This window comes from Dermacentor albipictus, chromosome 6 (genome assembly GCF_038994185.2).
Source record: "Dermacentor albipictus isolate Rhodes 1998 colony chromosome 6, USDA_Dalb.pri_finalv2, whole genome shotgun sequence".
NCBI lineage: Eukaryota > Metazoa > Arthropoda > Arachnida > Ixodida > Ixodidae > Dermacentor > Dermacentor albipictus.
The window spans coordinates 115,838,084-115,910,172 of NC_091826.1; the positions used below are offsets into that span (position 1 = coordinate 115,838,084).

The 72,089-nt window shown below is 44.0% G+C and overlaps 1 long non-coding RNA gene and 1 pseudogene across 1 annotated transcript; one reads left to right on the forward strand and one right to left on the reverse strand.

Annotated features, from left to right (window-relative positions):
- The first annotated feature begins 9,455 nt into the window (after window positions 1-9,455).
- Window positions 9,456-42,118, forward strand: LOC139047087 (uncharacterized; annotated as a pseudogene).
- Window positions 42,119-49,313: 7,195 nt separating this feature from the next.
- LOC135908298 (uncharacterized) lies at window positions 49,314-59,699 on the reverse strand. Its single transcript, XR_010566272.2, has 5 exons — window positions 59,290-59,699; window positions 58,479-58,569; window positions 55,504-55,689; window positions 53,526-53,687; window positions 49,314-49,719 (listed from the first exon to the last, which is right to left on the reverse strand). It is a non-coding gene; the product is annotated as an uncharacterized lncRNA (long non-coding RNA).
- Between the last annotated feature and the right edge of the window lie 12,390 nt (window positions 59,700-72,089).

The window sequence follows — 72,089 nt, forward strand, 5'->3', positions numbered from 1 at the left end:
TTAAACTTTGTAAGTTTTCTGAAATAGCTTTGTGTGTGACGTTGTCAAAACATTTCCTGAGATCCATTCCAGGGATAGTATTTGGTATCCGCTGTCTGAGATCCCACGTCTATTGTTTTGTTTTTGAGTTGGTGCACAATTTCTGTGGCCAGTTTCGGCCTGAACTGGATCAAAGTGTGCGTGAAAAAGCCGTTGTCGTTCGTGTAGTTATTTAGTTGTGTGAGGGCAACGTGCTCCAAAAGGTTGCCCTCACGCGGCGGTAATGAAGTGGGCCTGAGATTTTCTAGTTGCAGCTTTCCGCCTTGCTCAGGGATCATTACCACCTGCGAGGTTTCGCACTGACGTCGGATGGTGCCCCGCTGCCAGAATTCGTTCAAATACCTGGTGAGAGCTGTGATAGAATCATCAGCGAGATTTCACAGGATTTTGTTATTGATTCCGTCGGGGCACGGGGCTGCTTTCGTGTGACGCCTACTAAGCTCCGCTCGTGCCTCCGCCACAATTATGGTGCTGTCAAGGTTTCGGGTTTTCTTTGCCAGTACACGAGTGGTGTTGTTCCTTTGCTGTGCTATTTTTTACGTACGGCGTTTGTTTTGTCGTAACAGGTCTTTCTCTGTGTCTTGGTATTTCTGAACTATATTCTTCAGATTATGTCTCTGCGCGGTCCTGCTATTTTCCGGGTTTAAGACTTGGCGCCGGAGCTTTCACGTTCTAGCTAGCCCCATAGGTCCGTCGATGTTTTGATATGTAGGCTCTCTAAAATGCCGGGTTAGTGCACTCGCATGATCCTGCTTCTCTTTATTGAGCATGGCGAATTTTCTCCGGAGGTTTCCGTTTAGGCTTTTCTGTCACCAGCGCTTCTGCATATGTTTCGCTTCCCACATATGCCGGAATTTAGTGTCTTCCACATCTGGTCCTGCTGCCTGTGGAATAGTTTTGGCGGCTCTTTTTACGCTGTCGTCAAGATTTTGCGTCCAGGTCTCTACGTCATCTATGAGTTCGTCGGTCATATTTGTGTTTCGAAAACAAAGGAACTAAAGGTGAAATAAGCATTGCCGTCGCTCATAGGGCTACAACACCGGAGAGGACCGCGAATAACTGTAACGCCTGAAATTGCTATGTAATCTCTGTTTTATCATGGCTTACGATGGCGCCGTGCTTAAAGCGTACTTATTGCATGCCTGTTAGAAAAACCATGCAAATAATCCTAAACATCTGCCCATTCTAGCTAAAAACGTTATGCCGCCTATTTCTGCAATCCCTCTGAATGCTCAGACCATTCAAAAAGTACCTCTATAAGCGTATGTGTCGTTCAAATTAAATGCAACGCTTCGCATCATCCTACGAAATGATACTTTCGTCCCACATTACATTTAACACTTCCTCAATTCTCGCCGAATTGGAGCTCAGTGTCGTTTCCAGTTTTTTTAGGACTCCGCGAAATAATCCGGATAAGGGCAGTGCGGCACTTTGAAACGCTTGCATTAGACTGTTGTAAACCTGCGACGAATGACCATTTATTGCTCGAACCTGACAATATGCTTAGTAGTTAAGCGAAGTACGAAGATCGTGCCTCGCCCATTTAACTGACGGGACGATGAAGGGATTATCATCCTGACGTTTCATTATACAGCAAGCGCCTACAGTTCGACACTGCCTCTCCGCTTTACATATATATATGTATATATATATATATATATGTAAAGCGGAGAGGAAGTGTCGAACTGTATATATATATATATATATATATATATATATATATATATATATATATATATATGTCACACCGTAGCTGTCACAGAAATCTCGATTCACGCGAGAACATAAATTTGCTAACATTTCTGACTGCGAGCGCTTGTTTTAAGTGTTTTTGGATCCCAACTTGTGATAAAACTAATGAAGAGAAGTACTATTCGCTGCCTCTCTTTCGTTACTCAAATTTCCGTTTGGTATGCTCAATACGTCCTGTAGAGCTAAGCAGCATTGCCAGGTTTGCAGAAGGAAGCATTTAGTAATATTTAATAATAGATGCGTAACAGCAGCCCTTTTACGGTGCTCTGTGAGCTTGCCAAATTTACCACAAAGCTCGCGAGTACCCGCGCTTGTTTTCAATATGGCAACAAAACAACAACATTGAGAATCAAGAAGCAAAGCAGATCCAGAAGCCGTCTTTGTGAATAGCATGACGCGATTTACTTGAATTAGGGAGCAGCGCGCCAGCTGCGTACGTGATCACACTAGGAGAAAGTTCTCCCGCACAAAAAGCAAAAAAAAAAACAAGCACCGCTGCAGTAATTGGCAGAAGGCGTCGTAAGTGGTACCATGGAAAGTATGTGATATATATATATATATATATATATATATATATATATATATATATATATATATATATATATATATATATATATATATGTATATATATGGGTTTTCTTCAAAGTTCAGCACGCAGGACCCGACGCAACATACGCAGGAAAGAGACGACGAACTTTTTGGAAGTCTTCTTTTACTTAACGTTTTCGGCTGGTGGACCAGCCTTCGTCAGAGTACAGTCACGCATGTACAACACATACACAGCTTTAAAGGCACCGTATCACGAGCAGAGGGCGCGCTATCTACACTGACTAGACCATACACTGCGCATCATAAATCATTATCATTGCACATTATAAATGATTATCGATGACACGCATTTTGGAATATAAAAAAATGAAATGCAATACATACAAACATGGCTCTCAAATAAGTGCCAGCGGTTACAATGGTTATGTGTAGTGAAAACAAAATGACTTACACATGCAGATACAAAGGCGTGATGTTTAGCACATGGCATCTCTAAGTGCAACCTTGAATTATCTAAAAATTGATATGTTAACGTACAACTTCGAGCCACAGCGACATACGTAAAAAAGCCACATGTAAAATAGGAGACAGAAAAGAGCGCTGAAATCATGTGTGCACACTGTGTGGGAAGTGTATATTTGTGCTCAATCTAAAGTTAGACAGGTTAGTTTTCCTTTGTTTTCATTTATTCCAGACGAGACAGTGTTAAATTTGTGAATCAGGTAAGATTCGCGAAGCTCGCGGTCATGGTTGGTGCGGAATCCAGATTCGAGTATTGTTACTTTGAGATTATTAAATGAGTGGCCCGGCATGTTAACATGTTTCGAGAGTGGTAGATTTGGTTGGGATTTGGCATGTGACCTGTGGTTGTTAAAACGGATCCTGAAAGGTGTTTCAGTCTGGCCTATGTATTGCATGTGGCAAGTGCCGCACTCGAGCAAGTAAACTACGTTATATGAATCACAGTTGAAACTGCCTTTAATAGTGAACATGAATTGGCTGGCTGTACTGGTGGCAGTCAATGTAGGCGTTATATGAGCGCAGACTTTGCAACGTGGTTTATTGCAGCGGCTGCAAGCGGTCGGGTTAGAAGTGGCGATTTTTGAGGACGTTAGTATGTCACCGATGTTTTTTGAACGTCTATACACGACACGAGGTGGCTCAGGAAAAATGGCTTTTAACCTGTCGCTTTGGGTAAGAATGTTATAGTGTTTGCGGAGTATGCCTGAGACCTTAGGGTTAGATGCGGAATGTGTGAGTATCAAATTAGCCGACTGGGAGCCACTGGGCTTGTTTCTGCCTTTAAGAAAGTCCATCCGGTCATATCCTGCCGCTCGGTGTATCGCGTCATCGATCATCTTCTCTGGATATTTACGGTTGAGAAGTTTCTTTTTGAGTTCCTGGCAACAAGAATTAAAATCGCCTTCTTCGGAACATATGCGCTTAAAGCGTTGTGCCTGGCTATATGGAATCGCAGTCTTACAATGACGCACGTGGCTGCTTTCAAAATGAAGAAATTGATGATTATCAGTTGGCTTTTTGTAGAGTTTTGTGATTAGGCGTCCATCGGCAATGGTAATCGTGACGTCAAGGAAGTCTACAGATGACGGTGAGTAATGATGTGTGAATTTGATAGCGGGGTGTGCCTGGTTGAATGACGCAATGAAGTTTAGGAGATCCGTTTCGCTATGCGTCCAAATACAAAGTATATCGTCGATGTAGCGCTTAAAGTAGGTCGGTTTTAGTCGTACACTATTAAGGAACGCGTCTTCGAGCACCCCCATAAAAACGTTCGCATAGTTGGGGCCTATTTTAGTTCCCATCGATGTTCCACTAATTTGTACATAATGAGAATTATCAAATTCGAAGTTGTTAAACTCGAGAACCAACTTAAGCAGAACCTCGAGGGTTGAGCTATCAATCGGGCTATTACATTGGAGGTGTTCATATGATTTCAAGACAGCCTGAATGCCATCCCTATGGGGAATATTCGTGTAGAGGGAAGTGACATCCATCGTTACCAGAAGCGAGCCTTCGGGAACGGTTAGATCTATTATGTCATTAAGAAAAGCATTAGTATCCTTAATGAAAGAAGAAAATGTGGCTGGAATGAATTTGATTAGACTGTCGACGTAACGGGAGATGTATTCTGTGACTGTTCTGATGCCGGATACAATGGGACGGCCTGGATTAGCTGGTTTATGTATCTTGGGCAGCAGGTAAAAGCGCCCGGCTATTGGACTAAGTGGAATCAAGGAGCGTGCTGTTTTATCGTCGATCTTCTGCTTCTTCACCAATGCTTTTATGGTCTCCTTAATGATGGAAAGGAATTCGTCGGTAGGATCACAGGGAAGTTCTTTATAAAATGTGCCGTCAGATAACTGTCTTACGACTTCTTTTTTGTAATTTTCTTTTGTCATTATCACGACCGAGCCACCCTTGTCCGCCGGTTTAATGACAATATCGTCGCGTGTGCTTAGGCTTCTAAGAGCATCGGATTCGCTAGTGGAAAGATTTCTCTGGAATGGGGCGCGTGTCTTGTAGGTGTCGAGCACGTCGCGAGAAACAGCTTTGATGTATAGGTCTAGGCATTTGTCCCGTTGTGAGGCAGGCGTCCAGTGTGTCGCGGACGGTATAACTGGGTGGTCCTGTTTGCTGCTAGCGCGGCCATGAAAATATTCTTTGAGTCTTAAGTTTCGGGAGAAGTTTTCAATGTCTTTCATTAACTGGAATTCGTCGAAGCCCCCGGTGGCTGGACAGAAATTGAGGCCCTTTGAAAGAACCCTTTCTTCCGTAGGCAGAAGCGCAACATGGGAAAGGTTAACTATGGTAGTGCCCGGGTCGGTTGTCTCTGGCAATGCTTTAGCAACTGGGATTACAGAAGTTGCCGAACACGTTTGTTTGGTAAAATATGTTATCGCCGGGACATTGTCCCGTAACAGTTTCCGCCTTTTTATTTTGTTTACCGCGTTCACCTTTCTTTCTTCGTAATCGTTCAGCAAATGTACTTCATGCGGGGCAAGTTGGCCTACCAAGGTTTTTTCTGCATTTAAAAGTGAACTTGCCGATGATTCATAGTGATTTAAGATAATACGGACTAGCCGGAGTGAAGCATTAGTCAGTACATCTTGCCACTTATGCTTGTTTACGGTCGATAGTTCAGAGGTGGCTGGGTTTACACGAATTCGAAGGCCCCTAGGGATTATTGAAGTATTAACATACTCTCTAAGGGTGGACACATGAAGTTCCGCACGAATGCGTTTTTCAGTCACCTTCCGGCACTTCAGAAAAGATACGGAAACAGTACTTAAAGTTGAATTACCAAAGGAGTCTTGTAGTCACTGGTCACTCGGGGCTGGGTTATTTGGAGACTTGCAGCACGGAACGCGGGATGGCGCTCTGTCCCTTGACATCGGGGTTTGTGCAGGTGGCTGTGTAGACTCTTTTGACGCGTGGTCGCACCAGAACGACGAGGCACCCAGAAGACTCTTGGCGCAAAGATGACGGATGTGGCTTGCTATCAGGCTAACGCCCTCGAAGCTGGGATGTAGCCCATCGGCAGCAAGCACTCGGTGGGGGGATAACCATTGAAAACCGTGGTCGATGAAAAATACTGTTTTTGATCGATGACACAGGCCGCGAAGCATCCTGTTGAACCTGCACGCTTCCGCATTGCATCGTCGTACAAAGCCTAAATTTTTACCGCCGTATCGGCGATTTAGGCTTCTTGGCAAAATCAGGCTTACGTAGATTCGAGATACTTTCGGTAGTTCCGTCCGGATGTGGTCAATTAACGTGCGGTATTTCTGGAACACTGTTGCGGCACTCGAACAGGAAAGGTCGTTGGTACCGACATGCAGTACAAGAGTCCTTGCGGTGTCAGGTACGAAGTCTAGCAGGGAGCGCACGTCCTCGACACGCGCGCCAGATTGCGTTATGAACGCAGGCGTACCCATCTGATGTGGATTAAAGTACTGGTATACGTACTTTAGTTGTGAATCGCCGATGACCGCTGTTTCGGTGGCAGTCTTCGGATACTTCCATTTTCATTAAGGATACTAATGCTTTTCTTAATGACATAATAGATCTAACCGTTCCCGAAGGCTCGCTTCTGGTAACGATGGATGTCACTTCCCTCTACACGAATATTCCCCATAGGGATGGCATTCAGGCTGTCTTGAAATCCTATGAACACCTCCGATGTAATAGCCCGATTGATAGCTCAACCCTCGAGGTTCTGCTTAAGTTGGTTCTCGAGTTTAACAACTTCGAATTTGATAATTCTCATTATGTACAAATTAGTGGAACATCGATGGGAACTAAAATAGGCCCCAACTATGCGAACGTTTTTATGGGAGTGCTCGAAGACGCGTTCCTTAATAGTGTACGACTAAAACCGATCTACTTTAAGCGCTACATCGACGATATATTTTGTATTTGGACGCATAGCGAAACGGAACTCCTAAACTTCATTGCGTCATTCAACCAGGCACACCCCGCTATCAAATTCACACATCATTACTCACCGTCATCTGTAGACTTCCTTGACGTCACGATTACCATTGCCGATGGACGCCTAATCACAAAACTCTACAAAAAGCCAACTGATAATCATCAATTTCTTCATTTTGAAAGCAGCCACGTGCGTCATTGTAAGACTGCGATTCCATATAGCCAGGCACAGCGCTTTAAGCGAATATGTTCCGAAGAAGGCGATTTTAATTCTTGTTGCCAGGAACTCAAAAAGAAACTTCTCAACCGTAAATATCCAGAGAAGATGATCGATGACGCGATACACCGAGCGGCAGGATATGACCGGATGGACTTTCTTAAAGGCAGAAACAAGCCCAGTGGCTCCCAGTCGGCTAATTTGATACTCACACATTCCGCATCTAACCCTAAGGTCTCAGGCATACTCCGCAAACACTATAACATTCTTACCCAAAGCGACAGGTTAAAAGCCATTTTTCCTGAGCCACCTCGTGTCGTGTATAGACGTTCAAAAAACATAGGTGACATACTAACGTCCTCAAAAATCGCCACTTCTAACCCGACCGGTTGCAGCCGCTGCAATAAACCACGTTGCAAAGTCTGCGCTCATATAACGCCTACATTGACTGCCACCAGTACAGCCAGCCAATTCATGTTCACTATTAAAGGCAGTTTCAACTGTGATTCATATAACGTAGTTTACTTGCTCGAGTGCGGCACTTGCCACATGCAATACATAGGCCAGACTGAAACACCTTTCAGGATCCGTTTTAACAACCACAGGTCACATGCCAAATCCCAACCAAATCTACCACTCTCGAAACATGTTAACATGCCGGGCCACTCATTTAATAATCTCAAAGTAACAATACTCGAATCTGGATTCCGCACCAACCATGACCGCGAGCTTCGCGAATCTTACCTGATTCACAAATTTAACACTGTCTCGTCTGGAATAAATGAAAACAAAGGAAAAATAACCTGTCTAACTTTAGATTGAGCACAAATATACACTTCCCACACAGTGTGCACACATGATTTCAGCGCTCTTTTCTGTCTCCTATTTTACATGTGGCTTTTTTACGTATGTCGCTGTGGCTCGAAGTTGTACGTTAACATATCAATTTTTAGATAATTCAAGGTTGCACTTAGAGATGCCATGTGCTAAACATCACGCCTTTGTATCTGCATGTGTAAGTCATTTTGTTTTCACTACACATAACCATTGTAACCGCTGGCACTTATTTGAGAGCCATGTTTGTATGTATTGCACTTCATTTTTTTATATTCCAAAATGCGTGTCATCGATAATCATTTATAATGTGCAATGATAATGATTTATGATGCGCAGTGTATGGTCTAGTCAGTGTAGATAGCGCGCCCTCTGCTCGTGATACGGTGCCTTTAAAGCTGTGTATGTGTTGTACATGCGTTACTGTACTCTGACGCAGGCTGGTCCACCAGCCGAAAACGTTAAGTAAAAGAAGACTTCCAAAAATTCGTCGTCTCTTTGCTGCGTATATATATATATATATATATATATATATATATATACAGTAGAATCTCGATAAACGGAAATCGGTTAAACGGAATCAACGCTTAAACGGAACAAACGCCTCGCAGTTGGTTGGTTTTGTATTAAGGCAATGTAAAAAAAATCCCGTTAATCGGAACTCGAATTTTCAGACCACCGCATAAACGGAACCGAAAATAGACTCGAAACCACAACTTGACGTTCAGGCAGAGCCCCATCGTGGTACGCATCACTGTCTCCCCTTCTTTCTCGCACACTGTAACCGCATCGCTTGCTCTCTGTCACGGTGCGCTTGCTGTTGTTAGGCTTCAGCCTTACATCCTCTGTTTAGCGTCGTCTGCGACATTTCGTCGCCAAGTGTTGTAGCAGACATCAGCATTGTAGCTGATGTCTGTCCCCCCCGATGAAAGCGAAGACGACTATGAAGAAGTCGAACACGAGACTGCCGACTCTGATCCTGTGGTGACACCTGCGCAGGCGGAACCGGCAGTCCAAATGCTGAAGAGTTTCTTCCAACGAGAAGAAGGTTCTGAACTGTTTTTGAGCAGCCTGTCTAGTATGAGTGGTGCCATTCAAAGAAAACGGTTGCGAGAGCTCAAACAAGCAAACATAAAGTCCTTTTTAACAAGCCAATAAATCGCAGTTCCCACTGATCTCCGCGGAATAAGTGGACTACTGAGATTTTTTTTTTAAATTTTAGTAGTGCTCTGAAAAAAAGTTCATTGCTTACCGCTTTTGTGCAATAAAGTTTGTGCCCATAGCGTACCGTCCTCTTTAATACCTAGATTTTGCATCTGAGATCCGCTTCAGCGGAGACTGCCAATTGCGCGCACGCCTGCCTCGCCGGGACCAAGCAGTCCGGAACGGATTGCGAAATCTTGAACGGATTGCGAAATCTTGAACATTCTCTCTCTAAACGAAACTCCTGATAAACGGAACATGTTTTCCCGGTCCCTTGAGGTTCCGTTTAACGAGAGTCCACTGTATATATATATATATGAGTGAGTTCCGTGAGTGAGTGAGTTCCGTATATATATGACCGCATTCCGTGAGTGCCACCGTGCCCATTGGGCACGGTGGCACTCACGGAATGCGGTCAGCTAACAATCCGCTTATCTTCATCCTACAGCTTGTGCCCGGACTGCTGCTCTATGCTGGTCCGAGTTTCGAGCCACCAGGACAAGCCGGAACAACATGCGTCGGGAATGCCACCGCTATCAACCTACAACGAGATTCCGTGTCGCTCAAGTCATGGGACCCCGTGCTGCATCACTCATCCACCTGCGCGGACGCTGGGAGCATGGGCTGTGCGCATGACCTGTGCCCAGCGCCACCACTCAACCCAGCTATAAAAGACCACCTCAAGCAAGGCCGAGCCATTGGGCACGGTGGCACTCACGGAATGCGGTCAGCTAACAATCCGCTTATCTTCATCCTACAGGTGAGGAGGCGATATGGAAAGTGTATCCGCTCAAATGACCCCTTTTTGCTTGTGCTGCCGTGCCCACGGCTTTGTGCTGTTGTGATTGAGCATGCGATGCATGTACATGAACTCTTATTGCTTGGCGGAGACATTGAGACGAATCCAGGCCCTGATATCAGCCAACAATTAAAGGAAATAGCTGCGGATATAAAAGAGATTAAGGAAAGTCGCCTGGCTAAAATGGACAAGAAATTAGACCAACTAACAAAACTAGAAGAAAAGGTCGACTCTTGTCAAGAACAAATAGCAAACATGAATATTCTTATCAAAGACATGCAAGAAAAAATCGACGATCTAGAGAATCGTAGCAGGCGAAATAACCTGTTAATATATGGCTTACCGGAGGTAGAGGGAGAGACACCCTTGATACTTGAAAGTGCGGTGAACAAAAACATTATTGTAGATACTCTAGAATTAAAACAAGTAGCAATCGAACGTATACACCGAATTGGTAGAGGAGCGCCGAACAAGGTTAGGCCTGTAATTCTTAAGCTACTTGACTCGAGAGACAAATCTTCAATACTAAAACGGGGATACAAACTTAAAGGTACAGGCCTATCCATTGCAGAAGACTTTTCGAAACGCGTACGCGATACTCGTAGGAAACTTTGGAACAGTGCGAAAACAAACCGACAAAGAAATGAGAAAGTTTCCCTTGTCTTTGATAAGCTATATATAAATAATCGAGCATATGTTTGGAGCAATGAGAAAGAGGACAAGGTACCACTTAATGAAAAACGCGTAGAAGTAGCTACTGCAGGTACATCAAAGGCGGTGAGTGCGTCCAGCGACCAAGCAAAAAAGGGAGCTACTACTCGTCGCACTGCAAAATTAGCGAACTAACACTCCTCACGGTGAACGCAAGAAGCGTCATCAACAAGACGGAAGCACTTGAAAATCTGATAATTGATCATGAACCTGACCTAGCAGCCATAACTGAAACATGGCTCACACCTGATATTTTTGATCACGAGTTCGCACCGCCCAACTATTCTGTGATCCGGAAGGACCGCCCCACACGTGGTGGTGGAGTGGCGTTATTGATAAAAAAGGGCCTTTCCTTTATAGCCCTTCCAGAGGTACAAGGCGCTGAGGCCATTTTTTGTAAACTTCTTTGTGACGGCACAAACATATTCATAGGTTGTGTTTATCGGAGCCCAAACTCTGATGATGCTTCTATCAGTGTCATTCATGATTACATAGAACGCCACGTGTTTGGTTCCCGCGTTGTCCTCTTGGGCGACTTTAATCTGCCAGACATTAACTGGAATAGTATGTGCTACTCATCATCAGCTTCGGATGCATTGCTTGACCTCATGCTAACCTTCAATCTTCATCAGATCGTTTCATGCCCCACCCGCTCACAGGGAAATACTCGGAACATACTAGATCTAATCTTTTTCAGTAACCACTTCGACATAAATCGCATAAAAACTGATGTAGTTCATGGTATATCAGACCACGACGTACCAGTGTGCATCGTGCCTCTTGGTGGCAGCATAACCACTCATTCTTCTGTATCTATAGTAACAGACTTCGAAAACGCTGACGATAACAGCATACTAATGCACCTCGCTCATGAATTCCAGCATTTTTCAGAAATTGGCTCCGATGCTTCAGTAGATGTAAATTCCCTTTGGTTTCACTTCAAATCGGTTGTACTTTACTGCATCACTCACTACGTTCCTACAAAAACAAAGCGTCCTCCAAAAAATAATCCATGGATCACGCGAGAAGTTATTCAAGCAAAACGACGTTTGAAAAGGTTACGTAGGGCAATAAAAACAAAAGGTTGTGCAGAATACAGAATTCAGAAATTACCGGTTGCCATCGCTGAATTCAAGCTTAAAGCTAAACGTGCTAAACAACACTACTTTGATGTAACACTACCTAATTTTCTTGTTAATAACCCTCAGAGGTTCTGGAATTACTTTCGTACTAATAAAAATGCTACATCACATTCTCTTCCCGAAGAAAAAACTGCTAAGGCTAACGCATATAACGATTTTTTTCGGTCAGTGTTCACTACAGATGATAACATTATTCCCCCATTTGCAACGCAACATCACGCGAAAATCGATAAATTAGATATTACGGATGCCGGTATTTTCAATCTACTGCTTAAACTTGACCCCAAGAAAGGTAGTGGCCCCGACGACGTACCCAATACTTTCCTCAAAAGATATGCAGAGTGGTGCAGTAAATATCTTGGCCTAGTCTTCCGGAAATCACTTAAGACTTCGCAACTACCTCATGATTGGAAAATTGCAAAGGTAATCCCGATCCACAAGGGAGGTGACACAACATTACCTTCAAATTTCAGACCCATTTCACTAACGAGCACGTCATGTAAACTTCTAGAACACATAATCTTAAAGCACATGAACGTATTCCTAGAACGCATTAATTTTTTCTCACCCAACCAACACGGTTTTCGCAGTGGTCTATCGACAGTAACCCAACTAACGGAACTAGTCCACGATCTTGCTATTACAGTTAATAGCCGCGGTCAAACTGACTTGATACTACTCGATTTGTCCAAGGCTTTCGACTGTGTATGTCACAGCAAATTAATAGCTAAAGTTGAAAAGGTTTTTGGTATAGGAGAACTTTCTGCTTGGATAAAAGGTTTCTTAAGTAACCGCTCGCAATTTGTGGTTTACGAAAAAACTCTTTCTAACACAGTCGCAGTAACATCCGGAGTCCCCCAAGGGTCTGTGCTTGGACCATTGCTTTTCTTACTCTATATTAACGATATCACAGCTAACATCAATTGCAATATAAAGCTATTCGCAGACGACTGCGTCATATACAGAGAAATTAACAATTACAATGATCATATTAAATTAAATGATTCTCTAGCTGACATAGCTGATTGGTGCTCCAAATGGCAGATGCAAATAAACACACAAAAGTCCGCGATCATGTCTGTAACCAGGAAAACGGTGTCATCAATTTTTGTTTACACAATTAATGGCACTCCACTTAACAAAGTTGTAGAACACAAATATCTAGGCGTTACATTAACCTCGGAGCTCAAATGGGACAACCATATCAGTAATATAACCTCAAAGGCGCTGCGCAAACTATTCTTCTTAAAAAGAAGCCTGGCGCTCGCAACCAAGTCAACGAAGCTGCTAGCCTACACATCATTTGTAAGGCCTGTTCTCGAATACGCTAACACAGTCTGGTTTCCGCATACACAGACTAACATAAGTAAGCTAGAATCAATACAAAGGAAAGCTGTGAGGTTCATCCATAACAAATATAGACGTACAGACTCGCCAACACATCTTTTAACCCAGTCTGGTTTGCGAACGCTATCCACAAGAGCGAAACACGCTCGCTTAAAATTCTTGTTTCAACTACTAAAAAATAACTACAGAATAGATACCTCCCGATACATTTCATTCTCCGAAACTCGAGCTACACGTAACAAGCATGCGCACACATTGACAGAATACACATGCAAAAATGACACATTTAAGTATTCTTTTTTTCCGCTCGCGATAGCAGAATGGAACCAACTTCATCCTGCTATCACCAACATTGAATCATTTTCCGAATTTATCTCACAAATAGAAAAAACTGTGTGTGAATAACAGTACCTATTATGCATGCAGGGACACCGGCACAGATTGCTTTATTCGTTAGGAAATTTAATAAACACTCTAATTTTCGACAGCTTATTCGTTTGCCATAATGATTCCCTAACACTCGTAGTTTATTCTAGCTATTTCTGTTTTATTACTAGCCCTTAGTAATATCTGTGCTTTTGTTATAAAGCATTTTGCTCTTTTACATCTTTTTTATTATTTACTGTTACGTTTAATCTTATCATGGTTTACTTGTATAGTACTATGTATAACTTGCACTGCTTATGTCGTTTTCTTACTTTTTGTATAATCTATACTTTGATTTCGTTGCATTGTACAACTGAATTATTGTACTGCCCAACTGCCACGCTCTCGAAGGAGAGCAGCAGTATTGAAAATAAATAAATAAATATATATATATATATATATATATATATATATATATATATATATATATATATATGTATATATATTATAAAGTACGAGTTAAAATACACTCATTTATTTACAGGTGTCCATCTTGATCACTTCTTTCTCTTCCTCCATCTGTTCTTGTCTCTTCTGTCTTCTTCTTCTTCGCCGGAACATCACATCCTCCCGGACTTCGGTTTTCATCCCTCCTGGGATGATAGGGTATGACATTTCCCACAGTTGCTATTTCAGTTTTTCCTTCCGGTCCCAAATAGTGTAGCGATTTCAAGATTCCTTGTTGCTTGACGGTCTTTATCACTGTTTAGGGCCCAGAAAATTTGGACTTCGGTCCATCTAAACTCCTCCGGACTAAAACTGTATCTCCAGGCTCTATTACAGGCATCTTTGGGCTATGTCGCAGATCGAAGTGCCTCTTCATTGTTGATCTGTAGCGTGCGAGCTCCTCTTCCGTCTTGCGCCTTTCCTGCAGATCTACTTTCCCAACGATTCCAAGGTCGTAGTCGGCCGGTAGCCAAGTTGCTTCGCCTGATGCAGCAAAGTTAGGCGTGCATCCTAATCCCATGGTATGAGAATGATTGTGGTGCCTGACTGCTGCTTCCAAGGCACACTTCCATCCTCCATGGAAATCATGGTAAATTGCGATGAACGTTTTCAAATCCCGAATGAGCCTCTCAGCTAGGCCGTTTCCTTCTGGATGGTAGGGTGTGGCAAATCTCAGGGCAATTCCTCTATCACGGGCCCATTCTTGAAGCTTCTTACTGCGGAAAGCTGGCCCATTGTCAGAGACCACTACCTTGGTGTTCTTGAACATATTCCGCTCCAGTAACGTCAAAACAGAATTGGCGTCTTCTTTTCCTGGCTTTGCAGCTGCCATGCGTGTGCATTCATCTATTGCGACAAGGAATGCCTGAGTCTTACTGACTCCCTCTCCTCGCTTTTTTAGTTCGGCAAAATCTAGATGAATTACTTCAAATGGGACTTGGGAATGATTAGCGATGACCATTTGATTCCCTCTTGGACGATACTTTGCCTTGTTAATTTGGCACTGGTGACATGTTTGCACGTAGTTCTTGATATCTTCCTTCATATTTTTCCAGATGAATCGACTTTTTATCTTCCAATAAGTTTTCCAGAATCCATCATGCCCTCCTGACTCTGGGCTGTCATGGTACAGCTTCAAAACCTTTTTCACCAAAGTTCCTGGCACACAAAATTTGCCATTATTGCAAGTCAGGTCTTCGGTGCCTTCCCACAAGCTGCAAACATGTTCATGATCAGATGTTCTCACTTCTGTGATGTGAAGCCTGGAAAGAGCATCTGCGTCAGGAAGCTTATCCCCAGGTCGATGGCTTACATCGAAAGTGAACTGTTGTATTTCACTGATCCAACGTGCCACTCTGCCCTTGGGCTGGGTTAATCCCAAGAGGTAGGTTAACGCTCGGTTGTCAGTGAAAAGCCGGAAATGACGACCCTCTATGTAGCTTCTGAAGTACCGGAGTGCCATCACAACAGCCAGAGCCTCTTTTTCTGTGGTCGTATAATGTTCTTGAGCTTTTGAGAATGTAGAAGAATAATAGCCAATCACCTTGAGCTGGCGTCCTTGCTGTTCCTTTGTGTCTCGTTGATATAGAACGGCCCCTGTACCATATTGTGAAGCGTCCGTACACAGCTCGAAAGGCTTGTTGAAGTCAGGTAGCACAAGCACAGGATCCGACGATATAGCTTCAACAAGGTATTCGTACGCTTTCTCGCACTCTTCACTCCAGATAAATGGCACATCCTTTTGCGTCAGCTTGGTGAGGCATCTTGTCTTTGCAGCGTAATCCTTAATGAACGCACGAAAATGACCGGCGAGTCCGAGGAAAACACGGAATGAGTGTAGGTCATATGGCTTGACGAGCTTCTTCATCCTTTGTATAGACTCCTCTTTGGTTGTTTTAGTCTTGCCGTCAAAAACTCTTCCTAGAAAGACAACATTTGTCTGAAAAAATTCACTCTTGTTCTTGTTAATCTTTAACTTTGACTTGCTGAGGGCTTCTAACACGCACGAGAGGTGTTTTTCATGTTCTTCTCTTGTACGTGAGTATATGATGATGTCGTCAATGTATACGTTACAAAACTTTCCCAGGAACTCATCAAGAATGCCATTCATCATTTTCTGAAACCAAGCTCCAGAATTCTTCCAACCGAATGGTAAGCGGTTGTACTCGTACACATCGAAAGGTGTTACAAAAGCAGTGTACTGCTTGTAATCTTCTTGTAGTGGCACCTGCCAGTATCCTTTACAGAGGTCGATCCGAGAGAAAACATTTGATCCACCAGTTTCATTGATGATCTCGTCTATTCGGGGCATGGGAAAAGGAAACAAATCAGTCTGGCCGTTGATCTGCCGGTAATCTGTGCAAAGGCGAAATGAGCCATCGTCTTTCGGTACTATAGTGACTGGTGACGCGAAAGTGGATGTTGATGGCCTTATAATACCGGCATTTAGCATTTGCTGCAGTTCGGCCTTTAGCCAGGTCTTTTTCTCGAGGGAAAGACTGTACGGCTTTTTACGCACTACTGTGACGTCACGAAGCTTAAACGGTACCTCGAAGACATCTGCTGCTGGCGGGTACGTCTCAACACAAATAAGTTCGGGAAAATTTGTCAGTATCTCATCAGCATTTCTAACTCTTCGATGGGAATTTTCAATTCCACGCAAGTTAGGCTTAAATGATCCGTCAATAGTCACTTCGTCTCTCCAAGAAATATTCATCTTCAATCGCTTCATATCAGGCCGAGATAAAAGAAACAGGAAATCAACACCCTGCATGACAAGGGCATCTACTTTTAGGTGATGTCCACCAAATTCAACCTCTACTTCTGCCCAGTGTTGCAACCTTCTAGTTTTTCCATCATAGCTTTGAACACTAACTATTCTTCCTTCATACACCTTGCTCGGTTGGATGATTTCCTGATTTACCAGGCTTACAGATGCTCCAGTATCAACCAGGGAGTCCAGACTTTTTCCATTTACCATCATTTTAACAAATAGGAGATTTGACTTCAGAAGGTATACATTTTCCATCGTGTCACATTGGTCGGACTCGGTATTAAAATATTCTACCGCTTCGCCATGTGCGTCAATGCTCAGTGGTAGAGTACTATGCCTTTTGATGGGACTGTGAATCAGAAAATCACTGGACACATACTTAAGGCAAGCAAGTAAGTCATCCGTGGAGGTTGGACGGTGTACACAAACCTCTCTTTGCGATTCGTTAGTCATGCCTTGAATTATCAGGGGAAGGATTGCAGAGTCCGGTAGATTAGGGTCGGCAATGTAGAGTAAACGTCTCTTCTCGAAAAAATAATCCATGACTGTCCCTTCTCTGTGTCTGAAAGCTAATGCGTCGTCCCATCTGTCAACCGGATTTCGCTCAAAAGCAGAAAGAAAACTATCTTTCCACTTCTGCCATGAATCACGGCATTGACTTGCAATTCGCATGTCCCACCATTTTCTGGCATTGCCAGATAAAAAACGACGCATGTTACACACTTTGTCGTCCAATGACGTCCAGTGGTTTTGCGCACATGCATATTCATAAAATCTGAGCCACAAGTTGGCGGCATTAGACACCCCATCGAAACTATCGGGCTTGAACTCTTCTTGATGTGGTTTCTGTGCTCTTAGTGAGTCGCTAACTGCTTCGAAAATCAGTCGCTGTTGCTCATACTGCGTGGTCTGCTGCTGAAACAGCGCTTGCAACAAGGCGTTATGCGTGTGCTCAGTCTCGTTCTTGGAATCTATCCTTGAATGTCCCGGAAACATAACCTCAAATTCAGACATAGAAGCATCGATTCTTACCACACCTTTCTCAACGAGGGCCGCTTCGTTCAGTTGACTCTTCTCGGCGATGATGTGAAGCAGTTCCGATGAAGTCGCTGATTCCTGAAGAAGCACTGGATCTTCGCCGTCAAGCTGGTAGGTCTTCACGGTCGTCTGCCCATCTGTTCTTCTTGCCAACGTCTCTTCAAGCCACATGGTCGGCTGCGCCAAATATAAAGTACGAGTTAAAATACACTCATTTATTTACAGGTGTCCATCTTGATCACTTCTTTCTCTTCCTCCACCTGTTCTTGTCTCTTCTGTCTTCTTCTTCGTCGCCGGAACATCACATATATATACATACATATATATATATATATATATATATATATATATATATATATATATATATATATATATATATATAGACACCATATAGACACCATATAGACACCATATAGACACACATTATATATATATATATATATATATATATATATATATATATATATATATATATATATATATATATATATATATATATATATATATATATATATATATATGTATATATATGTATGTTTATATATATATATATATATATATATACATACATACATACATACATACATACACACACATATATATATATATATATATATATATATATATATATATATATATATATATATATATATAAGTGATATTGAAGGGAATTTTGTTGCAATTGTTTGTTCCGTTCTTTATTCTTTTGTTGTTTTTTTTCACCTTGCTTTGCCGCCTGAGAACTCCCTCATACTGTAAAATTTTCAGCACAGGTTGCACATGAGGGCACCTCAAATGTGCGCGTACAATATTTTATATGACTGATTATTTCTTTTTCCTTCCTAAACAGTGTGGGAACACTCGGAACGGAACATAGTACAACTAGAGCGCATTTACATTGAAAAAACCTTGTCCTTTATACATTAGCAAATGTTAAAATGGCCGCCATTCATGCCTTTCGGAGTGGATTGAACATGTTTCAGAGATTTCGCAACGAACATAACCATCGAGCCTGATGTGCTTCACACCATCTCTAAACACCCAGAATTGCAATGTTGAGCCAGTGCATGCAATCGTCCAGCGATAGAATGAGCAGATAAAAAGAGATGATACACTTGGCAACCAACATTGCGACTTCACGAAAATGGGCGAGCAGCGAGATTTTTCATTTGTAATCGTTCTAGCCCCCTACCCACCCCCGATTATCTTTTTTTATTATAATCTGGTTGGTGGAGTGTATTATAGGACAAGTGGAGCAAGAGCGGTAACCTCGAACCCACGAAATGTTCATTTGCTGGTCACTGGGCGATTCGGCAGCCGTTCGAATAGCACTTGGAGATTATTCAGCTGCAAGAGTCGATACATCTTAGTTTTCGAAGAGGGGCATAAAAACAAGAGCAAACCGGCAGCATAGTGTAAGAGGTGCTTATACTGAATATAGAAAAAGGGGGCCATATAGACATAGCGTATAAATCCTTAGCCTCTTACGCACGTAATTCAACGAAATTGATTTTCCCAAGGAATAAGCTTCGTGAGTGACATAGCGTTCTTAAAAACCGTGAGAACAAGGCATACTCTGTTTTTTTTTGCACTTGTAGTCGCGTAAGCGCCTTTGCTGTAAAACCAGGGAGGAGAAGGAAAGAGAAAAGAAGAAGGCAGGGAGGTTAACCAGAATAACGTCCGGTTGGCTACCCTACACCGGGGGAATGGGAAAGGGGAAAGCAAAGATCACAGGGAGAGAGAGGAGGGACGATACAATATAACCCATGCATTACTGAATACGGAGCACATGCACTCAAAAATGTTCAGTTTCTCACACTACATCGGAAACGGCGTACCACCAGTCGCTGTCGCTTTGGAGCCGGTTCTTCATTGATGTAGAGTGCGGACTACCTCCCTGATCCGCCGTAACAACTCTGGGAATGCTTGAGCATTTTGCTCAAATGCTGCCTCAGCAATTTCGGCGGGTGGCTCGAGAAGGATAACTAATAGAGGATTTTAGCCATACTTTGTAACCTTTAGTGTAGGAACATATCATTTTACCCTTGAGACACGTAATTGAGTTTCTGTTTGAAATATATCAGCCTCTGCTTAAACGGTTATGTAGGAGCACTCAAACAGCGCGACGGACAATGTGCCCTCGAAGTTACGCTGCAAATGATTTTTTCAAAGTTTCTCCGACGGGTTGCCATTGCCATTGACAGCAACAGCAAGATCTCGCGTTGCGACAGATCTCTGCGGACGATGTTGTAACTGTAAGTGGGTGCGATATGTTGGCAGGAATCAGCACGCCTGGCAACTCCTGCTGCACAGAAGGAAAGACGCCCTGCCAGCTGCCACCGTCTTGAGCGCCAGCAGTGGCGTAGCAGGTGTCGCACGAGGAATCGGAAAGCTTACCAGGAATTGGAATTGAAATTGGCCAGTATAGTAAGCTACATTGCAACAGAGAACGTTAAATGCAAAGTGAGAGTGGCTCTCCCAGTCTCGTAGCTGGAGGCGCTGGTAAAGAAACAAGCTATGAATAACTAAGAAAAAAAAGTGAAGTCAGGAGAGAAAAATTTCATGATAATTCAAGAAGAAGCTGTTTTCGAAGTGAGCTCAGCATGCTTCATTACACTAAGTTATGAATCCAGATACACCAAGAAAGAAGACAGGCGCCCTTGCTGTGATAGAGCTATTTAAGCCATGGAACATATTATATCAGAATGCCAAAATATCTACCCGGTAGTTGGGTTAGGCACCGCTGTCATCCTTCCTTCTCGCCCTAACCTGTCGCAGTGCGCTGAAGTAGACAGATTTCAGAGTTTTCACTCTAAAGCTGAATCTTTCGGAAAGTCGCCAAGATTACAGAACAATACCAGAAATTAGCCAGAAAAGCTGGAGCGAGAAGGTTTTAAACGGCGGCGTTCTTGTATGCACCGCGTTCTGCTCGCTGCCGCATGAAGGCAAATATTCGCTCCAACATACTTGTCGTATGTAGACGTTCCGGAATCTGACCTTGAAGATGGTATTCTGACTAAATCGAAAATTTTCTACCTTGATTTGGGCTCTTGTTGCCCGTTTATCAGCTAGTATATGTATACAATTTCTTACACAAAGTAGAGGTGTAGGATATATTTTTTATTATTAGTCTTGACTTAACAGTGGCGCTATGTTTTTAATTGAATATCTCGTAGCCTTTCATGTTTTGCTTTTTATTGCTTTTTATGAACGGTATGCAAGTTTATGCTTGTACCCCGTTAGATGGCGCCGACTGCTCTCCTTAATTCACGTGTTTTTCTGTTATCTATCTATCTATCTATCTATCTATCTATCTATCTATCTATCTATCTATCTATCTATCTATCTATCTATCTATCTATCTATCTATCTATCTATCTATCTATCTATCTATCTATCTATCTATCTATCTATCTATCTATCTATCTATCTATCTATCTATCTATCTATCTATCTATCTATCTATCTATCTATCTATCTATCTATCTATCTATCTATCTATCTATCTATCTATCTATCTATCTATCTATCTATCTATCTATGTTTAGGTTCAAAATACAGCGCCCCCACAGGTGTTTCCGACGGAATCTCTACAACGTGACAATTGATATATTGGCGGCAAAATAAAGAAAAAGATATATTCCATCCCTACCGGCACTAGAGAAGCAGCTCCGTTCGAATCAAGCTCATGATGCCTTAGAACGCGCAGTTTAAAGCGAGATATACCAAGAAAGAAGAAGGATGCACTGCTGCGGTAAAGCTAGAGAAATGATTAAACATATTACATTACACTTCGAAGATCTTTACCCGCTTTTAGGTTTAGGCTTGGCTGGCATCCTTGCAGGGCTGGTTTCCAGGGATAGCAGGGGGAAAGCAAAGGTATTGAAAAAAAATATTGACAATATGGTCAAAATACTGAAAATATTGTCAATATTTCACTCATATTCTTTCTCAATATTCTTTCTCATATTCTGTCAATATTCTTTCTCGAAATGAGCTGTTTTATTAATGATAATTGCTACTTCAAAACTCTCACCTAATATACTGTATTTATTCATAAATCACTGACCGCCAACGATTTTTATATCTGGACCTGCATTGCTTGGTTAAAGTTTCAGTGTCCTCAGGTTTCCCCATTGGGCTCGGTACTATGACCCCAAATTTCTTTCTTGTCTATATAAACATTATTGTTGACGACATCCTAGCTAAAATTAAAATATACGCATATGACTGTGTTCTATATTCCTAGGTTAAAAGCACATCTGACCAGCCGCACTTAAATCAAGCGTTTCAAATTCGCGTCATGGTGTGAAAATTGGCAATTGTTTTCACTCCTTAAAAAACAACAATGAAAATTACTCGAGAGAAACTCCCCTCATTTATCTAAACAGCATAAAGAACAATTTTCTCGCCGAAGTGACAGAGTAACAAGTAATCTTGGATAGAATAAACACATCGACCAAGTCACAGCTGAGAAAGAAGTTAAACTATTTTTCCTTTGCAAGGCACTGAAACTATCCGCCTCCACAATCCGTCTTCTCGCGTATAAATCTGTCAGTCTGCCTAGGTTATACTATGCCGTTATTATCTGGGATCGATTCAAAAGAACTAATATCGAAAAGGTGAAAATGTTTAAAAAAACAGCAGTTCGCAATTATATAAAATTTTTATGGTTGCACATTGATAACAGACTTCTTAACCAGAGCTAACCTGAAACCGCTATTTACTAGAAAACTTCATTCACGTATAACATTTCTATATCCATTACTGTTGAATAAAGGGAAAATCAGACGTCCACCTGTTCGTAGCCATTGCTACAAAGGAGACAATACTGTTATATGAAACAGGGCATGTTAACCCATTAAAGACCAGCGTGACCATATGGTCACGTTAGTCTGCACAGTGGATTTCAATTAATTAAGATTAACAAAACGGCACTAAAATCGCCTTTGACGTGCCGTTTGACAGATTAGAGTTCCCTTTATAGATACCAAGTGGTAGCAGCTGTCAGTCGTTTTGTGGGATCCCCTCGCAAAGGCAGGAAAAAGTGTTGCTCTGCGAGTAGCGTTGCCATGCATCGCTCCAAGGGGTAAGTGTTTTTTTTTTACTACTTGTTTAAGCAATAGTCAGATATCCTTACCTCCGTATTGCTCTTTGAATATGTGACCTTCGATGACCATTTGTGAAAGATTAATGTTTGATTTATCCATGAACGAGCGCGTTATCTTGCGCGTTACCATATGGTCACGCTGGGCTTCCAGGCTACCTAACTTTTTATTTTTTTTAAACTGCATTCTCATCTCGTGCACGGCTGTTGGCGCGTTCTCGCAGTGGTTATTTCTTATTTTATTATCTGAATAGCTTGATGTTGGAAGAAATAGTGAAGCATTCGTAGAGGAACATGACGACTTGTCAGTGATTTATATCGAGCAGCCAGAGGCTAGCACCTATTCGGATGAAAACTCGGCCGATGCAGACTCAGGTGGGCTCATTGACATTCTGAGCAGGTGGTAGCCATTAGCCGGCGCTGAAATAGTTTTCTCTGACGGACGCCGCATTGCTGGATGTGACTCGGACGATGACGACCCCGGCGAGCAAGGTGACAGAATATCAGAGGTTTCTTCTTCTGTAGTTGATGCGGCCATTCCGGCAAAATTATCCAGTGCTTCTAAGTGGACGAAGGGTGATCTCCAGACAAGTCTTGGCATATTTCCCGGTCCAAACTTTGCTGCTTACAGGGACTTTTCACCTGTTGAGTTGTTCGATCTTTTTGACAACGCCATACTCGATAGGGCAAGTACTCGTATGTTAAGAAGAAGCGTCAAGGTGGCCCATCCAAACACTGTTGCTAAGTACAAGATTTATAGGAGGTACGGACCAGATGGATACAAATGCAGGCGCCTATAGGATTGCAATCCGTGGCAAAAAGTGGTGGTGGCGGATTTTCACATCACTTTGTGATGTGTCTATCAGCAACGCTTGGACGATAATTAGTAGCACAGAGTTAAACGTCACGCAGGTGGAATTCCGCAGGCAAATTGCACAAAGCTACCCGATGCGATGGGACAATAAGCCCAGGGGACCTGCTCAACGCAGAATACCAAAGACTGGTGATGTCCTGACTGGTACACGGTATGACCAAGTGGCCCACTTTGTTGCACCGATACCTAATGGCAAGAGGTGGAGGTGTGCATGAGATAATTGCAACAGCGCGGTGCACACACAATGCACAAAGTATGACGTCGGCATGTTTATTCCATGAGTTAAACCATATCACACGAAATAAGCGCTTGACTGTTCGCTATGTATGTTTTTTGTGATGTTTCATGGCTTGAAATAAATGTTTTTCGCGTATTTTACTGTAGCGTAAGGGCCCAGTGTGACCATATGGTCACGGGCTATATTTCAAAAACTAATTAGGCAAGAGTAATAATTCTTTGCATGTGAATTATTAGTATAAATGTAAGTTAAGATATGACATTTATTTGAAGATAGAAAAAAAAATAAAGAAACCGGTCCCTAATGGGTTAAGGTCGATGCATCTTCAATTGTTCCATTTTTCTCCACTTATAACGCAAGTCAACGCCATAATTGACAATTAACACCGCATCATATACATAGTAATTGTTCAAATATTCTTTTTCCCAATCACCACCTGTGATTAGCATCTATTAACAAATGACCAAGTATCGCAGCCATCAGTGGGAAAGTTTCTCACGTTTCTGCACATAAGCCTCGTTCGTCATATGTATTATGTTTTTGTGCTTCACGAACCTAGTCTTTGTGTACATTGCTTTCTATGAACCAAAGCTTTATGCATATATATATATATATATATATATATATATATATATATATATATATATATCTGTGTGTGTGTCTGTGCCTTTATTTATGTCGCATGTGTGTAAGGCGTATTTCACTGTATACTTTTTTTTATTTTCTTCTTTTGTCCAAAAATATTGTTGTAGCAAATCATCTATGAAACCCGACGTAGTGTTAGAGTCGTCTTAGCGTCTTATTGTCTTACAATCTGTTTAGCGATAATTTCGATCAACCTACAGTCACAGCCGTTTTCTGTAACCACACTCCCTCCTTGTACGGCGATGCATTGACAGCACACGGGAATTCTCATACATTTACAACTTCACTGTGTACTAATTATGACATGTAAATGAGACTCAGCGTAATGATGGACATATCAAAGTGGCCAGTTTCAGAATTTTTTTTTCATGAGCTCTACATTAAATTGAGCGCTAGAGAGCATTCGCGAGAAAGTGGAGACGAAAATGTTTTCGCGTTGACGCGATGCGTAGATGGACAGACATCGACCGCCGCAATGGCGTAGTTATATGCAGTTTCATTGTAATATCCAAGCATCAAATTGCTGTCTATCTAAATGTATGCAAGCGATAATGAGGAAGGCTTGCCAGTAAGTTTGCTTCTTAGCCAATAAGACAATTTGTTACCCGACCTCTATGATAGGAATGAGAGTTAAGGATTTCGCAAATATGCAAAATTCAGGTACTCAGTATATCTTTCGTACAGTCCTGAAAGTGTCCATGGAGATTTCCTACCCCTGCCTAAGCTGCGCAAGCTAAGTGTTTTTTTTTAATTTGTGTGTAAGTTTTTCATTACACATTTGTACATTTCTGAAATACTTGAACATACAGGGCACTGTCATTAGAACTGTTACGGATAAGATAGGCAAAAACAAAAGCAAATTTGGTTTAAGTCAAAACGGATATAACCGATAGTGAGAGCACCCTGCCGCGACCCCTAAAACCTTTCTTCGTGCATATTTGACGTTAGTCTTTAGTTGACTCAACCTCTTAGGGAACATTGAAGAGCGCCCATCAAGAGAAATGTAAGCTTGATCATCAAAAAATAGCAAATGACATACCTTTGATTTCCAATATGTTTGATACTCGCTTAAAATACGATGAACAGATTATGACCCTTACGCTTCCTTATGCAGCAAGCGCCTGCAGATTAACGGAGGCTTAAAAGCATCAAGACTTCCCACGGGCTTTAGATTTATTCAAGATGTATCTCTCTGTTACACCGCAGCTATCACAAGAATCTCTATTCGAGCGTGAATATAGTTCTGGTAAAATATCAGTCTGCGAGCATTTGTTGTGTTTGCTAATCCCAGATTGGTGTAGACATAATCGGGAAATGAGCTTTGCGCTGCCGCTCTCTCGTTTTTTAAATTCCCCTTTGGGACACTCAATACGTCCTATGAGGGTTCTTATTATTGCCTCGTTTGAAGAAGCAGGCATTTATTAATATTTAATCGTAGATGCGTAACCACCCCAGCATTATGGTGCTCTCTGAGCTTACAAAGCTTGCCACAAAGCTGGCGAGTTCCCGCGCTTCTTTTCATGATTGCAACACAACAACACTAGGAATCAAGAAGGAAAGCAAATGCACAACCCGTCTTTTCGATGCACATCGACTGATTGACTTGGCTTACGGAGCAACGTGCTGGCTGCGTACGTGATCACACAAATAGTAAGTTCTTAGCGCGAAAAAAAAAATGATCAAGAACCACTGCATAGAGTGCCGGAACGCGTTGTAAATTGTGCCTTGGCCAGTATGTTGTATATAAGCAATATTCCAATGAATTTTACTAGCAATTGTCACTGATTTCGAAAATGTTTGTTTTGTTGTTGTTTTTTTTTTCAGCTTGCCCCACCATATAAGGGCTCCATTATACTGTATAAATTTCAGCATAACTTGCACACCGGGGCACGTATTATCTGTAAGTGCAATATTTTATATGACTGATTATATGTTCTTGCTTCTTCACTGCAGAAAAAAATGTAGTCATTCGGGAGTATTATATCAAAATTGTCGATGCTGTTGATATTGAGGTCGTGGGTTCGATCTTGTCAACTGTGGCCACATTTCGCTGAGGGCTAAAAGTAAGTACACTCGTGAACTCAGGCATACGTTGCGTGCTAAAACACCCAGGTGATCAATGATAATCCCTAGACCCCTACTGCGGCGTGCATCGTAACAATATTTTAGGTTTGGCATGGAAATTCCCAGAATTTTTTTTTACCCAGGGAAGAATCAAAAACAAAGAGAAGTGCGAGGACACCTGATATCTTCTACCGAGTTGTGAATGCGAAAGCATTTATGGCCAATTCAACTGCACTGAGCGGTCCTTCGACGCTTGCGCTACGAGTTGTGGGCCGTAGCGGAACGAGCTGTCCGAGCCAGCAAGCAGCAGCAGCTTGAAGCACCAACGCCGTATGAAGCCGACTCGGCGATGCGTTCCTACGTAGCACAAGGCCTGTGCGCTTCGACTTACGACGCCATGCAACCTTGCCTGCTCTGCTGCCACAGAATCCGGAGTAAGCTGCGGTAATTGTGACGTCATCACATTCGGTACGCCGGGCTCGGCAGTCGGAGTTTCTGTCCAAGTAGCATGCGTCATTAAGCAGCGTCTAGAAGGCGCTGGCTTTGCTTCGTAGAGGAGCGCTCGCGCCGTGAGTGACAGTGAGCGTGACGTGGCGTCGAAGCCAACTGAAATGCCGGTTTAGGAGCCGTTTCGCTGCTGCCGACGACAGCCAGCAGCTTTTTCGCTCAGTGTGCCATTTGGCGCTTTCGTATCATAATTACCAGTTTTGCCCCTAGGCTAAGCACTGACAGCGATAGCGAGGGTTGGCGTTGCGTTTGAGCTGCTCTGATGGCGTTCTGTCATAACAACGTGGCCACTTGCCGCGACGCAGCACGCAAGCCGACTCTGGCCGCGTAGAAGAGACAGTGCCCTGGCAGCCACCAGGCGTCTCACAACGCTCACGTTTAGGGTGTGTTGAACCCAGTGACGTTACTAGAATTACCGGCCGGTGTGTCAATCGCCGTCCCCCTTGCTTTCTTGTCTTTCTCTTGCCACTGCGTCCTATTTCTTAACGCATAATATGTATAGTGCTTGTCAAATAATTTAAAACGACGAGGCCCCATTTTCGCATGGAATTCTGCTGTTTCGTCGGTGAAAGATTAAAAATCAGAACCAACGAGAATATGGCGGCAGTTTGACATGTCACATTTTGCAACCGTTCGAGAAATTGAGAAGATAGATACTGCAAAATATGAGCCCACTGTTAGCGGCTGAAGTATTATAGGATAAAGTGAAATTAAGTAGACGACGTCGTCCACGTTATCAACAATGCTTACAAGAAAATACAGTTACATTTCGTTATGGCCAGAAACACTTTCCTTTCTTAAATGATCTTCGAATATAAAAGAGTGACCGAACACTTTGAAGTGAACTTAGTACACTTGGGGCGCATTTCCATTTATAAAATATTTTATTTTATACATTAGCAAACATAAATCAACCTCTTTTTGTGCTTGTGGGGATAGATTGGATATAGTTTCAGAGGTTTAGTAACGAACGTAACCTTCAAACATGCTCTATACACACGGGAGCACAATGTTCAGTAGAGGATGCCATCATTTAGCCACAGAGTGAGCGAATAGAAATAGACCATACATCCGGCCGTCAACGACACCTCTTCACGAAAATGGACGAGAAGCGGGTTTATCACTTGTAGTTGTTCTACACCCCCCCCCCCGCCCCTCGATGATTTTCTTTATCAGAAGGAGGCTAGCGGAGCGTAATCAGCGGATTAAGAACGGGAACCTCGAACCCACGACACGTTCATTTGCTGGTCATTAGGTGATTGGGCAACCGTTGTAATAGCAATCGGAGAATATTAATAAGCTGCAAGAGTCGAGACATCTTCGTTTTCGAAAAGGCGCATATCAAAGAACAATTCTGGAGGATAGTGTGAGAGGTGCTGCTATTAAAAAAATAAAAGACCACAAAAGCACAGCGTGTAAAAACGTCACATTCCAGGTGCATACATTGATGTGCAATTGCACTTCAACGAAATAGATTTTCTCAAATAATATATATTCGTGAGTGACCTTGTGTTCTTAGAAAAACGGTGAGAACTGACATATCATGAAGGTATTTTGCACTTGTCTTCGTGTAAGTAGCTTTGCCTTAAAACCAAGGATGACAGGATATTAACTGTTCATTACTCATTACGGAGAACATGTTCGCAGAAATGTTCAAGTCCTCGTGCCGTATCGCACAGAATCCGCACTCTCCGCACTGCTTTGGAGCCAAATCTCCTATGACGTTTAGTGCAGGCTATCTCACTTATCCGCCGTTACGACTCCGGACATACTTGAGCATTCTCGTCAAGTGCTGAATCGGCGATTTCTGCAACTGGCTCAAAAAGCAAAATTGACAGAGTGTTTCCTTCAAACCTTCTGTCTTTTAGTGTAAAAAGATGTTTTCTTAAACGATGGACATATAATTAGGTTTCCGTTTAAAGTATATCAGCCTGCGCTTAAACGGTTCTTATGTAGAGGTACCCAAACAACATGACGCACATTGTTCCCTTGAAATTATGCTGCAACTGATTTTTTCAAAGTATCCACCGACGCTTGGAGCATTGAGAGTAACAGCAAGATCTCGCGTTGCGCCAGAACTCCTTGGAGGATGTGGTAACTGCATGTAGGTGCAACATGTTGGCACAAGGCAGCCAACCAGGCAACTCCTGCTGCACAGAAGGAACAGCGCCCTGTCAGCTAAAAGCGTTATGAGCGTCGTCAGTGGCAGGCGTCGCGCTAGGATCTGGAAAACACAATGTTTGATGCTGCTTGTATTTGTCGTCGTAAGATAACTAAGACAGAGGAAAAAATAAGTATTCACCTGTAGCGTTTTTTAAATGACGGCTTTCTTACTACACGAACACTTTCTGTTTTGGGAAATTAGTTCAGCGCATACCCGCAAGGTGGCGGACAGTACATTGCACCACGAAAACGCTATTTCTGTCCTAAATTAATAATATTAGAATTTACCTAATTTTCTGTGTTTGACTCTCCATTCATGTTCATACGTGAACAATCCTTCACCAGTGCTTAATGACATTTGTGTAACGACCTGAACAACTGTTTGACGATGCTTCAACGTACTGTCGTAACAGCCTTATCTATAATACATGTATGTTTATTATTGAGTATCACTAACTCTTTTTTTTCCAGCTCCGCTAAACGCCACCGAAAGCCTCCAAACTTACAACATTTGAGAACTCACTTCAGCATGAAGTATGCACGAACACAAGGACAAACTCGAAAACACTTAGCTTGCGGGGCTTCACGGAAATAGATTTCGCATCGGCAAAGCACTCATAGAGGTTCCCTTCCATCTCTTCTTTGTTCTTCCGCCTCAGACAAATCTGTCGAAGCGCGGTAAGGTAGATAGCTTTTTGAATTTTCAGTCGAGAGCTCAATGTTTTGCCAAGTCACCAAGTTTACAGGAAAATAAGAGAAATTAGCGGAAAACGCTCGAGCGAGGAGTCGTTCCAAAGGAGGCGTTCTTGTACGCACCATGTACGGCTTGCTGTCACATGCCGGCAGATAATCTGTCTACGTCTTGTATACTCAAATTGCACAATCTGAGCTTAAAGTGGTTGATCTGTGTAAAAAGAAAATTTTCAACCACAAGTTTGCACTTTTGGTACGTGGCAGTTATATCAGCTGGTAATCGTACGGAATCTTTTACATAAAGTAGATGTGAAGGATATTTTCATTGTTGTTCGTCTAGACTAAATTATAACGCTATTTATCTTTAAACTGTATATCCAGCAGGTTTTCTTTCGGTTTCTTTTTTTATGAAGAGTATGCTAGACTATGTCGGTACCTCGTTAGATGGCGCCGGCTACTCTTAATAATGCATAGATGCATTATTAATCTCACATGTTCTTGTTTTGCTGTTTCCATTACATATATATATATATACATACATATATATTGTAACGCACAGTTGAGTGACGTTGCTTTAATCAATCTATCTTGGGTGAACTTGTGCCCGACAAAGAGCTAAACGAGAGCCTCGCTAGAACGTCCACAGTCTTTTCGCAAGAGACCCGCACCTCTTCTTCTTCCCTCGTGTCCCGCGCTGATGGCACGTTGCTCCGATTGCGCGTGCTTTGCGGGCCCGTGTTGCCCGCTTCACTGCCGCTATCTTTCGCAGGTAGCAGTAAGCAGCTGCACGGACGCAGGACGCGGCTGGCGCGTAATTTGAAATCATCTTGCGTCATTGTCCCCCTTCCAAGAGTGCATCGTCCCGATGCGCATACAGAAGGCGGTGGTTTCCAGACTTTCAGGAATTCGCAAAGTTTGTAGGCGGAAGCAGTTATTGCCTGTCGTAGTACGGTTTCATTCGGACGACATGGACGATTTCTGTTCGATGCCGCCGTCGTGATGAGGTTACTTGACCTTCTGGAGCGACTTCGTAGTTCAATGGACTGATTCGGCGAATTATCCTATACGGGCCAAAATAACGACGAAGAAGCTTCTCTGATAGGCCGCGCATCCGTACGGGAGTCCACACCCATACTTTGTCTCCAGGTGCATACTGGACGTCTCTTCGTCGCAAGTTGTATCGGTCCGCGTCAGTTTGTTGCTGCTGCTGAATGCGGTGTCGCGCCAGCTGCCGTGCTTCTTCAGCTCGTTGTGTGAAGTCGCTGACGTCATTGTCATTTTCGAAGGTCTCATCTACTGGTAGCATTGCATCTAGGGTTGTGCTGACGGTCCGGCCAAAAACGAGTTGGAAAGGTGTCATTTGAGTCGTCTCTTGCACAGCGGTATTGTACGCAAACGTGGCATACGGTAGTATCCTGTCCCATGTTCGGTGTTCCATGTCCACGTACATGGACAACATATCAGTCAGTGTTCGGTTCAGTCGTTCGGTCAGTCCATTTGTCTGCGGGTGATATGGGGTGGTTTTTCGGTGACTCGTGTGCGTCAATTTCATGATGGACTGTGTCAAATGGGCAGTAAAAATGGTTCCTCGGTCCGTGATGAGAACTTTAGGAGCGCCATGCCGTAGTACTATGTTAGTGACGAAAAAATCAGCGACTTCACTGGCCGTTCCCTTGACAAGAGACCCTGTCTCGGCATATCGAGTTAGGTAGTCAGTTGCAACTACGATCCAACGCTTTCCCGATGACGATGTGGGAAAGGGGCCGAGTAAGTCCATTCCCACTTGTGCGAATGGAGTTTCCGGTGGCTGTATCGGTTGTAGGAGGCCTGCTGGCTTGAATGGTGGTATTTTACGTCTTTGGCAGTCCCGGCAGGTTCTTACGTAGTGTTGCACAGAGTTCAATAACTTGGGCCAGTAATACTTCATGCGGATGCGTGCGAATGTTCTGCTCACTCCTAAATGTCCTGCTGATGGGTCGTCGTGGCATGCTTCCAATATCTCGAGTCGTAACTTTGAAGGTACGACGAGCAGAAAAGTCTCTGCACTATGTTCAAAATTTCTTTTGTACAGGACATTGTTTCGCAGGACGAACGACGACAAGCTGCGGACAAAAGGTCGTGGAATGTCAACAGGGTGTCCTTCTAGGTAGTCAATGAGCAGGCGTAAATCCGCGTCGGATCGCTGATGCTGAGCCATTTGCGATGTTGTCACAGCTCCTAGGAACGGGCAATCGTGTTCATTTTCCCCAAGCGTAGATTCCTTGTATTCAATCGGTGCACGTGACAAGCAATCAGCATCACTGTGCTTGTGACCGGACTTGTATACAACCGTTATATCGTATTCCTGCAGCCGTAGACTCCATCTTGCTAGCCGTCCAGATGGGTCTTTGAGATTCGCAAGCCAGCACAATGAATGATGGTCGCTGACAGCTCGGAAGGGTCGGCCATATAAGTATGGTCTAAACTTGCTGATGGCCCATATCACCGCGAGGCATTCTTTTTCTGTGGCTGAGTAGTTCACTTCAGCCTTCGAAAGTGTTCGACTAGCATACGCAATGACTCGTTCTTCTCCGTTTTGCCACTGAATGAGAACGGCACCGAGTCCTAAATTGCTTGCGTCTGTGTGAATATCAGTTTCGGCTTCCTCGTCGAAATGAGCAAGAACTGGGTGGTTCTGAAGACGCTTTCGGAGCTCATTGAAAGCATTCTCCTGCTCATTCAACCAGACGAAAGGCGCGTCTTCCTTTGTTAGCCGCGTTAGTGGTTCGGCGATCCTTGAAAAATTTTTGACGAAGCGTCTGTAGTAGGCGCAAAGTCCTAAGAATCGCCTAACAGCCTTTTTGTCGGTTGGTTTTGGAAATTTCTCCACGGCCGCAGTCTTCTCAGGGTCCGGGCGAATGCCTTCTGAACTGACGACATGGCCGAGGAAAAGAAGCTCGCGAAAGCCGAAATGACATTTCTGCGGTTTTATCGTCAGACCTGCTGATCTAATCGCTTTCATCACAGCCCGCAGTCGTTCTACATGCTGCTCGAAGGTGGTCGAAAAAACCACGACATCATCAAGATAAACGAGACAGGTTTGCCATTTCAGACCGGTGAGCACAGTGTCCATCATCCGCTGAAACGTGGCAGGTGCGGAACAAAGGCCGAATGGAAGCACTTTGAACTCATATAGTCCATCTGGCGTCACAAATGCCGTCTTTTCACGATCTCGTTCGTCCACTTCTATCTGCCAGTAGCCGCTTTTGAGGTCCAGGGAGGAAAAGAATTTGGCATCTCGTAGTCGATCTAGAGTGTCATCGATTCTTGGAAGTGGGTACACATCCCGCTTTGTGACGGCGTTCAGCTTACGATAATCAATGCAGAAGCGCAAGGTCTGGTCCTTTTTCTTTACGAGTACCACAGGCGACGCCCACGGACTTGCCGACGGCTGGATTACATCATCTTCCAGCATTTCCTTAACTTGACTTCCTATAGCTTCTCTCTCTTTTGGTGACACTCGGTAGGGATGCTGGCAAATAGGCCTTACTGCTTCGTCGACAATTATCCGATGTTTGGCAATAGATGTCCGCCGGACTTTGGATGACATTGAAAAACATTCGGCGAACTCCCTTACGAGGGCTTCTATTTGCTCCTTCTGTCTGGGCGATAGACCTGGTTCAATGTCGATGGCTGCAAGAACAGAATCCGCGTCGTGGTATTTCGATGTTGAAATCTCTGGGATGCTCAGGTCTGTAACTTGGACGAAGTTATTAAGGCTGGCAATAACGGTTCCCTTCGCGACATGTTGCACCTCATTTCCAAAATTAGTGAGGAAAACGTTGGCACATCCACCACGCAGCTGAACAAGCCCTCTTGCCACGCAGATCCCTTTTTCGAGTAGGAGACTGGTGTTGCTGTCTGCAATTCCTTCGCAGTCACTGAACGCGTCGCTTCTTACTGCGACGGCTACGCTGGATCTAGGAGGAAGCATCACGTCGTCATCGGCAATGTAAAGGGCGTCGAATTTTTCTTCAGTGTTGAATACTGCGATAGCGTGCTTTGTTGAAAAGGAAACACATGATTCCCGCAAGTTGATTACAGCGCCATTATCCTGCAAGAAGTCCATGCCAATAATCAAGTCTCTTGAGCACTCGGGAAGGACGATAAAGCTAGCGACGTACGTGAAGCCTCGTATTCCTATTCTAGCCGTGCACTTTCCAGCGGGGTCGATGAGGTGCCCTCCTGCGGTGCGAACTTGTGGCCCTTTCCATGGTGTCAGCACTTTCTTCAGTTTCCTGGCAAGCTCACTACTTATTACCGAGTAATCCGCACCTGTATCCACTAACGCGTTCACTTCGTAACCGTCAACAAACACACGCAAATCGGAACTAACGTCGCTCTTGTGACACTGGTTTCTGAGTCCCTCGTCGTCGCTCGGAGTCATCGATGGAGGTTCTTGTCTTTTCGCGTCGGCAGCGACCTTACCTCCTGAGGTCGCTGACTCTAGTTTTCCCGAAGCGGGCTCTGTGAACGGCGTCTTGGGTAGCTTGAAGACGGGCGGGGGCTCGGTGACCGATGCCTAAACGGCGCTGCTGATCGAGGTTGGTGTTGCTGGTAGGCGTATGGGGAGCTCTGACGAGTGGACAGGTATTCTTCGATTTCCGATGGACGCTCACCATTTCGGGGGCAAGGTGCGTTCACCGGAAAGCCACGAAGCCCTGCCTGGCGATAGTGGCACATTCTGTACAGGTGGCCAGCCTCCCCACAGTGGTAGCAGAGGGGTATTCGGTCAGGAGTGCGCCATACATCAGCCTTCCTGAATCTTCTCTCGGGTGGCGGCAGCGTAGTTCGAGGCATCGAGCTATTCATAGAAGTGGCGGCGACGTCAGCACGTGCGGGACTGTGCCGCAGCACATCGGCATATGAGACGCTCGGTTGGCGCAGTCGTAGCGCTTGGGGCTACGCACTGAGCTGTGGTTCCCGGACGACCTGCCTGACCTCTTCACGAACCAGGTCTGCCAGGGAAGAGGGCGTTGGAGCGTTCTGGTCAAGCCGTAGCCGCTGGAGCTCTTCTCGCACTACAGATCGCACGAGCTCTCGTATGATCTCCACGCTATTTCCAAAGACGGCTGGAACTGTGTCTACAGGGGTGATGTTCATCTCCCGGTTGTACATCCTTGATCGCTGTTGCAACGTGCTTTCCATTGTTGTCGCCTCTGCACGAAACTCGGCGACGGTGCGCGGCGGGCTCCGAACCAACCCTGCAAACAGTTCCTGTTTTACGCCGCGCATTAGATGACGTAGTTTCTTGTCCTCGCTCATGTTCGGATCGGCTCGGCGGAATAGGCGGGACATGTCTTCTACATACATGGCCACGCTTTCGTTATTACGCTGGTTTCTTGCTTGCAGGGCAGCTTCGGCCCTCTCCCTGCGGTCGGTACTCGGGTAAGTTGCCAGCAACTCCCGTCGGAAAGCATCCCACGACAGAAACGTCGCTTCGTGGTTTTCAAACCACGTTCGAGCGCTGTCCTCTAATGCGAAGTAAACATTTCGTATCTTGCGCTCTCCGTTCCATCAATTGAACTCAGCGACGCGCTCAAAGCGTTCCAGCCAGTCCTCTGCGTCTTCAAATGAGTCGCCGTGGAAAGGCTCTGGCGTCATTGGCGAGTTGACCACGATGTGAGTTGGCGTGGTTTGAGTCGTCATATCGGTAGCGTTTCCGCTAGCAGATGCTGACGCTCCGATAGAAACCGGCAAAGGGGAAAACTCGGGGGGCTCACCACGTAGGCGACGACTGCTGCGTTGGTGAACAGGAGTCAACTCGATGGGTCCAAGTCGCCGTGAGTCCGGGCTCCTTTCTCTGGCTTGAGAAGGGCTTGAAATCATACCCCGCACCTCCACCAGATTTGTAACGCACAGTTGAGTGACGTTGCTTTAATCAATCTATCTTGGGTGAACTTGTGCCCGACAAAGAGCTAAACGAGAGCCTCGCTAGAACGTCCACAGTCTTTTCGCAAGAGACCCGCACCTCTTCTTCTTCCCTCGTGTCCCGCGCTGATGGCACGTTGCTCCGATTGCGCGTGCTTTGCGGGCCCGTGTTGCCCGCTTCACTGCCGCTATCTTTCGCAGGTAGCAGTAAGCAGCTGCACGGACGCAGGACGCGGCTGGCGCGTAATTTGAAATCATCTTGCGTCAATATATATATATATATATATATATATATATATATATATATATATATATATATATATATATATATATATATATATATATATATATATATAGCTTTAAGCTGTATAATTACAAATACTGCCACCACAGTTCATCCTGACGAAACCTCTACGCAGATGCTATTTGTTTTTTAGGAGCGCTTTATGCGACTTTCGGAAACGTTACGGATAACGGCAGTACGGTACTCTACAACGCTTGAATCAGTAATTTTTTACAAAGACTGTAATAACCCTGCGCGGAGGGAAGATTTATTGCTCGTAACTTACAATATGCTTCCTGCTTAAACGAAGTATGGGAAACGTTCCCTGGCGCATTTCAGCGAGAAGACCAATAAAACGAACTATGGGTCTTGCATGACGCAAGAAAACTTGGAGAAGACGTGTATCTGCTTAATATACTTAAAGCACATAATTACACAGCCTGAACAAATATCTCCCAAAACCGGCGTCTTTACTACCTAAAACTGAAATGTCCCCTGTTTTTCGTTTTCCTAGGGAAATTGATAACCTTTGTAGGCGTTTCACAAAAAGTCTCTTAAGGAGCAGAAAATGATGGTTTAGCAATTTTAATTTTGTCAGTAGTTGAAAGCCACGCACTTTCTTTTTTTGCGTTTGGAACCTAACGCACCCCACGTTTTCTAAAAAAAAATATCCGGTCAGCCGTTTTACTTTGGTCAAGATGGAACACCAGTGAAGCTGTTCGTTGTGAAAGTTCTACTCTCTTCGATATACATTCATGCTTTCTATCTCTGTCTCTTTCACTCCCTCATTCCCCTCCCCACGTATAGGGTAGCAAACTGGACTCAGTCTGGTTAACCCCCTTGCCTTTCCTTCCTCCCTTCTGTCTTGCCGTCGCACCCAGAAACTGTACGAACGGCGTCGCCGACGGCCTGCGTTAGACGCACCTCGTGCTGGCGCTTGGCTCCGGTGGCGCGTTCTTCATTCGTGGCGGTGGCCGGCCGCAGCCATTGCCGCCGCTGTTCGTCAACGACCTCGTTGTCGGCTTCAGATTCCGAAACACTGGACGTAACGCTGCTGGCTGCAAGTACGTTCGGCGGCGTAAGCAGCTTTCGCGATGTTAGCGCTCCTGTGCAAGTCGCTGCTTCTTGCGTTGCCGCTATTCTTCCTTCGTTGGTGATATGATGACGTTCTATTATATTATAGGGCCGCGTCAATCAGGGCGAGTACTCGGTGACACGAACGCAGGTGGCGTCTGACGCGGACGCCTGAGGAAGAAGGCTCGAGTTTCGTGTCGACACACGGACACAATCCTCGGGAAACTAGCCGGTTTCACCTATGCTGTAACAGAAATAAATTAATATAAATAAATATCGTGACTGATGTAGTGTTTTTAGAAGCCCATGACAAAAAGGCATATCACGCTTATTACGCTATCGCTGCTTCGCTGTAACAACGCATCGAGGATACAACAGCAACTGCGCACAGCTGCATATACGGCACACGTTCGCGAAAATGTTGAATTACTCGCTCTACATCGCAGCGGTTGAAGCATCCGGGTACTGCTTCGGAGCCGATGCTTCAATAATGTTAACCTAATGCTATCTTGGTCGTTCGCCGTAACGACTAGGGCAATGTGCTATCATTTTCATCAAATGGCACCAGCAATATCATTGTCTGGCTCAAGGAGCAAAACCAATACTGGATTTCTATCATATTTTGTGGCTCTTAATGTAAGAGAGTATTATTTTAATCGACAGTCAAGGTATGGAGTTCCCGCTTATAATATATCAGCCTTTGGTTAGACGGTTAACGCAGAAGTGCGCACACGACAAAATGGACAATGTGGCCTTGAATTTGTGCTACATTCGTAATACTGAAAGTTTCTCCCTGTGGGCGATGCATTGACTCCAGTAGCAAGGAGTTGCGCAAGAACTCCTTGGACGATGTTCTAAGTTTATGTGGGTGTGACATGTTGGAACGACGTAGCACGATTGGCAACTCCTGCTGCGCAAAAGGAACAATGCCCTGGCAGCTACCAGGCATCTTAGAATGCCAGCATTATGAGCATCAATAGTGATGAAGGAGGGGTTGCGCTATAGAAACTATGAATCTTACCATAATCTATGCTGCAGATGCAGAAAACAACATGGCAACAAAGAACACTAAAGTCAGAGTGCCTGAGACATACTCTTGGGTGGTGGCAGGGAAAAAAGACAGGCTACGAGTTTGGGCTTCTTTCACTTCTTCGAGTGCGTTGTGGATACCTAGGGCTAGGAGTTCGTCGTTTCCCGTGCGTATGGGAAGTCATATAGCGTCTTGTAAGTCTATTTATAGATGCTTTTATTCTAGACGTACCAACTTGGCCTCGCTTATGTCGAAGTGACGAATGGCTATCGTCGAGACGAGCCTTATTGTTTGTTGGGCATTTTTTTCTAGCAATTGAGTGGTTTTTTTGTTACACCCGTTATCCTGCACGCCAAGCCCTAGGACTCTGATGCTCTCGACCATGGATATTCGCATGCAATCTGCGTTAAGTGCAACGGTTGATGCGTCCTTGGGCTTCTTGCAGTCGCTACGCGTCGGGTGTAATGGAGCAACTCTTGATTTCTTCGGTGAACATCGCAGCACTCTGTAATCACATACGTTTGAACCTTGTTTATGGCTGCTTGTAGACTTTCTTCTATCTCGCAGTGACTTGCAACTGTTCCTCAAATTGTGATGTCAGGTACGTACAGGATGAGCTGTGGCTCTTCAATGGTTTCTATTTCTGCCGGTAGGCCTAACGCTGCTTCATTGAACAGAAAACGAGAGAGGTGCGATCGCTGCTGCAAGGCCCTCACATGGAGATATGCGTCTTCTGATCATAGCTAGCCTATTGTGAATTTCCCGATGCGGTCTCTGAAGAAGTCGTTAACGTACGCGCAGGCTCGCTGACCCACCCTTAAACTTTGTAAGTTTTCTGAAATAGCTTTGTGTGTGACGTTGTCAAAACATTTCCTGATATCCATTCAAAGGATAGTATTTGGTATCCGCTGTCTGAGATCCCACGCCTATTGTTTTGTTTTTGAGTTGGTGCACAATTTCTGTGGCCAGTTTCGGCCTGAACTGGATCAGAGTGTGCGTGAAAAAGCCATTGTCGTTCGTGTAGTTATTTAGTTGTGTCAGGGCAACGTGCTCCAAAAGGTTGCCCTCACGCGGCGGTAATGAAGTGGGCCTGATATTTTCTAGTTGCAGCTTTTCGCCTTGCTCAGGGATCATTACCACCTGCGAGGTTTTGCACTGACGTCGGATGGTGCTCCGCTGCCAGAATTCGTTCAAATACCTGGTGAGAGCTGTGATAGAATCATCAGCGAGATTCCGCAGGATTTTGTTATTGATTCCCTCGGTGCACGGGGCTGCTTTCGTGAGACGCCTACTAAGCTCCGCTCGTGCCTCCGCCACAGTTATGGTGCTGTCAAGGTTTCGGATTTTCTTTGCCAGTACACGAGTGGTGTTGTTCCTTTGCTGTGCTATTTTTTACGTACGACGTTTGTTTTGTCTTAACAGGTCTTTCTCTGTGTCCTGGTATTTCTGAACTATATTCTTCAGGTTATGTCTCTGCGCGGTCCTGCTATTTTCCGGGTTTAAGACTTGTCGCAGGCGGTTTCACGTTCTAGCTAGCCCCATCGGTCCGTCGATGTTTTGATATGTAGGCTCTCTAAAATGCCGGGTTAGTGCACTCGTATGATCCTGCTTCTCTTTATTGAGCATGGCGAATTTTCTCCGGAGGTTTCCGTTTAGGCTTTTCTGTCACCAGCGCTTCTGCATATGTTTCGCTTCCCACATATGTCGGGCTTTAGTGTCTTTCTCATCTGGTCCTGCTGCCTGTGGAATAGTTTTGGCGGCTCTTTTTACGCTGTCGTCAAGATTTTGCGTCCAGGTCTCTATGTCATCAATGAGTTCGTTGGTCATATTTGTGTTTCGAAAACAAAGGAACTAAAGGCGACATAAGCACTGCCGTCGCTCATAGGGCTACAACACCGGAGAGGACCGCGAATAACTGTAACGTCTGAAATTGCTATGTAATCTCTGTTTTATGATGGCTTACGATGACGCCGTGCTTAAAGCGTACTTATTGCATACCTGTTAGCAAAACCATGCAAATAATACTCAACATCTGCCCATTCTAGCTAAAAACGTTATGCCGGCTATTTCTGCAATCCCTCTGAATGCTGAGACCATTCAAAAAGGACCTCTATAAGCATCTGTGTCGTTCAAATTAAATGCAACGCTTCGCATCATCCTACGAAATGATATTTTCGTCCCACATTACATTTAACATTTCCTCCATTCCAATGTGCACTCGTTGCTTTCACTCGCAAAGCGATGGCCCCGTATGCTTTGCGGATTAATGACCAAATTATACGATATAGACGAACGCACCGATTTCTTGGCGTCATCATTTATAGAGACTTGTCTTGGAGCCCTCACATCTCGTACATGGCAAAACGTTTGGCCGCCATTGTAGACCTTCGTGCGTTTCTCGGCGGGAAGTCCTGGGGTGCACCAGTACCGTCAATGTTGGAACTATATAAAGCACTGTTTTTGGGCTTCCTGCGGTACAGCTTACCTGTACTAGGAAATACTTGCACCACGAATATTCGCAAACTCCAGAGCGTGCAAGCCCAAGCACTCCGGACTTGTCTCGGTCTTCCCAAAACTACGTCATCGATTGCGACACTGGCCATAGCCAGAGACGCTCCTTTGACAGTATACATTGATACAGATGTCCTGAGAGCGCACGTCCGACACCTGACTCGGATTCAATCACACCATCTTGCTAGCTTGCCAGCAAAAAGGTCCCTTTCAACTTTTGCTAAAACTATTGTAAGACATCAGTCCTACTTGCCATCAGAATTTACGCCCGCTACACGATTGTCAGATCCATTGTGGTGTCTGCACCGGCCGAAAGTGCAACTGACAATTCCAGGAATCAGAAAGAAAGCTGGAGCGTCATTGCAAGCTTTGAAACAAGCAACTTTGGAGCACATTCACAACGTGCACAAATTCCGGCAACATGTATACACAGATGGTTCAGTAAAACTCAACAGCTCTGCTGCTGCAGTCATCATCCCGGCACAATCTGAGGAAATCAAATTAAGAACTTCATGTGTAACCACATCGACGGGTGCAGAACTCGCGGCGCTCCTTGCTGCACTTGATTTCATTAAGCAGAAGCCACCGCAACAATGGACAGTCTTTAGCGACTCCAAGGCAGCCCTTCAGTGCATACGAAGCCCAATGCGCCACGGACCCAATGAACAACTGGCCTCAGAAATTCGGCACATATATCATCAAAACCATGACAAGGGACACAAGATAATCTTCCAGTGGCTTCCAGGACATTGTAACATCAGCGGGAACGACCACGCCGACGAAGCCGCCTGATCTGCACATGAAAGTGATCAACGAGTCTTCATTCCGCTTTCGCGAACAGACGCTGCGGCTGAGCTGCGATTGATGTCCCGTGAGTGCACTTTGCCCCAGTGGGACTCGAATGTTTTCACCATGTGTCGGTTGCGTTCGTTGTCTCCGGACATACGGATGCACCTCCCACCTGGATTACCACGACGGGAACAGACCATGCTCTACCATCTGTGGCTAGGCGTTGCCTTTACAAACTCATATGCTTTCCTCATAGGAATGGCCAACAGTCCCACGTGCGACACATGTAACAAAGACGAGACACTAGCGCACATTATCTGCGTCTGCCCGCTGTACAGTGCTGAGAGACAAATGATGTGCAGAGTACTGGACCAGTTGGACAATTGTCCACTTTCAGAACTGAAAGCTTTAGGCCAATGCTCCGAAGGAACATCCACGTTGAAGGCCTTACTCGCGCTATTAAGGTTCTTGCGGTCCACGGGGCTTCACGACAGACTCTAAGAATGCCGCCACCCAACGCTGTGTAGTGTACGCGCTTTGTTCGTGCTTGTCTTCCTTTCTTTCTATCTCCCCCTTCCACTCTGTTTGTCTTTTTATCCCCCTTAACCCTTCCCCCTGCGCAGGGTAGCCAACCCGAACTACCTCTGGTTAACCTCCCTGCCTTTATCTGCATTATTCTCTCTCTCTCTCTCCATTCTCGCCGAATTAGAGCTCAATGTCGTTTCCAGTTTTTTTAGGACCGGGCGAAATAATCAGGATAAGGGCAGTGCGGCACTCTGAAACGCTTGCATAAGACTGTTGTAAACCTGCGACGAATGAACATTTTTTGCTCGAACCTGACAATATGCTTAGTACTTAAGCGAAGTACGAAAATCGTGCCTCGCTCATTGAACTGACGGAGCGATGAAGGGAATATCATCCTTACGCTTCATTATGCAGCAAGCGCCTACAGTTCGACACTTCCTCTTGGCTTTATCTATCTATCTATCTATCTATCTATCTATCTATCTATCTATCTATCTATCTATATATATATATATATATATATATATATATATATATATATATATATATATATATATATATATATATATATATATATATATATATATATATATATATATATATATATATATATATATATATATATATATATGTCACACCATAGCTATCGCAGAAACAGAACTCTCGAGTCACGCGTGAAGATAAATCTGCTAACATTTCTGTCTACGAGCACTTGTTTTAAGTGTTTTTGGATCCCAACTTGTGATAAAACTAATCAAGAAAAGTACCATTCGCTGGCTTTCTTTCGTTTCTAAAATTTCTCTTTGGTATGCTCAATACGTCCTGTAGAGCTAAGCAGCATTGCCAGGTTTGCAGAAGGAAGCATTTAGTAATATTTTATAATAGATGCGTAACAGCAGCCCTTTTACGGTGCTCTGTGAGCTTACCAAATTTGCCACAAAGCTCGCGAGTACCCACGCTTGTTTTCACTATGGCAACAAAACAACAACATTGAGAATCAAGGAGCAAAGCAGATCCAGAAGCCGTCTTTGTGAATAGCATCGCGCGATTTACTTGAATTAGGGAGCAGCGCACCAGCTGCGTACGCGATCACACGAGTAGAAAGTTCCCGCGCAAAAAAGAAAGAAACAAGCACTGCTGCATAAATTGGCATATACATATATATATATATATATATATATATATATATATATATATATATATATATATATATATATATATATATATATATATGCCAATTTATGCAGCAGTGCTTGTTACTTAGCTCTACATATGCTATATATGTATATATACATACATATATATTTAAATACATTCACCGTGCGCTGCAGCCTCAGAACTCTATCATACTGCAAAATGTTCAGCATAAGTCACATGAGGGCACCTCATATGTGCACGTAAAATATTTTATTAAGTTTTTCCTTAATCACCGGAGAAGAGATTACGACAAGGGGATGTATTGTTGTTAAATGTCGTCAACGCGGTTGATATCGGGGTTTCGGATTCGATCGCGGCAACTGCAGCCGGATGTGGCTCAGAGCAAGACGTAAGAACGCACGTTAACTTAGACTTATATGTTGCATGTTGAAACACACTGGTGATGAAGAATGATCTCTAGACGGCGACTACGGGGCGCCCCCTAACGTATTGTAGGTATTCCACGTAAACATATATTTCTTTAGCAGCTACCTACCCAAGAGCCGAGAAGAAAAAAAAATCCGAGGACACCTCATCAGTTCTAACGAGTTGCGAATGCGAAAGCATTAATGTCCAATTGGACGGCGCTGAGCAGTCATTCGAGTTTCGCGCTGCTAGTTGTGTGGCACAGCGGAACATTCTGTGCGAGCCGCCAAGCAGCAGGCGCCTGAAGCACCAACGCCGCATGGTGCCGACGCGGTGATGCACTTGCTCCTCATAGAGCCCCTCAATTTTTCAAAAGTAGCGCCATTCTTAGATCTTTCCGACACCCCGCTCACCCGGGCGCGTCCTCCTCCACCCCTCCTGTCGCCCCAGCCTCCTCCGCTCCCCCATTGGCAATTCTGTGTCACGTGGAAGCAGGCGCCGCGCTTTTCTATATTTTTTCTTTCCAGCGCGGAGCAGGCGCCATGCTTTTGTATATTTTTTTTTCTTTCCAGCGCGCGCCGACCTCCATTGTTGGGCTTGCGCGACGAAAGTACGGCAGGCGGACTGACGGAGTGCATTAGCGTAATAGAATGTGTAGGGCCGAGAACTTCATTGCCATGCCATGCTGCTGCGCCTTCGGTTGCCGCAACAGACACAGCGAGGGCGAAAAGCCTTTGGCTTTGCCATCCGGCGAGCACAACGCAAAAAGAACTGTGGATTCGCAGGATCGGGCGGGCTGACTTCGAGGAAGTGACAAAGAACGCACGGCTACTCACAACCTCTTATTTCGAGCCTAGTTCACGCCTTACGCTTCGAAAAAGTGTGTGCTCATGCTCTGCGTGGTTTTAAGCGCGTTGTTTGGCTTTTTTTTCAAATGTGCTCTCTTTGTTTCATGTAGTTTCGTCTTGCGGTGAAATGCACGAATCTGCAGCTGGCCTGTGACATAAAAGCGACTTTATTCAGGGTGTGTTTTGAGCTCCACCAGAAGTTAACACATTCTCGATGCTTTTGCAAGGCTCAATATGACTTATAATGCAGTCTTTTAGCTTCGAATGTACGCCCGCATGTATTGATTTGGTTTGTGGTGATTAACGTTTTTAACGTTCCGAAGCGACTAAAGCTAGGATGCAGATCTTAGTGGATGGCTCCAGATAACTTTATCTAGCTCGCCTGGGGATGTTTAACGTGCACTTTGATCGTAGAGTCGTACGTGGGCCGGTAAACTCCTTGTTAGCGTTTCATAATACTCGCGCGGGCGCGCTAGCGCTGCTGTAGAAGTTGGCGCCTCGGCGCGATTGTATTTCTTCAATAAAGTTTATTTACTAGTTATAACACCTTGTTATTATTTCGTATTATTGACGGCGCCTCCAGGGCACCAAAGCGGCCACGGGAACACTAAAGCTAGCACCAGGGCTGGATGGGGCCCGCTGAAGCCTGTGCATGCCATGGGGGTATAAGATTGCGGACAGTCAATTTTGTATGCGAACACTCCCTGCGACGCCTGCATTATTGTAATGTCACGTGCTCTTCACAGACCTCCTTTAGCCATTACATGTGCCCACCTGGAGCAGTACTTGTAAAAAAAAAAAACAATATATCGTCACGATTACCAAAGCACCCCGCAATGGAAAAAATGGCCCTGTTGCCAGGCATTGCTGAGCGCACACAGCCATTCCGGCTGTGTGCGGTCAGCAATCTCTCACGCGCCGGCCGCACAACAGTATCCTGCAGGTACGTAAATGAACCTCCGAAACCACGTACACATACTTTCACGCTGTCAACACCTGAAACTTTGGTAATTACGCGCGTGTTTGAGTACACCGCGTGCATGCGTCGTGTTTCAGCAACACGAACTCTCAACGTCGCGCGCTTTACGCCTTAAATACGCCTTCAATAATGGTCCTTTTCTCTATTTTTTCCGCAATTCCGACTCGAAATTCTAAAGGCCAGTTACCGACTGACGAAGAAAGATCTCGATTGAAAAAACTGCTCCGCAGGGCTCGAACGAACTTTTTTGCGGATTTCCTCCCGTAGCGTGTTAGCCGTCGTCTGCTACGGCAGGCCCACCACCGGCGGCGCCACCGTCGAGGCCGTGCCGAGCGGAGGAGGGAAGTGAATGGCGCTACTTTGGGAGATTGAGGGGCTTTAGCTCCTCACGCAACGCCAGCATGTGTCCCCTTTCACCCGCTCTGTCGAATCCGCCTGCATAGCACGAGGCCTGTGCTCTTCGGCCTATGACGTCATGCAACTTTTCCCGACTGTCATAGAATCTAATGGAGATGCTCCGGAATGAGCTGCGGTAATTTTGGCATAACCACTTTTCGAAAGCCGATCTTTCGTGCCATAACGACTAGTTTTGCCCCGAAGCGAAGTACAGCAAGGGTGAGCGTTGAGGTTGAACTGCTCTGGTGATGTCCTGATGCTACGACGATGCGACGTGGCCGCGACGCAACCCGCAAGGCGACACTGCCGCGTAGAATTGACAGAACCCTGGCAGCCACCAGGCATCTCACAGCGCTCACGTACAGGGTGCATTGACCCAACGATGATGTCGCTTGGGTTACCGGCTGGTGCATGTGTCGAACCCCGCTGCCTCATCCACTCTTCTGTTTCTCTTTCCACTGGCTCCTATTTATTAACGTTTATTTTGTGTAGTGTTTACGAAATAATTTATAATGGCTACGCCCCTATTTTTGCTCTAACTCTACATTTCTGTGAAAGATGAAAAATTAAGAAAAGAACGTCAGTATAGGCCACATTTGTAGGCCAAATTTTGTAAGCGTTCTAGAAATTGACGCGATAGACACTGCAAAATGTGAGCCCCCATATAGCGGCTGCAGTATTATACATTAAAATGAAATTACGTAAGCGTTTGAAATTACGTAAATTACGTTTGAAGGCCTGCCAAAGCCTTCAAAGGCTTTGGCAGGCCTGTATGAGTGTACTGATTTGATCATTGGCAATAAAGGTATTATTATTACATTATTATTCTCCTGCGCAATATAAACACTGCTTAAAACAAAGAATAATTGCTGTTAGGTATTGCGAGAAACATTTACTCTTCTTAAGTGATCATCAAATACTAAACAGTGTGTGAACGCTCGGAACGGAACATAGTACAATTACAGTGCATATACATAAAAAAAAACATTGTCCTTTACACATTAGCAAACATTAAAATAGGCCGCCATTCATGCCTTTGGGAATGGATTGAACATGTTTCAGAGGTTAAGTAACGAACATAACCATCGAGCTAGATGATCTTCAAACCACCTCTATACACCCAGAAGTGCAATGTTGAGCCAGTGCATGCAATCGTCCAGCGATAGAATGAGCAGATAAAGAAAAGACGATACATTTGGCATCCAACATCGCGACTTCACGAAAATAGGCCAGCAGCGAGATTTTTCATTTGTAATCGTTCTACCACACTCCCCACCCTCGATTATCTTTTTTTATTATAAACTGGTAGGCAGAGTGTATTATAGAACAAGTGGAGCAAGAGCGGTAACCTCGAACCCATGAAACGTTCATTTGCTGGTCACTGGGTGATTGGGCAGTCGTTCGAGGAGCACTTGGAGATTATTCAGCTGCAAGAGTCGATACATCTGAGTTTGCGAAATGGCGCATAAAAACAAGAGCAAACCGGCAGCATAGTGTAAGAGGTGCTCATACTGAAAATAAAAAAAAAAGGGGCCACGGAAACATAGCGTATAAATACTTAACCTTTTACGCACGTAATGCAACGAAATTGATTTTCCCAAGGAATAAGCTTCGTGAATGAAATAGCCTTTTTAAAAACCGTTAGAACAAGACATATTCTGAAGTTTTTTTTTTTGCACTTGTAGTCGCGTAAGTGCCTTTGCTGTAAAACCAGGGACGATACATTATAACCTAGGCATTTCTGAATACGGAGCACATGCACTCAAAAATGTTCAGTTTCTCACACTACATCGCAAACAGTGGTGTCCACGCTATCATTGTTTGGAGCCGGTTCTTCATTGATGTCGAGTGCAGACTACCTTCCTGATCCACCGTAATGACTCCGGCAATGCTTGAGCATTTTGCTCAAATGCTGCATCAGCAATTTCGGCGGGTGGCTCAACATAGAGTTTCTAAATAAGTACCCTAGAGGGAAATGTGGCGCTAGTGTCTACGGGGGTTTTCATGAGCGTTGCCTCAACCTACATGGGAATGATGGGAAGTACAGGCTTCGGATTGACTTCGATTTTTAGACTAGTGGCGTTTCCTTCTGGCGCAGTAAACAAAGCTATACTCAAACATTATCGCGTAAAATCTAATTCTATTTCTGCAGTATGGTATATAATGTACAACACGCTACATAAACTTTGTATGACTTTGAGATGGAAGCATAGATGGAAGCATGGTTTACTATGGTTTGTCACCAGGACACATCAGGGTATGCATACTTGTGCGATTCTGGTCCGAATTTAACGCCAAAGAATAATTATTTATTCATTTTTGCAACAGCAAAACAACCATGCATGTACTTATAAAAATACTCATCAAGTATTTCTGGAAATAGAAATGTTGTATTGTGACAAAGCGTTGCGCTCTTGAGCGGAATGCTACAAGTGTCGTCTGCTACGACGCCTTCTCACTGCATTTAACGCGAGACTTTTCTCGCAGACGACAGGCATTTGCGAACTCTCTCGCTCTTTCGAAAGGTTGCGTCGGCTGTCACGATTGCTGAACGTCTTCAAGTACTTTTAAGCACATCTGCTGTAGTGCTAGCTAGGACGCTAGTGGCCTCCTACGAGTATGCTTCATCATATTTATATTGGTGTACCGCTTCCGGAGCGTCACAGCGTGGCTTTGCGGGTGCCCATTGTGCGACACTAGACTACAGCTAGGAAGCAGCTATCTTTCCTACCACAAGTAAGTTTGTGTTCTCAAAGTCCTAAAACACGCATTTCAATGAGCACATAAACGAGCAATGCAAAATGAAGCTCTCAATAAAATTTGATTGTCAAGCCACTAGAAGTACAACTGTATATGTATTGTATCAGTAGTGCCTTCTTTGTCCTATTCTGAAGTTTCATAAAGCACATAACGCTACAGGGCCAACCTACACTGTAAAAAAAATTTGCCTTACTTTACAGAAAATTTGCTGGTAATTTGTGACCGAACACTCTTCCGTAAATTAAGAACGGTCATTTCCGTAGAACGGACAACTGTAAAAAAAGAGACCGTAATACAAGATACGAGTGCTTCTGTATCTAGAAAACGGAAGACTCTGTATTCTGAATCTGTACTATAACCGTTAAAGTACGGTGCTTCTCGTATTCAGAAAACGGAACACACCGTATGCTGAATCTGTGCTATAACCGTTAAAAAACAGGTGCTTGCCGTATTCAGAAAACGAAAGACTCCGTATACTAAATCTGTACTATATCCGTTAAAGTACAGGTGCTTCCCGTATTTCATCTTGCAGAGCATATCCATTCGAAGAATGTGCCATCGGGCACAATATTGCCCAGGACGTGCGAGAGTCGACCGAATTTCATTGGTGTGCTATTTGCTGGGATCAGCCGTGCCACCATCTGCGTTCGGAATGTGCATACGTGACCCACTGTTTTCAGCGGTCTTGAGCAGAAATGCAATTTGGTCAACGCTCGCACTTCCAGGGTACTTTTGTCCACGATAGTACATCTCCTTTAATGCAAATGTCATGAAGGCAGCTCATAGTCAAAGCAGCAGGTCACCATTGAGAAAATTGTCTTGCCAACACACTGACATGGCTGCAGAGATAAAACACTTTGCACTTTGTGATATGAATGCACTGCATAGCATATATACAAAAAGGTGCAACATTTCAGTCCTCAAGTTCTTAGATCACAGAAGCAACTTTATTTTCTTCAATCACTCGTCTTGCACTTCTTCCTGGTGAAAGTTGTTCTTGACTCCAAACACTTGCAAGTATAAACTTGCTGCTGTTAGGAGAAACAAATAGTATTCGTGAATATCCATCCTAAAGAAAGCGGCAAAAAAGTTTAATCACAGAACACGACAAAGCAGTAACTTCTGTGTTAGAAAAACATGTAAGTAGATCAACATTGTTGGCACAAGGGATGTTGCTGTAGCCAACATTTCGACATAGGTGCTTGTCATTAGGGTAGCAAATGTTTTCCTTGGCTGTGTTGTGGGATTGTGCATATCTCACTGGCCCCTAGCCTCATTGGGGGAGAAGTAACTGGTGCATATAATAGGTCAAGAGAAGCCAAAGTGTTAAAATAAAGGAAGGAAGGGTGTGCATAGCAGTGGTGATTGTGATGGAGCGGGTATGAGCAATGCTGTCAGTACTTGCCAAGAGTAGGGGTGACCAAAACAGAAAACGATGTACACATGCATGCAGTCATTAATCCAGTAGAACCAATCTTCCCAGAAGACAAAATAGGTATCAAGATAAACAGTTTGCACTTTTGGAAAAGGAAAACGAAGAATTAAGGAAAATAAATTTTGTATCAAGATGCATCTGGTTAAGATCACTGCAAATGGTAAGTGAAGGCACATTATGAATATATATTTTGTTGAAAGCCGATGAAGAAAATACATATTAACCAAATATAAAAAATAGGGACATTAAAATTAAACTGGATATGATCATAAAACAGTAAAGAACAGCCTGTGGAAAAAAATGGGATGGCTAATATAACCAGGTGCAAGATTGCAAAACGTCGAGTGCTGTTTATATTCATGCTGCTGTTGACGGCTTCAAGTTTCTGTCTTCCTGTGGAACCTTTGTCTTACTTGAACAAGGAAATGGGTCATTTTTTAAACAAGCCAGTTCAAATGCAGTTCAAAGCTTCAGCCGTGTTATAATGAAAGAAAATATTATGGCCAGTTCTCCTGCTCATCTTGAAACTTATTGTGCGCAACAAACAGGGACGAAGAATAGAAGAAACACAATGTTAAGCGCTCGTCCTTGTGTTTCTTCTATTCTTCGTCCCTGTTTGTTGCGCACAATAAGTTTCAAGATGAATTTGTTCCAACTAGGCCGACTCGCAGTCTTGCTTCAGTTCTCCTGGGTGTGCTTTCATTCACCAGTTATTTCCACCAGTGTAAGTTCAAAATTTAACGGTCTAAATGGACCTTAGCTCCTGGCAAACCATTAGCTGGTCTTTTTTTCAACACAGATGCCTGCATATTATATGTGTTGGCAGGAGTGCTAGCGAACTACATTATACTTGTTGCCACAACCAAAGTGAAACTTGGTAACAGTGATTGAAAAAAAAAAACCAGCATTCCACAATACTGATTCAAGTCGTCTGGAAAAGTTGCTTAAGTTAACGTACACCCCCTACTCCACCAGACACACTTATTCACCGCACTGACTCTCATGGTGTCAACCATGCTATTACAACACTAGGCATCAAGTGAGGAGAATTAGGGGATAAGAGGGCACAATGCTTTTTGTTAGAACATCAAATGTGCTTTACATAAATGCTACATTCCAACTAACAAAGGAGCAACCGGTTTGTGAGATAGTGACCAATGCATACGAAAGCTAATGAGATTCTGTGCAGCAGAATGTTGACGATGAGGTGTTATGCGCACAAGTGTACTCTTTCACACAAAATGACATCCTGCACTCAAACCTTGTGCCAATATTAGAGTTTGAAAAACACCGTAGTGGAAAGCAAAGAGTGCTAAATTTGTTGAAAATTACTAAAAATTATTCGATTATTCATTATCCTTACTGTTCGTTAAAGATTCACAGATTGTTCCCTATGGGTGCTGTAAACAGGCACCCTGCTTTTACAGTGGTAGCAACAATGATCTGTGGCACAGACAAGAATAAATGCTCATGAAGTTTATGCAAGAGTATATCCTACAAATTACACCCCATTTCACATTCCAATATGGTAGAAGAGGAAGACGAAAAACACTACTTTCTGGTGGAGGATGCATACCCCAGAATAGAAGAAACAAGTGTACCCTAACCATTGCTGCTGCCGATGCCTGTGCACTAGCAGTTACATATAATATGGCAGTTACAATTGTTTTTCCACAAGCACTGCAAGCTGCGGCCAGTTTACCAGTACACAGCTGTAATAAATTTAGGGCAAGCTAAAGCTCTTTAATGGATTTATCTCATATGACACAATTGGAATGCAATATTCTGCAAATAAGTGAAGCGCGATGTGCCATCCCATACAATGAAACACCTTTGAAGAATCTGAATCACCACCTGCACTCTTAGGCAAAGTTACACCCTTTGGAGTGCCCCTTCTGCCACACAACAATAATCGTTATTTGCCTTGATGCGTTTCCTTTCTTGAAGACGCCACGCCCGCTACTTTGTTGTCGAGAATGCTATCATGCTGATAACGCGCATGCCGTTCGTTACTGAAAAGCACAGGGCTCGCAGCGTTAAAGAAAGAAAATGCATAAAGGCAGATGACAATTATCGTTGTGTGGAAGAAGGGGCACTTCAAAGGGTGTAACTCTGCCTAAGAGTGTGAGTCGTGACGAGGGAAAAGAGTGTGTTCTGTGTAAAGTAGTGCACCTGTATAACCTAAAGCTTTGGAGAATGCATTTAGTATGAGCTGGGAAGGTTCCTAATTTTAATTGCACACAGTGAAAACCTCCATGCAGTTTTGCAAAATGCAAACCCCCTACCTTATTGTTGTTCAAACGTAATGACACGTAGGGCCATAACATGTACTTTATGGGTTTCGTTCCCAAACAATCAAAGTGAATAGCACCACCCTAAGTGTTATGTGCCGTCTTGTTAGTGTCGAATGCTGCGATCGGCAGAGAAACGGATTTCTGGAGCAATATAAAGTATCAGGTACTGTGATCTCAGTTCTTTCACTGCTGTTTAAGCATTATCGGGTCCTAAAGTAAAGAAACGAGGAATAAATACATGCATATTTTACGCTACAACCCTCATAAGTATTCAGTAGTCTGGATTATAAAGGATTCCAGATTTACAATGCAGGACAGATTTTATTCCACTGAAAGAATGGCATCATGCCAATGATTCTGCATTTGGTGCTATATTTATTTGTATTTAGTTCAGTTGGAATGTGTGTGTATCGTCAGCGATATCGCTTGACATGTTTTATATTGACTGTTTTCTAAATTTAGGCAAATTCGTATTCGCAAATAACCTTGTATGACACCAAGAACTTGCTTAGCAGGAGTATTTCTAACATTTGCAAGATATGAGGCTCTTGAATGCATATCTCAGCCTGGGGTACACGCTGCCCCCTAATCTCATCAGCAAGTTTCTGGAACTCATCTACGAGGTTTCTTATGCTGAATGTAAAGTTGCTTGGATGGGGGAAATAGGGAATTTATAACAGGTGAATTATGCAGCATAAGAATGATGTCAGCAAGAAGCAAGCATCAAGAACTATAAAATGAAGACTATAAAAAGCAAGAATTATTTGGGATGATTTAAAATTCTGGCATTGGAACGAAATGTCTTTCAATCTATATATAAACTCTGATTATTCACTCTACTACCACTGCCTTCATTAGAAACATTCATAATCATTATCCTATCTATGCCACATCATCATAGCTAATATTCAAGCCTTCATAAGCTGCTTTTTTTACTGCTAATTCTCTGTGGGAAAGAGGTGTCCGTATGAAGACCATATCATATACTTATTACCCGTTTTTTGATAAATGATAAGGGAAAAACTTCACACCAAAAATGCATTGAGCTTGAGCAAGTTCTGCGTTTGATGCTGTTGATTCTTTTTTCCCTTTCCCATCATTGACCTACCTGGTTAGCTAAGTAGACAGAAAAGCTGCAGGAGAAAGGTGGGGGTGCCAAACCAGACTTGTGCCCCAGGGGACCTTTTCACGGTCACTGGAGGAACTGCCTGTGGCCTCGGCATCTTCCTTGAGGGCCACGGCCATGTCTAAGAAACCTTGTCTCCACAGGCTGCACAAAGAAAGATAATTTGCTGAGCTAAGTCTTTTTCTTAAAAGAACCCATTTAAGTTGTATTCGTGGCTTTGCACCACAAAACTGACACATGACTGGCCACGCAAGACACTTTATGTGTATTCGCAGGCTTATTCCTTGGAAAAAGCACTTTTATGTAGCAGCACAATGAGTAACAGTAACAAAAAAGTGTATCAGGAGGCTTTCATATTGCTCTACAACTTTTCATTGACACATTTCATTTAATTATTTGAGATATTTAATACCTAATTAAGAGTTATGTAATTAGGCAGAATGCACAATATAATCAGAGTATCTCCAGGCGATGGCAAACATTACCTTCATTTTGTCTAGTTACATCGCATTTACATATTTCTAAATCTTGGTGCATGATAGTTAAGACACCCTGTAGATCAAAAAACAATATTAAAATTTTCATAATCATCTCTTGCGTGTTATTGGTGGCTATGGCTGCTTCAAGTTATTCTTTCAGTATGGTACAAGCAGTTTTGAAGTGAAATTGTTTTGCATCGAGGGCATGTAATCTAGGCAATCAAGCAAAAGGTCAAGTTGTGTTCACTATTCAGATGTTTAACTAAGAAGCTGCAGGAAAAGGAAACAAGACACAACACCTAATAAACAATGCAAAATTTGAAAATTTAAACTGAACAAGAAACCAGTTTTTGAAAACACAGAAAAAAAGCCAGCAGCTTACATCGAATACACCCTTGCTATGTACTCCAAGTGAAGTTGTTACCGCAATGCTTGGGCACCATATGAACGTAACAATCAACAACTTCGAGCAGAATATTAACACCACTAAATGAACTGGCCTTTGAAGATTCTTGATCTGAAATCCTCAACGACTTGTTCTGGCGTTTAATCTGTCAAGCTCAATCTCTATTCTCAAAAGCTGGCTCTCGGCCATAATTTCTCTAAACGCAACATCAGCTTAAATCTCAAGATAGGGTTGACCTGTAAATAAAGTGGATAATGCATGGCAAACATCATGAACTCTCTTACATGTTAACCAGAGGGTTCACTCATGCAGCCGTGAAATTGTGATGCAGACACGATATATTGAAGCTGGTTTTGTGAAGTGTTTCATGCTTCCAAGGCTTCTTCAGTTGTGAAAGCTGTCTCCGTTAGCTAAATAAGCGATGAGAATAAAAAAAGAACTTCAATATGCTCACAATATGTTGGCCATTTGCAAGTAAACAGCAGCCTTTTTGGGCACCCAGGTTGCCTGGTGCAAATCTACTATGCCACAGTACTTGCGTTACCCAGTACCAGCCACTTTAAAATGCAATGTGTTCAGAACCCTTTCCCTCTGTTTGTCTGCTTTGGAAACAGTTTAACATGTGTTCAGTAGGCGTCGAGAAAGGGGACAGAAAACACTGTGCACCACTGATTTCTAACATGTTTCGCTGGATGCAGCACACCGCACCGGATGCAGGTGAAGCCAGTGGAAATGCAATGTCATGCAGTCGCTTGTCCTGGAAGCAGGGCATATGGTGGACTAACTAGTGCGTGCGATCAGATAATATTGCTGCCGAAAAACTTTTCTTTGTGGTTTTTCACATTTTAGGAGGTCTCTACATGTCTGGTAAGCACTTTTATGACAATCTGAACCCGTATACGATAGTGTTCTCTTACATCAAGTTTTTTCTGATTTACCAGTGTTTCCATTGCACGCCACTTATGTTAGCAACACTGTATACAATACAATGGAAAAATTCTGGACACCTCGAAACAATGCTTGGGTAGTTTATGGCACATCAGGCAGGCATGTTAGGGGAAGAAATGCTACACACCCGTGCAACAAAGTGCTGCCGCAAAGTTGTCAAGCACCAACTTCCGGGACAAGGCCGGCTTCAGTCGAGGGCGCTCGATGTGCTGTTCATCCCCTGTAGTAGAGATCAGTGGCGTGGACCCTTTTATACTGGCTGTCTTTTCTGGTCGGAACCTTGGCAACAGCTTCCACCATACTTTTTTTGAACCTGCAACATGTGCAGAGAAAGTCACATCACTGTGCGTTGATTGTATGGCTTTATTGTGCTACACATTCTATCAAATCATTAAAAAATACAGTTCACACATTTTTACTTCTGTATATAGACAGTCTAGTTGCTATACACGCGAAACATTACCATTCCTCTGACAGAATGCAACAATAGAAGCGTACACTGTAAAGCTACACTAAAATTTAAATTGATGTGACACCGTATGAGCATACAGTATGCTTACTGTATGCTTTAGCCCTGTGTCAAGTAAAAGTTAATTGTCAATCATTTATGGTGTATTTCTACTTATTCTGGGTCATCAAACTGTACAATCAATGTTCCAAGTTTACACAATGTTGGCTTTTGATTGCCTATGTGATCTGTTTCCTACTTACGCATGCAGTAATCCCACTGTATTAAGGAAAAAGAGAATAGGAAATGCCGTGATAATCTTCTACATTTGATGAGGGCAGGAGCAATGACCAATAGCATGTGGTTGAAGCTACATAAATACTTAGTTTTCACACAGCTTAATTATTCAGCAAGTAATAAAGAGCTATCCTGTGTACCTCTGCATGACCAATAAAATCTGACTACTTGACACTGCACTAAGGCTGCCGCTTGGTACTGTTCGGCAGTTCAGCTTTGGTTTTCTGATATACAGAACTGTTTAGGTACCAGTAGTTTACTTTGCGATAAAATGGAGCTTGGAGCACTGGTCATTTGCACATAAATAATGCGACAGCAAATATAACACAAGGATAGGAATATGGGTCTCTTGGAAAAAGTACATACACATTATGATTATAATGTGATGTGATGCCACAATGAAAGAGAAAGCAACGCACAGAAGTGGACGGCGCTTCCATGCCACCAAGGTTATTGGACAGACAGTACTTCAGAAGTGCCCGCAACACAATGTGTTGGCGGGCTAGTTGGTGTGAATCCATAAATACTTTGTTAAGCGCAAAACAATGGACACAAGAAAGACGACCAGCACAAGGCGCTACACTCAACTGACATCACTTTATTGCGTCGCTCCTTTATAAATAGTAGAATCTAGAAGAACATCCGCAGTGAGCACCATGTGCAGACACCACCAACAACCAATCACAAGAGCGTACTCATGCGACGGGATCCAAAAAACCATATTGAGCACTGCACAAGGTTAAAGAAGGCACACTAATGCACTGTGACCCCAATGACTGTATGAAGAAAGCTTCCGATAACTCTCAGGCGGCGGTATCACAGCACTTTTTCAAAATCGTAGTATCACGAAACATGGCTTTGCACTTCCATATTTTACAATGTTGAGCCAAATGGGAACCTCTCCCTGTTGGTATGGATCGCTTAGGTTCGCAATGTTTCGTGATGCTACGATTTTGAAAAAAGAGCCGTGATACCACCGCCAGAGAGTTATCGGAACTTTTCTTCATACAGTCATTGGGGTCACAGTGCATTAGTGTGCTTTCTTTAACCTTGTAAAGTGCTCAATATGGTTTTTTTTTTGGATTCTGTCGCATGAGTGTGCTTTTTTGATCAGATGTTGGTGGTTCCTGCACATGGTGTTCACAGCAAATGTTCTTCTAGATTCTGCTGTCTACAAAGGAGGGACGCAATAAAGTGATGTCAGTTGAGAGTAGCGCCTTGTTCTGTCGTCTTTCTTGTGTCCGTTGTTTTGTGCTAAAAAAGCAATGATGTATTCCTTGTGTGTGTTTGAAGACAGCTCCACACGCAGTAGCGTATCCAGTATTGCTGCCCAGTGGTTTAGCTCGCCGCAGTTTGAAGTGCCACAAAACATGAGAGAAACCTGCATTATAGTCTTGTTGCAAACAAGAATATAACGTGAAGTGCATTCTGAGGCCAGAAACTATAAAAAAAAAATTTCATGACGCACCGCTGTGCAAGGTTTTATAGCAAAGTCAAATACATTTAGTGTAAATATGACACTATGATGGTGCACAATGGTGGTAATCTGTAATAATATAAAAGGTGCCTTAATGTTACAACAAAAGCTGACATTACTTAATAATAGCCCTGTAAAATTTAGCATGCAGGGACACCGCTTGGTTAAACAATAGTGATGTATTGTCTATGTACACAAGTATTACCCACGCATTTCTGCCATTGTCTAAATGGCATAAATAAATGGGTAATACTTGTATACATACATATTACATCTCTATTGTTTAACCAAGTGGGTAAACTATGTCTGCCTGACACAAGACTAGTTAAACTAGTCTAATCAGACTAATTAGTCTAACAAGACTAATTAAACCATAAATTATATATAGTCACCCTAACAGTAACACCTCATTTGAACTTCACAGTAAGTAGACGCCTGTTGATGCCAGCCTCCCCCAATGCTAAACTGTGCTGCATGCTCTACAGAGAAATTATAGTGGTATCACTCAACTCTTAAGCAATTCAGAACTGCAGCACTGTAGAAGACATCTACAAATGTCCCATTTCATGTATAACAGCCTGAATTGCTTGCACATCTTCCCAAGTGCAAATTAAAATTTCTTTTTGTTTAGCATTTTTGCCTGCTAGACCACAATCCAATGTCATCAACATATTAACATATTACCTCAAAGAACCTAATTTGGCTTATAGATTAACACCTTTGCATACTGCCACAGCTGCACTCTGTCATATGCGTTGCAATCATAAAGGAGTGCTGGTCCACCAGCACTCCAATGTCACTAACAGTGATCACCTACACAGCTAAGTAAACGGTCATGATTCAGGTGGCAAATAGCTATGAGAAAAAAAAATCCACTCACCTTGAGAGCTATAATACTGCAATAACTTGAGAGAGATGGACCCATTGCAGGCAGCAGACCTCTTCTCAGCTCCAGCACAACAGCAACTTGCCTTTCAGTAAAAGAAAAGGATTGATTAGTAATGATAAGTTACCTTGTTTTTGCTGAGTATCAATACAATCTGACTTTCATGCATATCCACTCTCCGCTTTAGTAATACAACTGAATTATTCGTCAAATAAAAGAGTCTATGATGATACCATTCGCTTCTCTTGTATGTCCAAATTTTTTCGCACTGATACCCCGTTTACTGCTTGCTTAGTGGCACGAATGCCTTGACTGCCCAGACATCATTCGAAGGAACACGTCTTGCTGCACCGCAAACGGTGCAGCAAGACGTTTTTTTCTGGTCACAATTAAAACGTGCACCCAAGCAAGAAAGTAACGATCACAGGTAGTGAGCGACTGCTATTGCCTAGAACGTTTATTTCCGTATTTTAACAGAAGTTCTTGTATCGGATACAGTATGCTCTCAAGCCAATACAAGCGTCAATACAAGAGCTCAACTGAACGCAGTTTTATTCTACGCTTTTAACGCGAGTGAACAAAAGGTCAGAAGTACCTCACGGAAATTGCGATCGAGCCAAACGCGCTACGACTGGAATCGATCTGAAAAGATAGGTTGATCCCTTTCCCCATTCATGCGTGATTTTTGCCCTAAGACGTTGCATAGTGGTCTTTTGAAACAATATTTCTGTTCGCGACACCGGCTTACCACACATCATTTTAACACCTACGTTATGCAAACCAAATAAGATTAAAATGGGCTTACCTCATGAGCAAGTTACGAGCGCGCGTAGACTGTTGAACACCCGTTGAGAGCAAGCAGGCTATCCGTGTCCAAGCGCATACGTGCACCCAAACACAGGACTTCTTCTTCGATGCCGCAGCAAGCAGAGTTTTGTACACGAAGTGAAAGACATCCAGCGCAAATATCTCCGCGCGATGACGGCAAATAAGGAGCGCACAAGCGTACACAACACAGCGACAAATTCGGAACTTTGCCAATTCGAACGTGCCGAGACCCAAGCAGCGTAACCATCCATCGTTTCTGTTCTTCGCTCCCGATGCGTCAATCTCTCTTCCTTGGGGTCTTGCTCCACCCTTGAGTACAAATCAAGAGATATTTACGGCGAATTAACAACATTTACAACACGACTCGAAAAATGCCGTCTGACTACACATGTGCCTCTCCGCCTGCCACTCCTAACCGACGCGCAGCGCGCGCTGCCCCCTGGTGCCGCACTCTGAGCGCGGAGAACCGAACAGAATCGGTTTCGTTTTCGCATTTGTGCTCTAGTTACTGGAACTGCAATATAATGGCTTGACAATTAATTGAATTCTAAAAGAGGAGAACGCTTTCTCTCTTACAAGTTAGTGCGTTTTATACAAAGGGAGAGAGAATTCAAAAGGCAGAAAGGCAGGGAGGTCAACCAAAGCATTCGCTACTGGCGATAGCAAACGCCTGTGCTACAATGAAGTGCAAAGCAGTGCACTGCGATGCGTCCATAAGCTCGAGTACAGTGATAATTTGGGCGGGTTGGTGCATGTAATGAACGGGTAAATAATGAGTTGTGTCATAACATTACCCATGCATAAAGCACGTGGAACTAATGGCGTTGCATTCTAGGTCAAAAAGAAATAACGCTTGAATCGTTACATCTCGACACTGGGCATTCTTTCTTTCCGAAATATTTTTTTCTTCTTTTTGACAGTATACACAGTACTAGCACGGTAATAGGTCCTTCATCTTCAGTCACCTTCCAGTAGTTTACATACATGTCGGTGCATGTTCGCGTTCTTTATTCTACCCTACAAGAACGAGCGCGCTTACCGGTCTTGTTTCAAGATGAAGCGCCAAATGTTTGCGATTACATCTTACCGCAAGAATTAACACATGAACAGTGAAGATTATGCGTAATCGATTTGTCTCAGTGAATGGGTAGTTATTGTCAGAGACGAGATATTTTGTAAATATCATGGGAATGAGTTCCACCAACTACATTGCAGTTCAGCAGTGCCCTTTGACACTTGGGTTAATTGCTTGCCGCAGTCGAAAATTTCCTCCGACCGTTGTACTTGCATCTATAGGCCGCCAGTCCCCTTCGAGACCATTTATTGCCAAATGTAAACGCAGTTACGGTCATTATACCACTCCCTACGTTTCGGTACTGATTTAGAGTGCGCACAATTTTTGGCGTATAGAGCACCAATGTCATTCCCAGTGCACCAGCACCTGAGTGCCGCAAGCTTGTTTACGTATGCACGTATGTCTCCGGCTCTTCATTCACTTAAACATATATGCTGCGTTATTAACTACAAAGCGCTTAATTTGAGAACATTGCGAGAACACGCATATATTTGCGCATATGATCAGCGTTACTAAGCCCATATGCGCGGCAAACTGCGACCGGAATAGAAGATGCGTATATATATTTATACGATCTGTTATTGCAGCTTTTGGTAGAAGGCTAGCTCTCACATTTTGTACGCAACTTCATAATGCGTACAGTTTGCGTGTTCAATAAAGTATTGTTAGCTGAAACTTTATGAGTACGAGCGCTCATTCAGACAGCTTAAATTTTCTCACAATATACGGATGTTCTCATAACAAAAATACGGAATTCTCTCTGTTTCGTCCAAAACAGTGTATAGCCGTTATATGATTACAGGGAAAATGTCCGTAAAGCTGAATACGCAGAGCACTTTCCGTATATTAACGGCAGATTTTGCCGTATTTTTGAAATATGACATACTTTCCGTATTTTTATCTGCAGTTCTCCGTATAATGACGGAAATCCCCCGTAAAATTACGGAAATTTTTTACAGTGTAACACACTTAACAAACCAAAGTCCAAACGCTCAAAACATGTTCTTTCAACGTTTACGATGCCGCCGCTTTCTCGTCAGGGCTTCGACGCCACACCGCAACACAAGCATCGTCCCAGTCGCTGGCCCAGCGCGCTATCGCCACTCCGAGCAATATAACAAAGGCAGAGAGCTTTGCGTTGCACTGTCCCACTGCAGGTTATAGCGATTGCGCTTGGAGCGAAACCAAAACTGCCAAAAAAAATACTCGTGGACTGGTTTGCCAGTCAATAGAATGCCAATCCGAAGCCTGTACTTCCCATCATTCCCATGATGGTTGAACGATCGCAGCGCCAGATTTGCCTCTAGGTATACTAATATGAAACTCTATGTGGCTCAAGAAGGATAACTAATAGAGGATTTTAGCCACACTCTGTGACTTTTAGTGTAGGAATATATTATTTTAACCTGTAGGCACGTAATTTAGTTTCTGTTTTACATAAATCAGCCTCTGCTTAAACGGTTATCTAGGAGCACTCGAACAACACGATGGACAATGGGCCCTCGAAGTTACGCTGCAAATGATTTTTTCAAAGTTTCTCCAATGGGTTGCCATTGCCATTGACAGCAACAGCAAGATCTCGCGTTGCGACAGATCTCTGCGGACGATGTTGTAACTGTAAGTGGGTGCGATATGTTGGCAGGAATCAGCACGCCTGGTAACTCCTGCTGCACAGAAGGAAAGACGCCCTGCCAGGTACCACCGCCTTGAGCGCCAGCATTGGTGTAGCAGGTGTCGCACGAGGAATCGGAAAGCTTACCAGGAATTGGAGTTGGAATTGGCCAGTATGGTAAACTACATTGCAACAGAGAACGTTAAACGCAAAGTGAGAGTGGCTCTCCCAGTCTCCTAGCTGGAGGCACTGGTAAAGAAACAAACTATGAATAACTAAGAAAAAGAATGAATTCAGGAGAGAAAGATTTCATGATTATTCAAGGAGAATCTGTTTTCGAAGCGAGCTCAGGATGCCTTATTACACTAAGCTATGAATCCAGACACACCAAGAAAGAAGACACGCGCGTTTGCTGTGATAAAGCTATTTAAACCATGGAACATATTTTATCAGAATGCCAAAATATCTACCCGCTAGTTGGGTTAGGCACCGCTGTCATTCTTTCTTTTCGCCCTAACCTGTCGCAGTGCGCTAAGGCAGACAGATTTCAGAATTTTCAGTCTAGAGCTGAATCTTTCGGAACGTCGCCAAGATTACAGAAAAATACGAGAAATTCGCCAGAAAAGCTGGAGCGAGAAGGTGTTAAACGGAGGTGTTCTTGTATGCACCACGTTCTGCTTGCTGCCACATGCCGGCAAATATTCGCTCCAGCATACTTGTCGTATATAAACGTTCCGGAATGTGACCTTGAAGTAGGTATTCTGACTAAGTCGAAAATTTTCTACCTTGAGTTTGGACTCTTGTTACCCGTTTATCAGCTAGTATACGCATACACTTTCTTACACAAAGTAGAGGTGTAGGATATATTCTTTATTATTCAAGTTGAATTATACGTGGCGCTTTTTTTAATTGAGTATCTAGTAGCCTTTCATGTTTTGCTGTTTATTGCTTTTTATGAACTGTATGCAAGTTTAGGCTTGTACCCCGTTAGATGTCGCCGACTGCTCTCCTTAATTCATAGGTGCTTGTGTAATCTCCCCTGTTTGTGTGTTACTGTTATCTATCTATCTATCTATCTATCTATATATATATATATATATATATAATGAACGAGAAGAAAGGGGGTTAACCGAGGGGCTCGATTTTTATTAGTCATATCATAAGAAGCCAACAAACACTGACACCAAGGACAACATTGGGGAACATACTTGTGCTTAATAAATGAAATAAAGAAACGATAAATTAATGGAAATTAAAGTGGATGAAAAAACAACCTTCGCATGTCGCCAGAAGTTGTTTTTTCATCCACTTTAATTTCCATTAATTTATCGTTTCTTTATTTCATTTATTAAGCACAAGTATGTTCCCCAATGTTGTCCTTGGTGTCAGTGTTTGTTGGCTTCTTATGATATGACTAATAAAAATCGAGCCCCTCGGTTAACCCCCTTTCTTCTCGTTCATTACTTAACGAGGGTCTCGAATCCGGCTTCACTGACGCCTTCAGGCAGCATGCGTGGGTTTGTTGACCAGTTGTCTTCACCCAACAAGATCACGTTCTCGTGACGCCTGCGGCAAGAAAGACGTTCCTCGTCCACCGTCAAGGTCTGTGCGTGGTGGCGCTGGCTAACACTCCCAGGGTTCTACTACGACACATAAATACCCAAGAAAGTGGATGGGGAAACAGCGCCGCGGTAGCTCAATTTGTAGAGCATCGCACGCGACATGCGAAGGTTGTGGGTTCGGTTCCCACCTGCGGCAAGTTGTTTTTTCATCCACTTTAATTTCCATTAATTTATCGTTTCTTCATTTCATTTATTAAGCACAAGTATGTTTCCCTATGTTGTCCTTGGTGTCAGTGTTTGTTGGCTTCTTATGATATGACTATATATATATATATATATATATATATATATATATATATATATATATATATATATATATATATATATATATATATATATATATATATATATATATATATATATATATAATGTTTAGGTTCACAAATACAGGCCCCCCCACACACACACAGGTGTTTCCGACGGAATCGCTACAACGTGACAATTTATATACTGGCGGCAAAATAAAGAAAAAGATATATTCAATCCCTACCTGCACTCTCAACAGGGACAGCACGCAGTTCCAAGGTAAAACTGTCATCTGCGCCAGGAAGCCCAGGACCAAATATTTAGTGGGATTGCTACTGAAAGCCCATTCGTGAATCACTCGAAGAATGCAGAAGGAAACGAGTTCAACCCTACGTAATTTAACCAGAAATCAAAATCTCGGTTGGCATTTTGCTTTTGGCAAAGTGTTTTTGCATAGCCAATATTCCATGCTTTAAATCTTATCATACTTTCCAGCCAATCATCAACACCTATTTAGCGAAATGATTCGCCCGCAAGGAAGATTTGAAGTCAGCCAAAGGCTATTCACTTTGTACTCTAAGCCATCATGATCGTCAATCGCAATTCGTTACGGACATCCACGAGCCAAGTTTGTAAATAAATTTGAGCTATCAACTACAGATTAGCTGACGGCTGCTTTAGCTTGGACAAATCGAAAGGTTTCAGTCAAACAAAGCATGCTTGATTATAAATCATCGTCACCATCTGGCACATTAAAATCACTACTAAACGAGTCTCGCTGTTCCTCTTGTCACGTTCGCACGAAGAAAACAAGAGACTAGAAATTCTGCATTAGGGCGGCGTTGCTTTTTAAACATAACGAAGTATACAATTCATTTAATATTCCTAAGACAGACCTATCAAACCGACTATACCTCTCGTATGACGCACGAAAACTTCGAGAAGACGTTTATTTGATAATTGCATTTAAAGCAAATTATTACACAAGATGCCTAAAGCTTCCGGAAAGGAGGAACCCAAGAGCGGCGGCTTTCTCACCTAAATCAGGAATGTCAGCTGTTCTACATTTTCCCAAAGGTGCGGGTAAACTTTGTAGGTGTTTAGGGGCTGAAATAGATATTTTTTGCCATTTTTGCAATAATTCAACGACGCACATTTCAATGTTTTCCGACATATTCAGCCTAACGCACCCCACATTGTAGTGTTTTATAAACCCATGGAAAAAACGCATATCACGCTTCTTGCGCTTGTAGTCGCTTTAACTGCATTACTGTAATAATGCATCGACTACAATTGCGAACTAGGGTACATATAGCACACGTTCGCGAAAATGTGAACTCCTCGCTCTACATGCGTTCGTAATAGTTTCTTTGAGTAAGAGGCAGCGCCTGCGGCCTTCTTCGGAGCCGATCTTTCTATAATATTCACTGCGTGCTATCTTACCTATTCCCGGTAACGACTCCGGGAATACTTGAGCATTTTCATGAAATGCTCCGTCATCTATTTGAGCCATTGGGTCATGGAGTAAAATTAACAGGGTATTTCAATCATAATTTTTCACTTTCAGTCTAAGAAAGTATAAAAAATTATGGGGTTTTACGTGCCGAAACCACTTTTATGATTAATAGGCACGCCGTAGTGGAGGACTCCGGAAATTTCGACCACCTGGGGTTCTTTAACGTGCACCTAAATCTAAGTACACGGGTGTTTTCGCATTTCGCCCCCATCGAAATGCGGCCGCCGGGGCCGGGATTCGATCCCGCGACCTCGTGCTCAGCAGCCTAACACCATAGCCACGGAGCAACCACGGCGGGTAGTCTAAGAAAGTATAATTTTATGCGAGAGGCATGGGTTTGAGCTTAAACTTAAAATATATCAGCCTTTCATTAGACGGTTCATGGGAGAGACAGGTGGAGTAATTGCCGGCTATGTATGCCAGGCTAACCCCGCCTTCTGCAATACCACCACCGCTACCAGCACACACACAAGAAAACGGAATAATGTTCCCGTGAAGTTGTTTTGAAGCTGCGATTGTTTTAGTGAAAGTTTCGCCCGACGGACGATGCATTCATACGAATAGCAAAGTCTAGCGTTGCTCTAGAAATCCTTGGACGATGTTGTAAACTGTATGTGGGTGCGACATGGTGCACGACGTTGCACGCTAGGCAACTCCTACTGCACAGGAGGAACAGTGCCCGAACATTGAGCATTACCCAGGCATCCCCGAACGCTAGCATCATGAGCACCGGTGGTGGTGTAGGAAGCGGCACACTGGAAACAAGGAAGCTTACCCGCAAGTATGCGGCTGGTATATTAATGAACATAGCAACAAAGAATGTTAAAGCCATAGAGGCTGTGCTACTCTCATAGGTAGGGGCAGGGAAAAAAGAAACTGGCTATGTGTACCTACCTAAGAGGCAAGAGTGAGAGAGAGAGATTTGCTCTAGATATTGTTCAGCAGGTTAGGGGTACAAGACCAAGCCTAAACGGCAGCCAGTAGCCCTTGGTCCTTGGCGGCGACCTCGGCCAGTTGGACGTTCCGGAGTTTGTCCTCCGGTGCCGAGCTGACCAATCTTACATAATATACATTTGTACGAATACTGGCCTGGGTGGTAGAGACTATGAGCCACCGGGTTCAGGCACGTATTTACTTGAAGGAGGCACCAGGCCATCGCTTTTTGCTTACTAAGTGTTTCGTACGTTGGACGATTCGGGACCTTTCTAAACGTGAAGTGAGGCGTGATCTTTGCGTAGTGATTCATGCGATCCTCTCTCGACCCTAATGGGGACTGCTGTACGGTTCGGCGTGCATGTTCACGAGCCGCGGCATGAGCCTTCTCGCTTCCAGCGAGGGCGGATGGCGCCGAGCGCCAGCTCGCGAACGGTGGCTGTGGTGTCGCTGACTGCGTATTCGGCTTGACTGGAAGCTACTGCTATGATACTTCGGCGTTGTCGGTGAGAGTGCAGCCGCTTACTTTTGGGTCACCATACACGTGTACTGCCACTGTGGATATGTTGCGCTGGGCAATGTGCTACCGTTCTGGAAGCCTTTACCCCTTGAATATATGAGTCTGCCTATGCACAACGGAAGAGGTTTCTTAACGCGTGTTGTACGCGTTCGTCCCCTAGGCATGCCGGCATTGCGGAGTGTGGTCCAGTTTGTTTTACAAGTCTTATTTCGTGCCTGAGAGTGAATTATATTTTTAAGATTACGTCTTTGCATGGTTCTCCTATTGTCGCGGTTTAGAAGATATGCCAGAAGGTTCCACGTTGTAGCCCCAGCAACATTTATGTCGGCGCATATTGCAATATCCTTATTCTTGACATGGAGGTTGCAAGACGGATCCATTTGGAACAAATTCTCCGGATGAAGGCACTCTCGAGCATCAATTCCCGAATTTTGCGGAGAAACGCGTTGTCCTTTCAGTTGCTTTGGAAGGACAGTGCATTTGTGAACAAAGTTCGAATCCTGGGGGGGGGGGGGGAGGGGGGGGAGGGGCTGCTCTGTAAGAGTCCATTTATACTCCGTTTCATACATCAGGTGCAACGCTGTGGTGGCGCAAGCTTGACGAGACGTCTCTCGTGAACGGTGTCATCCACACAATTCTTTTCAAGTAGGTATGCCTTTGTGCGGATTTGGGGGAATTACACGTGCCATTGTGCGGGCGCATTGACCTGTTCGGCCGTCTCTACGGCTCACCCCTTTTTACTCTGAACCTGTCGTCAACGGCGGCGCTCTAATACCGATGGTTGGCGGGGAAAGTGGGGCTGTGACGTCACGAGGCGGCCCCTGACGGCTACTCTCGTTGCGGTAGCGTGTCTCTTGTCCCTTGAGACTGCCCCGGGTAGCGTTTTGGAAGGCACAACGGAAGAGGTTTCTTAACGCGTGTTGTACGCGTTTGTCCCCTAGGCGGCATGCCGGCATTGCGGAGTGTGGTCCATTTGGTTTTACACTCCGCCGCCGGCTGCCTGCGCGGTGAGGCACGGACGCCCATTTGGTGATCGCTATGTCTGAACGGGCAAGGTTCTGACTAGTGTTGTAAAAGTCGCGGGTCCTTTTTTTAGTCGCGAAGATAGATTGAATTTTTTAAAAGCACTGCTCCAGGATGGTACATGGAACCGGCAAACGGAGGGCTCAGGAGAGCACTTGAGGTTATAATAAAGCAGGCTGCGCATGATCTCCGGGGAGCCCAATAGGTAGCGGGGGGACAAAGCTGGAAACAGAGTGGCCTGTGGGTTGGGGCCGCGGAGGCCCGGGGAGTATAAGATCGAGTATAAATCAGGGGAGTGCCAGAGGAGTATAAGAACGGCTGCCCGCTATCGCGGACAGCAAATTTTTTATGCGAACGCCTCCTGGTACGTGCAGGCCTCTGTGAGCCCGAACCCCCGGAGCAGTCCGGGTTCTAGCTTTGATGTCCCCGCTGTCGCTTTGGTTTCCTGGAGGTGCCGCCAGTAATTCGAAATAATGACACGTTGTTTTAATTAGTAAGGAACATGATTGAATAAATATAGTTGCGTCGAGCCGCCAACTTGCAATGCTAAGTTCAGCACTACCGCGTCCCGCGACTTCTGCCGGTACGCCTAGGGACAAGCGCTTACAACACGCGCTAAAAACTGTTCCGTAGTGCCTAGGCAGAGTCGTATATTGAAGGAGCAAAAGTCCCCACATTTCCTCTTTCGCACCCGCTCTTGCTCGCGCATGGGCGCAAACGTCCGTCGTCTCCTCAAGTGCCCCACCCCGCTGTACCTACAAGCAATTGGAACTACGCCACCGCGTACTCACATGTGTATTCTCGTCCACCGACAGCTTTCTGATTAGGTACGGGCTGCGCGTGCGGGCAGCGCATACCTTGTATTTTTCTTTGCCCGGACGCTAAGCCGAAGAACGGGTGCCTAGTGCTCGCGCGAGGGCGTACCACGCCGATTCGCACTTATTGGAGGCCCAATCCGAAGGAGATTGCCCGAGCTCTCGTGAGTTGGCCCATCGGTTATCGCGAGAGCAAGTAGCACAGCCGCCAGGACTTTTCCCAATGCCGTGTGCCAGCTTGAGGCGGTGCTCTCAGCTTGAGGACGTGCTGTAGGCGCCCCTGACTGTATTTTACAGCCTTGATGCAGGAACCCTTGATGCAGGAACCCGGGCGTTTGTGCAGTGTCGGATGCCGGCTGATACAATAAACGGTATCAGTCAACTCAGAGCATTACTGTGCTCTTGCGTATTGGCATTCCTGTGAGACCGACGACCGGTCTCACACGAGTGCCAGTAGCATGAGGTCAGAAAAATAAAAAAAAGGAGCAAGAATTGTGCAGGGCACACAAATCGCAATAAGGTAATGTCACCTCATCAAACAGTGCGCAGCAACCGCACCATGCAGAGGAAGTAATTGTTGCGATTGGTCGTTGCCGGCCTATTTTTGATCAAGTATTGTATTTGTAGAACGGAAAAAATGCAACTTCAAGAGAAATCAGAATATTGGAAGAACTTGTCATAAGGCGTAAATAGTCCGTCAGTGAGGCTTCGCTGTATTTGTCAACAAAATTGTGCAATTTCCTATCACGAAATAAATGACACGTGCAGCGTAATATTTCTTCTTGTTAAGTGGAATGAAATTTTCCGTATCTGGTTTCTCTTGTCTTCTGCTATATTTTCGGCGCAAAGGCCATTTACACCTATTGGCAGGCAGGTAAAGTTAAATCGAAAGTTCACTGCTGTTCGTGTCCATTCTTTCGGTCGTGGCAAATGCTGTGGTAGAACATCGGTTAAAGTTATACCGCCACACTCTTCAGTGACAAAATCTGAAACATACAGCCCTGGAAAAAAATGTCACAGAAAAACGCGTTCATTATACAATAGTTCTCTTCTAACGCGGTATGATACGTGGGTCTGTTAGCGCTGTGAACAAGAGTTCATGGCATTTTCTTGCATTTCGCTATTTCCGTCTAGCTATACAGTAGCATCAACCGACGCAGTGATGCAGTCCCTGTGGCCTTCAGCTTCCGAACCGATGGTCGTAGGTTCGATCCCCGGCAGCGGTAACTGCGTTTCGATGGAGACGAAACGCAGAAACGCTCATGTACTTAGGTCGAGGTGCACGTTAAAGAACACTAGGTGGCCAAATATGAATACAAAATACTCCGCACTTTTTCTCTGATAGCCACAGTTAAACCTCATGAATGAACCGTTAAATCTCATGAATGAAGGCGATCATGGTGACTTTAAGAAGGTGGAACGGTTTCGAATTTCCCATTTATAAAACCTTATGGCTGACATCGTATTAGGCGGGTAACACTAACGTGTTCGCTGCGGTAGCGCTTTTCGGAGTCTCGATTCCTCTGCGTGATGTACCCACCGGTGAGTCACCGTTTGAAACTTCCCTGACGTACAGGTAGATGGTGCCATGAGGCGTCATATCAGAACCAAAAAATTTTCCTGTCCCTTTAATTCTGGCCAAAGGTGGCACTTGCGCCCAATAGGAACTAAGCCAGACACAGCCGCATATGAGTAACAATTGCAGTTACCCATCCGTGGGCCGTGACCTACGTCACAGTGAACGTGTTATTTAGAAGGAATTGCCGTGCGTTTGGCCATGTTTCCATTACTTTTCGAAGTAAAAAAGTGCGGGCCACTCCTACAGAAATATTGCCAGATGGACCACACTGTACTAAGTGATGGTAGTATGTCCGAGAGTGCGGTAATTCCATTTAAATGATGCTAATGCGTGGACTAACTAATTTGATGTTAGCACCGAGGTTTCTGTGAATCGAAAATAAAGATTTGACCGTATGTAGCTCTGGTGCGAGGTCCAGTGTTTCAGCATGTATCCTACGAGACCCAGCACTGTAGTTAAGTATCATGCGGTCGCGGCCATTATTAGCATCTATTTTAATTTCCGAGCTAAGACAAAGCCAAAATATGCGAGCCTGCGAAGCCCTTGACGTTGTTTACGGCAAGGCGCATCCCTCTTCTAAACAAGTGAGAAGTTGTACACCGTTTATAAGAAATACTCTATCTTCAGCCCACTTTCTGGTCGCGTTTACAGCCTGCAGGATAGAAAAAAAGAAAAGAGGACGCAGAAGCCCACCGTATAAATACGTGACTTTTCCCGCACATACTTTAACGAATGATAGACAATCATAAGGGTACTACAATGTAACCCGCTAAAAATAACCTTCGTTAGCGATATACTGTTGTTGAAAACCATACGTATAATGCTTGTTTTGCAATGATAGTCGCATCAGCTGCATTGCTACCAAGTGAGCACTAGTACTACCTGCATATACAGCACATCGTACTTCGCGAGTAGTGTACTCTAGCTGCCAAGGAGCCGATGCTTCAATAATGCTTAGTGCGCACTATGTCACTCATCCGGCGCAACAAATCTGGCGATACTTGAGCATTGTCCTCAAATGCTGCATCAGCAATTTTAGCGAATGACGTATAGAGCAAAACTATAGCCGGCGATTTCTGTCACACTCTCTGACTATTAGTGTAAGGAAGTATTCTTTTAATCGAGAAACATGTATTTTGCTTAAAATATAACTCCCTTATGTTAGACGGTTAATATGTAGGGCCACACAAACAACGAAACCGACAATGTGCCCTTGATGTCATGATGTAATCGTGTCAATGAGAGATTCACACGACGAATGCATCACTGAAACCAAAAGGATGGTCTGGAGTGGTGCCAGTATTACTTGGACGATGTTGTAACTGTATTTGCAGGTCACCCATGTTGGGGTAAGGCAGCACGTCTGGCAACTGGTGCTGGCCAGACGGAACACAACCACGGCAGCTACCAGCGTCATGAGCGCCTCCAGGGGTGTAGGAGGCGTTGCAGTAGGATTTAGGTAGCCCACCAGCCAGAACGCGGCCGCTATAGCAAGCAACACAGCAACAAAGAAGGACAAACGCAAAGTGAAAGTGGCTGGGGACAATCTCGTACGTGGAGGGAGTGGTAAAGGAATAGGCTATGAGTAATTATTGAGTAAATAAAAATGAAACACGGAGAGAAACATATTACGATAACTCGAGAAGAATCTCTTTTCGGAGCAAACTCAGGATGCGTTGTTATATAGCAAGATACACCAGCAAAGAATAAGTTCGCTCTTGCAGCGTTAGAGCTAGGGAAAGGATGGGACGTATAATATCAGAATACGAAGATATAATCTACCCTGTTGTAAGTTTAGGTCAGGCTGGCATCCTTGAAGGGCGGCGTTTCAGGGAT